Here is a 72,089-nt window from a genome sequence, read left to right as displayed (position 1 = left end):
AATTTCAATTACAACAACCCAACTTCAATCTTCCAAACACATGTCTCACTTCCAAATTCATGAATTATATTTACAACCTACACATTAGCAATATCATTCCTACAACTATAAGAAACCATACTAATGTCACATTAACTTCTTCAACAATTCCACAATGATTCCAACTTCATTTCAATTCATCAAACCTTCATTTTTATTATGGAATCCACAATATCAACAATCAAACTACTAAATAAAATCAATTCATCATACCCACACAACATGGCCCTATTCGGCCACCACCTCCACATATATAAATCATGAATTTCATCCATTTCCACATACTTCAACACTCACAAATCATCGATAACACATGAAAGAAGGGGTTAAACCTTACCTTTATTCTTTGACTCCTCTATTCAGCTAGAGCTTCCATCTTGCACCATGAATATTTTGCTTATTGCAACAACCACTCCATGTTAATTAGGGCCTTCAAATTAGTTGGAATACTAAAAGAAAATAATTTTTCTTGATAAATTTCCATGGCACCAAATTTTGGAACCTTGGCCGAATGGCCCTATTTTTCTCTCTCCAAGTTTTCTTTTTGAGATTTCATGAATAATTTTGTCTTGCTTGGTCATCTCTTTACATATATATATATGGCTTCTTCCAATACCAAGTAGACACATGGCCCTTCTCCCTTTTTCTAGAAACTTCTTAAAACAAGGATGAATTAATTGTGTCTTGCTATGTAAGCTTTAATCCATATATATAATTATATAGCTCATAAAAGGGTGGGACCCACACACACCACCACACGGCCAACTTGTCTTGTTGTGGTTCATGAATTTTTTTTTCCAATTCAAAATTTTCCCTTAGCCTTCCTTAATATTTCCACACCAATAATATTCATAAAAAACTTGTGTATCAAACAAAATCAAAATGTAGCCTTGCCCTTAACTTGTCGCGATTATCTTGAGATATCCGAATGTACAAAATATGGGGTATAACAGCAAGTGTTGTAGTTCCCGGGCTTGGCTCTTTGTAAATAGCCTTGAGGCAAGTGGGCTTGCATCAGGTATAAAATACTCACATCATAATCTTTCAATAATTCTAACTACCGCCTCTGCCACAGATTCAACTCCTTCTGTTTGAAAATGTATTGAAGACTCTTGTGATCTGTATAGATATCAACATGCACACCATACAAGTAATGCCTCCACATCTTTAATACACGAATAACTGCAACCAATTCGAGATCATGAGTTGGGTAGTTCTTTTCATGTTTCTGCAGCTGTCTCGAAGCATAAGAGACGACTTTACCGTGCTGCATTAACACACATCCTAACCCAATACCGCAAGCATCACAATATACGACATAACCATCTGGCCCTTCTGGGAGTGTTAAGACCGAAGCTGAAGTTATCCTATCCTCCAATTCCTCTAAGATACGCTCACAAGCATCATTCCACTGAAATTTAGCTGACTTCTGGGTTAGCTTCGTCAATGGGGCTGAAATAGAGGAAAATCCCTTTACGAATCTTGTATAATAACTTGCCAATCCCAGAAAACTATGGACTTCTGTAGGCGTTGTAGGCCTTGGCCAAGTCTTCACAGCTTCAATTTTCTGAGTATCAACTCGAATGCCATTATCTGAAATAACATGACCTAAAAATGTCACAGAATTCAGCCAAAACTCGCACTTTGAGAATTTTGCATACAATTCTCGAGTTCGAAGAATTCCTAGAACAATACCTAAACGGTCTCCATGTTCTGATTCTGTGCGAGAGTATACCAGAATATCGTCAATGAATACTATTACGAATAAATCCAAGAGAGGCCTGAATACATTATTCATCAAATTCATGAACATTGCCGGAGAATTAGTTAACCCAAATGACATCACCCGGAATTCATAATTGATGCAAGCCCACTTGCCTCAAGGCCATTTACCAGGAGCCAAACCCGGGAACTACAACACTTGCAAAGCCTATTCATGAAGCGGGAGGCTCTTGAGTACACTTTTGATGAACACCTTGGATCCCAAGTCCATTTGTTGATGAAGATTGCTTGGGGAGAAGAAGAGGAAATAGGAAGTTACCACAATGGCTAAAAGATGAAGAGTTGGATATTCTTGCAAAGGAGATTTCAAGATTTTGAAGAAAGAAGAATAGCCAAACAAGGCCCTTGTCTCATTAAGGGTGTTTATGTCATTTTGCTATCTTTTATTTCTAGCATAGTATAAATAGTTCTCTTCTTCTTCTTCATGGAAGTCTTAGACTATTTTGATTATTGATATTTTGAGATTGTCAAACTCTTTTAAGTGTTGAGAGCTTGCTAAGCTTGAGATTGTGAACATTGTGAGAGGATTGGTTATTAGGGTGCCAAATCCCTATTTGTCATTCTAAGAGTTTGGTCCTCTTTAGTTCCTAAATTAGAGGTCAAGTTAATCTAAGAACTTTGGTTGCTAATTTGGGTCTTTAGTTGTGTCAAATTATCTATCCTTTACTTTCTTGTCCTTCTTTCTTCAATTTTCGTTTTGATTATTGTATCAATAATGGCCATATCTCGTTCTGAAAGCTGTTTTGGGAATATCTTCTTCTCTAACTCTCACTTGATGATAACCTGACCTCAAGTTTATTTTGGAAAACCACTTGGCACCTTGTAATTGATCAAACAAATCATCAATCCTTGGGAGAGGATATTTGTTCTTTATTGTCACCTTATTCAACTTCCTATAATCAATACACATCCGTAAGGAACAATCTTTCTTTCTCACGAATAGGACTGGTGCTCCCCACGGTGATGAACTAGGCCTAATGAATCCCTTCTCAAGCAAATCTTTCAACTGTACCTTTAACTCTTTCAATTATGCAGGAGGAATAGAAATAGGATTGATATCCTGCAACACATCAATGGAAAAATCAATCTCTCTTTTCGGTGGAAGACCTGGAAGTTCATCTGAAAATACATCTGGGAATTCATTCACTACCGGAACGGATTGGAAAGTTGGTGACTTTGCCTCAGTATCCTAAACTCGGACTAAGTGATAAATATACCCCTTAGCTATCATCTTTCTTGCCTTAAGGTAGGAAATAAACTTACCTCTTGGAGATGCTGTATTACCCTTCCATTGAAGCACGGGCTCTCCCGTAAATTGAAATCGAACTACTTTCATTCAGCAATCAACACTAGCATAACATGAGGCCAACAAATCCATACCCATAATCACATCGAAATCTAACATTTCCAGCTCTACTAAATCAGCTTTAGTCTGGTGGTCGCATATCACAATTACACAATTTTTGTACACTTGTCTAGCTATCATGGGATCACCTACCGGAGTAGATACCTCAAAAGGTTTAATTGGCTCGGGTTTCACCCCAATACGACCAGCAACATACGGAGTAATATAAGATAGGGTAGAACCCGAATCTATCAATGCATACACATCATGGGAAAATACGGATAATGTACCTGTAACCACATCTTGGGAGGACTCAAGATCCTGCAAAAGAGAAAACATACTACTAGGCAAAGTGCTAGTAGTTGTTAGCATTTAGGAGAAGATCTTTTTTGACAAGGCACACCATGAAGTGTCTCTTGTCAACCCCTTTTAAGCAATTACTTGGTTTGGCCAACAAACATTTCTTGGAACCATCTTGAGATGTCCCCTCTCCGCTTATGACCAACAAAGTCTCCTTCTCACCCTTCTCCTTTTATTCCCTTTGATACTTCTCCCGAAGCTCCCTCATCACTCTATAATCCTCACTCACTTGGTAAGGGGTTAGTTGGTTAAGAATGTACTTCTTCCCCTTGACCACAAATGAGTACTTGTTAGTTCTCCGACTATGTTGGGCATCAACATCAAATTGTCAAGGTCATCCAAGCAATAGATGTCAAGCTTGCATGGGTACCACATCACACAAAATCTCATCTTGGTACTTTCCAATGCTAAATTTTATAATGGCTTGCTTGTTGACCCTCATTTCACCACATTCATTAAACCATTGGAGTTTGTAGGGATTAGTGTGCTTGCGGGTGGGGAATTTCATACTTTCAACTAAAAATTAGCTAACGACATTCGTGCAACTCCCACCATCAATGATTATTGAGCACACCTTATCCACAATTTTGCAATGTGCATGAAACAAGTTCACCCTTTGGTCGCTCTCTTCCCTAGCTAGAGCCCCCATGGCTCTTCTAGCAACAATAGCATGATTCAAGGCTTCTTCATACCTTATCTCAACCTCTTCATCGGAATCACCCTCACACTCACTTCTTTCTCCTTCTGCTTCATGACCATCACCGTCCTCATGTTCATCATCGGTTCGATACCCATCCCTCACTATTGTGATAGTCCTCCGGTGGGGACACTCACTTGCAATGTGCCCTCTCCCTTGGCACTTAAAACATTGGATGGTAGAAGGTCGGTTATAGTTGGTGTTAGAATTTTTATCTCCTTTAGCCTTGTCATCACCTTTGGCTTTGTAATCGAATTTGGCTTGAGGTGCTTGAGTGTTGCTTTTGGGCTTATCCCAAGTGGAAGTTTTCCACTTTTCTTTGCCTTTGTTCCAAGTTGAGGACGATTTGCTTTTGTGTTTGTAGGACCTCTCTTCTTTTAGATCCGCCTCAACCTTGGATGCATAATGGAATGCCTCTTCAAGACTATTATAGGTTTTGAGCCTCATCGGTTTAGAGATGTCTCGATTCAAGTTGGCTACTAACCTTATAATAGTGTACTCTTCATGATCTTTTATCTTGGACTTCATCCTCAAATCCTCAAACTCACCAAAGTACACTTCCACACTTTTCAACCCTTGTTTCAACATGTACAACCTTTTGATTGCATGTTGGTGGTATGTGGGTGGAAGCCACCTCGTCTCCATGAGCTCAATAAAGTCGTTCCAAGTTGGGAGTTCATAGATGTGTTGTTGAGCTCTTTGTAACTTCTTGGATTCCCACCAAGTAGAAGCGTACCCCTCAAATTGAGTGAGGGCATACTTTTCCTTTAAGGCCTCGGACACATTGTTTGTGAGGAAGATGTGGTCACTTTGCAATTTCCATTCAAGGAACTCTTCCGGATTGCTACCCCCTTGGAACGTAGGAAGGTTCACCTTGATGGTGTTCAAATTCCGCTCATTATCTTGCCATCTTCCTCGGTCTTCATAACCTTGGGCCCTCCCTAGGTCTACATGACCTTGGAATCTATGGCCATGGCTCGAAAACCTCTCAAAACCTCCTCTTCCTCCCCTCCCCCTGTTATTCATTCCTCCACGCCTCCCTCCTTGCCGGTTATCATCCCACCACCGACCTTGTGGATAGTCATCATACTTCTCTTCATTCGTAGGGTATTGGTAGTGGCGTTGGTATTGGTTTTTGTTAGGAAAGGGATCTTGTGTTTGGACTTGGGGTGGAGCTTGGGGTGTTTTTTGTAAGGTTACTTGAGAGATTGCCTCATTCGGGTTGTGTTGGTAAACGTGGGGATAGGTTTGTCGATTGGTGTTTTGGAAAGTGGAGTTTTGGGATGGAAGGTTGGTTGTTTGGGGTAGTGGAGCTCTTTGGGTGGAGGTGGTTATGGTGTTGGGATTGCACAAGGCATGGGCTTGTCCCGAGGTAATGGTTGGTCTAGTGTCTTGTGTTTTATCCCCATCAACTTCATTCCGAGAACGGGGAGTGCCCATTCTACTCGAACTCTCCATTTGAACTTTCTCAATAATCACCATCCGTTCATCCATACCCTTCAACTTCCCATTCACACCATTCATCTCTCCCCTCATCTCTTCCATACCCGCTTGCATGCCCGAGATTTGATTCATGATCATAGCCAATGAACTTGCTATGGATGACATATCTACTACCTCTTGCGTCTTATCACCTTGGTTAGACATGATGACCTGCAAAACTAGCAAACAAGATTCGCAATAAAAGCCTCACGTCACTCGTATTGAACTCTCCGCCTTACCACACTCCGTGCTCTTTCGAAGTTGTTGATGAATCGCTCGCCCAATCAAATTCACACAGTTGCTTATACTTTGTGGTAGAATGGATTCTTGTTAAGATAACGGAAGGACGACTCAAAGCAAACGAACAAGAGCCAAAGAAGTTTCAACGAAATAAATGGAAAAAACTTAAGAAGAATTGGCACGAAATGAATTCGGACTCAAGAACTAATTAGCAACTAATAAGGTCGATTACTAGTTGTTAATTAGTTGTAAGAATCAAAGAAAAGAAGTTAGGAAAGAGTCAAACCATTTTGACACTTGGAAATTTTTTCAAAAACTCTTCAGTAAATCAGGCTTTCCTTCCGTTTCGCAGATGAAAAGCGGCGGTTCTCAGGATATCAGGCTATCCTTGCGCTATGCGAACCAAAAGCGGAGTGAACAGTACTCTGATTTTTTTTTGCAAAAATCAGAAAATAAGACTTAAGTATTTATGATTTTTCTTTTGGATACTTGGGCCCACAAACACTTTTTGACCCTTTAACTAAAATTTTGAAGATCAAACCCCCTTCTTAGGTCACCTTCTTCCTTTGAAGATATGAACAACCTCAAGAACACAAGAACAATTCAAAATTTCATCTACCTTCAATTCAACTTGGAATTCGCTCAAATTTCGGATCTGGGCTCCCTTTGATATGGAGAACAAAGCCCACTAGAATTTAGCCTTCAATTTCAATCGAATCACAAGACCCACTATTCAAGTTCTTGAGTTCTTCAAAGCTTCAAAGCCCAACAATGGTGATTCACTTCAAACTTCTCCAAATCACTTGCAACTTCGGATTTTGAGGTTATTGATGGTAACAAACTCGATTCTAACCTCAAATCCTACAACAAATATCTGATTTTTGAATTTTTTGTATTTTCGTTTTTTTTAACCAAGGATTGAAGAATGTGAGAACACTCTTCTAAACTAGCTCTTGATACCAAATGATAAGATTCAACCTAAGGAAACTCTAAGAATTCAAAACAACAAAATAAAATAAAAGGAACTTGGATAAATTAGAAAAGAAGAGATAGAAGGATAGATACTAGACCCAAAGGATAGTAAATCTATGGGCAAAATTGGGTATATCAAACCCAATCCCGCCCAATTTGATTCAACCCTAAGAGCCTAAGTAATTTGAATTCATAGAAAAGACTCAAATGAATCCACAAGTGAGCATCCTTATATGAATGCGATGGAACTTTGCAATTCAATGCACAACTAAGAAATTACACTTAGTCAATATTCAACCAAACAAACTATCTATTAACTAAATCTCTCAAAATATAAATGCACACAATATCCAAGCTAAGTCTTCCAAATGGATGACAAGAACTATTTATACTAATGCCTATTACACCAAAAGGCCCTAAAGTGGCTCTTTTGCAAAAATACCCACACGGGTCTTCAATTTCATCCAAAGCCTCATAACTTGCAATTATGACCTCCAATTGCCATTCTAATCCCATAACTTGCAAGTATGACCTCCAATTGCAATCTTAGCCCCATAGTTGCACTTTTAGCCATTTTGCACTTCTAGCCACTTTGCGACTCTTCCAATGCCATCTCCCAAACGTTGTAAATCCGCAAAGTCTTCTCTCGAATCTCCCCCAACGCATCCTTTTTCATGAACAAGGGTTGCAACTGTTGAAGTTTTCTTGCTTGACTTCTTGTGAAAGGCCTTGTGCTTGTTGGGTTCGTACCACTGGGCATGGGCTTGAATGCGGGAAATATCAATCCCATCTTGCAACGAAGCCGTCAAGCAGTCCTTGAACAATTGCGGCCCTAATCCACTGACAAATCTATGCACTCTTTCCCCCATGTCGGCGACCATAGTCGGGGCATATCTAGCGAATGAATTAAACTGAAGGCTATACTCCCACGCACTCATATTTTCTTGTTTTAGATTTAAGAACCTATCCGCTCTAGCTCGGCGGACCTCGGGTGGCAAATAGTGGCAGATGAAGGCATCTACAAATTCTTGCCAAATGGGAGGAGGCACATTCTCTCTTCTTGATGATATCAAATTATTGTACCATAATACCGCCACACCTCGAAGTCTATAAGATTCCAACTCCACAGATTCAGTTTCGGAGGCATGAATAATCTTCAATGTTCTCAACATTTCATCAGTAAAACTTTGCGGGTCTTCATTCGGTTTTGACCCGAGAAACTCCGGAGGATTCAAACTCATGAAATCACGGGCTCTGGTACTAGCTGCCCGATCACTTGGACCCACATTCTGCCGCTGTACCTGGGCGGCAACTAACTGCGTCAATAGATGAATAGCCTCGGTCACTTATTGACCCGAAGTAGCTGGTGGAGGAACCGGAGGCATAGGAGCTGGAGCTGAAGCCCCTTCTTGTTCTTCGATAATAGGCGGAGTGGGAGAAGTATTAGATAGAGTCTCATTATGTGATTCACCCTCTTCTACATTCATTGGCGGCCCTCTTTCTAACTGCCTTTTCATCGTAGTGTTGCCATTCTGGGCGGCTGTAGCTTTTCCCTTTAGCTGCATTTCTGAAATCATAGCACACTATTAAAGAGGAGAAAATCTTATAACACAGCACTATCGCACGATCTCTTAAGCTGAAAGATGGTCATTTTTCCTAAATGCCCTGTAGCCTCCTGTCTATTAGTGTGGTGCGCAACACACCATAAACAAGACTGTACTAGACACAGTTCGTAGACACTTCCTAGGACTGAACTGCTCTGATACCACTTTTGTCACGACCCGACTAGGGGCCATGACAGGTACCCGGAGCTAACCACCGAGTACCACTCATACCATTACCCATTGTATACATCAAGCGTTCATTAATTAATATTATACTCAAATCATAGTAAAATCATTTTTCACTTGGAACATAATTACCTTTATATAAGCCCTTCGGCTATAAAAATAATATACATGCAATATATATAGGAAATCGTGAGACTATACTACCCACACATACGTATCTACGAGCCTCTACTAGAGTACAAGACATGAGGATGGGACAGGACCCCGCCATGCCCAAATATGTACACAAAATAATAGACCAAATAGCACCTCCGGAATAATGGAGTGCTCCTGTAAATCTGCTGATAGCTCCTATGGATCTGCACCGTCTCCCTGTCTACCTGTGGGCATGAACACAGCGTCCAAGAATAAAGGACGTCAGTACGAACATTGTACTGAGTTTGTAAGGCATCAACAATAATAATACCTCAATGAAATAAGGAAGCATCAAATGAGGAGCAACCTGTAACTGACTATCAATTATAAAAGAAATAATGCATGCTGGCTTACTCCATAATCATCATCATATCATGTATGCATATATGTATAAGTTGCCCGACCATATAGGTACCGTGTGATAATCATTAGCCCGCCCATGCCATCTAGACATGGTGTATACACTGCACGCCTTAGCGGTGTCTGCCTGGCCATGTAGGCACGGTGTAGTAGCATCATCATATACTCATCATGAATCATGCATAAAACTCAAGAAAAACTGTACATCTATCGGTGTGACGTAAGGTCGTGAGCCCCCGATTCCATTATGGATTTTCATAAACATTCTGCCTCACCTTGAAGGAATTGCCATATAAAGTGAGTGTAGCACAATGAAGGATCTTTAGCTTTGTAGAAACATAATATCATAGGCCTTAGAATCTTTAGACTTAGACTCATCATCATCATTATCATGCTCGTAATATATCTCTTATCTTATCTCATATGAAGCTCTTTACCAAGATTGACTCGTAGTTTTCAGGATGTAGAAAAGTCATGAAGAGATAGGGAATATCACGTCATAAGAACAATGCCTTAGAAAGAAGGAACTAGCCTTACATACCTTTTCGTTTAGCTACTCTATCGCTTGAACGTTCCTCTCCAATATTCATGTTTCTACCTTTAAGAGAGTTCATACTCATATTAGATAATCGATAACATAAGAGTGTTTGAACTAAAGCTAGAGAAAATTGGGCAGCATCTCATTTGTTTCTACTACTTTCCCCATATCATATATCAACTCCCAAACGTCAATAATAACATTCATAATATCATCATCAATAACTTTTGTCAAATTCATCATTATGCAATCCCCACAATTTCCTCTCAAGGTCCATAATCATGATCGTAATACAACATTAAATTCATTCTCATCTAATGTTTCTCTCATGCTCTTAACATCATTCATAACGTAATTAAAATCACAACATATCAAGAATCATGATTCATATTAATCTACTACTCACAATTTCCACTAATCTCATATTTTGTAACCCATTTTTCATCTTCTTCCATAATCCAAGTCTTTCAACCCCTCAATACTTTAAACAACATGGAATGATCATAAAACTTACCTTTGATAGTGTGGGAATGAGCTTTGAGTGGAAACACTTCACTTGAGCACAACCCTAGTTCCACTTCCAATGAGATTTCTTGTCTTGGATGAACCTTAATGGGTTTCTTGCACTTGATTCTCTTGGATTTATGATATGAACCTTTGATTTGTCTTGAATTTGTGTTGATGAAATATTTAGAACCCTCTAGAAGTCTTGAGAGATGGAGAAGTGGAAAGAAAGAGAAAATAAAAGTGGGAACATGTATTTATACTTGCAACTTAATCAGCCTGTCGGGCATTATACAGACCACTTATATGGTCCGTATAACATTGTACGGTCCGTATAAGTGTCTGTGGTTCACCATCAGGGAAACAACATTTTTGTTGGGTGTTATACGGACCGTATAAGCGGTCGTAGAACCCCATTTCTCTGAAATCGTTTCCGTCGTTCGTTTGATTTTCAATCCTTATGGAACCTTCTTGACACTTGTTTAACACTTCATTACCAATCTAAGGATTGTTATAACTCTTCCTTAGGACATCATTAAGTCAACATTAGCCCGGTACTTTACGAAACCTTTCCAAAACACAACATATGCTTTGCCTTCCTTAAGGAACCTTCTCCTCTTACTTCCAACGCCTTTGGAATATTAATTAGGATCGATAAATAACCTTTCTTAGTTATAGGAACATCGTATACTTCTCACACTACGTTAGTCTATTTACTATTGCAACAATCATGAAATTTTTCTGAGGTGTAACATCGACCATGTTCCTCATACGACTCATGAGCACCATCACCATCATATTCATGGTAAGAATAGTGATGCTCATATCCCATGTCATCTCCCTCATAGCCCCCATATTCATCCTAGTCATACTCTCCATTGCTAGAGGCATAACATTCGTAATCGTCTTCACAAGATTCCAAGGCTACGGAAGACATCCTTATCTCTTCTTCTCCCTCCTTTTCGTGTACATACAAAACGAACAAACAAGATTAGTAGCAAAAGCTCCTCACGTGACTCGTATTTTCACTCAAACTTACCTCTCAACCTAAGCTTCTTCCAAAGTTGGTCAAGAACCCTTTTAATCCAAATCAACTCACAAGATTGCTAAACTTTGTGGAGGAATAGATTCTTGATAATCGAAATACGGACGACTCGATAAAGCAAAAGGACTTGAGCCAAAGAAGCTTCAACGATATTAAAACGAGAAAAGCTTGAAAAGAATTGGCACGAAATGAATTCGGACTCAAAAACTAGTTAACAACTAAGTAAGGATCAATTACTAGTTGTTAATTAGTTAGAAGAATCAATGATATCAAGTTAAAAGGTAAGGAACAACCAGCGTCGCGGGCTCGACGCGCAAAATTTCGTCTCTAAATTTTTTTGGGAAAAATCAGAAAATTAGACTAAGTATTTTTGATTTTTATTTTCCTTTTTTTTTATACTTACTTGGGCCCCATAAACACCTTTTCACAACTTTGGTTGACAACTTTTGGATCAAAGTACCTTTTGGGTCTTCTTCTTCACCTTGAAGGTTTGACGATGATAAAGAACATGAAGAACACCCCATTTGCAATTCAATTCCAAATCAACCCGTTTTTCCTCCAAAATGTAGATCTAAGCTCCTAATGATTAGGAGAACAAATGCCAATAGTTAATTTCACCAATCGAAACCTTAATCAATAAACCCACTTTTTGAATTTCAAGCTTTTGAAGGTCCTTTAATGGTGAAAATCACAAACCCTTTTCAAATCTCTACAAATTTCGTTTCCAAGGGTTTTACACAACAACAAACACATATCTAATATCAAAATCAACAAAAAACAAAAAGATTTTGGTTCAATCAATTAAACCCACTTGTTCTTCAAAAACCTTCAAGTTCAACAATGGTGAACTACTTCAAACTTCCCCAAACCACGTCAAACTTCGGATTTAGAGATTATAGATGGCAATAAACATAGATTCAACCTCAAATCCAACAAACAAACAACATAAAATCATTTTTTGATTTTTTGATTTTTTTTTTGAATTTCAGATTTGAGCCTAGGATTAGAAATCGTAGGAACAATCTCTTAGCCTATGCTCTGATACCAAATGATACGAATCGATTTGGGGATGAAGCCAAATCAATTCGAACGTGAAAAAATAAAGGATAAGAAGAAAAGGGGATTAGAAAAGAGGATAAAAGTAAGACCCAATTAGGGCGAATTTATGGACAAACCTAAGTATATTAAACTTAGAACCTTCCAATTGAATCCAATCCTAAAAGAACCACTACTATTTGACACTCAAGGCAAGCGATTCAATTTGAATCCACAAATGGCAATCTCTTCATGAATATCAATGGACATAAAAGGTTCACAAACCAACAATGAATTCCACCATCATATTGACTAAAATAGCCCTAGAATCTACCTAACAATCTATCACTCAATTTAGAGTATCATAATTCATCATCCAAAATCTAAGTAATGAAATGAAAAATACAAGCTATTTATACAAGCTAAGTAAAGAAGACTAATAGGCAATTAAAATGCTACCCTTAATGAAGTAAGGGCCTTGTTTGGCTAGTCTTCTTATTGTAGTCTTCAATTCAATGGCCAAACACGCCCCTCATTGCATAGATGGCCCTCTAATCAACCTTTCATGCACGGCCATCTTGTAAGAATAACCTTCTTTGCAAAAATAGGCAACTCTCGACCTTGTCCAAATTTGCACATGTAGCCAATTTGCAGAAATGTCCCTATTGAAAGTGGTTCGATTTCAAACTCCAAGAGGTAGGTTTATTTCCTACCTTAAGGAAAAGAAGATGATAGCTAAGGGCTATATTTATCACTTAGTCCGAGTTCATGACACCGAAGCAACGTTGCCAACTTTCCAATCTGTTCCGGTAGTGAGTGAATTTCTAGATGTATTTCTAGATGAGCTTCCATGTCTTCCTCCAGAAAGAGAGATTGACTTCGCCATTGATGTGTTACCGAACACCAAGCCTATTTCTATTCCTCCATATTGAATGGCTCCGGCAGAACTGAAAGAGTTAAAGGCGCAGTTGAAAAATTTGCTTGAGAAGGGGTTTATTAGGCCCAGTTCATCACCATGGGGAGCACCGATCTTGTTCGTGAGAAAGAAAGATGGTTCCCTACGAATGTGCATTGATTATAGGCAGCTGAACAAGGTGATGATAAAGAACAAATACCCTCTCCCAAGGATTGATGATTTGTTTGATCAACTACAGGGTGGCAAGTGGTTTTCAAAAATAGATTTGAGGTCGGGTTATCATCAAGTGAGAGTTAAAGAAGCGGATATTCCCAAAACATCCTTCAGAACGAGATATGGCCACTATGAATTCCAGGTGATGTCGTTCGGGTTGACTAATGCTCCGGCCGTGTTTATGAATCTGATGAACAATGTATTCAGGCCTCTCTTGGACTTATTTGTGATAGTATTTATTGATGATATTCTGGTGTATTCTCGCACAGAATCATAACATGCAGATCATTTGTGAATTGTTCTTGGAATTCTTCGAGCCCGAGAATTATATGCAAAATTTTCAAAGTGCGAGTTTTGGCTGAATTCTGAAACATTTCTGGGCCATGTAATTTCAGATGATGGCATTCGAGTCGACACTCAGAAAATTGAAGCTGTGAAGACTTGGCCAAGGCTTACAACGCCTACGGAAGTCCATATTTTTCTGGGATTGGCAGGCTATTATAGAAGGTTCGTAGAAGGGTTTTCGTCTATTTCAGCACCATTGACGAAATTAACCCAGAAGTCAGTTAAATTTCAATGGAATGATGCTTGTGAACGCAGCTTCCAAGAGTTAAAATATAGATTAACCTCCACTCCAGTTTTGACACTCCCAGAAGGGCCATATGGTTATGTCGTGTATTGTGATGCTTCTGGCGTTGGGTTAGGGTGTGTATTGATGCAGCATGGTAGAGTTATTGCTTATGTTTCGAGACAGCTACGAAAACATGAAAAGAACTATCCAACTCATGATCTCGAATTGGCTGCGGTTATTCATGCATTAAAAATGTGGAGACATTACTTGTATGGTGTGCATGACGATATCTACACAGATCACAAGAGTCTTCAATACATTTTCAAACAAAAGGAGTTAAATCTGCGGCAGAGGCGGTGGTTAGAGTTGCTGAAAGATTACGATGTGAATATTTTATACCACCCCGGAAAAGAAAATATAGTAGCTGATGCGCTTAGCCGCCGATCAATGGGCAGCCTATGTGGAATTCCTCCGGAAAAGAAAGAGATAGTTCATGAGCTCCACCAACTAGCTAATCTCGGAGTACGTGTAATTGATTCGGGTAGTGTAGGGATTGACATTTATGATCCCATAGTTTCATCTCTGAACATAGAAGTGGAAGAGCGTCAGTATGAAGATCCTCAATTGTGCCATTACAGAGACACATCGTATGAAAAATAGAAGTTCCCATTTGATGTTTCCACGGATGGAATTCTTAGATACCGAGGCAGGCTATGTGTGCCGAATGTTACAGAGTTGGGCCGACGAATTCTAGAAGAATCCCATTATTCTCGGTATTCTATTCACCCAGGTGCGACAAAGATGTATCATGATCTTAAGTTGATATATTGGTGGGATGGCATGAAGAGAGACATAGCAGAATTTGTGGCACAGTGTCCAAATTGCCAACAAGTAAAGATCGAACATCAAAAGCCAGGAGGATTAATGCAAGCAATGGAAATCCCTACTTGGAAATGGGAAGTGATCAATATGGATTTTATTGTGGGGTTACCTCATTCCCGAGGCAAGTATGATTCCATATGGGTGATTGTGGACAGACTCATGAAAGCAGCTCATTTTCTTCCAGTCAGAACCACATACTCAGCGGAAGACTATGCAAGGTTGTATCTCAAAGAAATTGTGCGACTCCATGGTATTCCACTATCCATTATCACAGATAGAGGAGCACAGTTTACAGCCAAGTTCTGGAAGTCTTTTCAAGAAGGTCTAGGTACCCAAGTGAAGCTTAGCACGACATTCCATCTGCAAACTGATGGGCAAGCTGAACGTACTATTCAGACCTTGGTAGATATGCTCCAAGCATGTGTGCTGGATTTCGGTGGTAGTTGGGATGATCACTTACCCCTTATTGAGTTTGTATACAACAATAGCTACCATTCCTGTATTCAAATGGCTCTGTATGAAGCTTTATATGGAAGGAAATGCAGGTCCCCAATCAGATGGTTTGAAATAGGAGAAGTGCAACTAATAGGCCCTGAATTGATTCAGCAAGCAATGGAAAAGGTTAAGGTGATCCGAGATAGATTGGTGTTAGCCCAAAGCCGCCAAAAGTCTTATGCGGACAATCGCCGATGAGACTTGGAATTTCAGGTTGATGATTGGGTGTTTTTGAAAGTGTCGCCAATGAAAGGGGTGATGAGATTTGGCAAGAAAGGGAAGCTAAGTCCTTGATACATTGGACCCTATAAAATTATCCGCAAGGTGGGTCATGTGGCCTATGAATTGGATTTGCCTCTAGAGCTTGAATCAGTCCATCTAGTTTTTCATGTCTCAATGCTCCGTAAATGTGTTGGAGATCCTACGAGGATTGTTCCAATTGATGACGTGCAAGAGACAAAAAAGCTAGCATATGAAGAAGTGCCTATTGCCATCTTAGACAGGCAAGTACGAAGACTTCGAAATAAGGAAGTAGCTTCAGTCAAAGTGTTGTGGCGAAATAACAACCGGGAAGAAATGACTTGGGAAGCGGAAGAGAAAATGAAATCCACATATCCGCACTTATTTCAACCCCCAGAAGAGGTTCATGATGAAACACCAAGATTCTTAGGTATGTACACTTTCTTGTTTATGCATATTGGTCGTATGTGGCCAAATTTTGTTGCTATTATATTGTGGCCCTGTGAGGCATTGTTATTATGGGTTGTTGTGACGGGATGGTAGTGCCATATTACAGGGGAAACTCTAGCGAAATTTTCGTAAAATGTCCGGATAGTTTGACATTCGAGGATGAATATTCCAAAAGGGGGGAAGAGTGTTACACCTTGGAAAATTTCGCGCTACCAAGGTCGTAGCTAACTTAGTATGGGCCGGAGGAAGAGCAAAGCTAAGAAAGGATTGAAGAGAAATATTATATTATAAGAGTGTAATAATGGTATGCATATGACATTTGGGGACCATATGGGTTGAATTGGTTCATGTCATTTACCGAAAAGCCCTCGTTGCTGTAAGCTAAGTGGGGTCCAAACGCCAGAGTTTTATAAAGGACATATGAAGAGATATATGAGTAGTACATGGAACGTTGATCAAGTCCTAAGAAGGACCCATAAGCCATATATGGGAATAAGCCATCCAAAAGGGCGATTTAAGGAAACATTTTCGGATGATCTTACTTGGAGGGGCCAAAACGCCATTATAAGTTTGTAATTTGGAAAAACGCTAAGGATGAGAGTTGTAGATAATTGAAAGGGATTTCCAACCATAGGTCATGGGCCCTCAAACGATAAAGGGATAAAAGGTTATGGCCATTCTACGACAGACTGTCTGAGCAGAAAATTTCTACGAACCATTTGACGGCCCATAGGAATTTTGACGCCCCGTAGAAATTTTGACGCCCTGTAGAAATTGACACAGCTCAGCATCAAATGGTCACAGTGACTCATATTTGACTGGGCAGTTCTACGGGCCATTTTGACGTCCCGTCAAAATTGGCGTAGAATTGCCTGACGGATGAGATTTTAAGTCATTAAAAAGGGGACCCAAGTTCATTAATTCATTTCATTTCCACACCACTTCTCTCTAGAAACCTCTAGAGTATTCTCCACTCTTCATTCGCAAGAAAACAAAGGAAATCAAAGATTAATATCAAGAATTCAAGTGAATCAAGTGTATGAAATTCATCAAAGTTCATCCAAGCCAAGAAATTTCAAGAGAAGTGAACTAGGGTTTTGGTGCAAAAAGAGTAATACAACTCAAGACTTATCCCTACACCATCTAAGGTAAGTTTTATGGTATTTACATGTTATTTGAGGTATGGAAAAGTTGTAACACTTGGAGTGTAGAAAGATATAGGAAATGGGTCATGAAAGTGTGAATAGTAACATTGTTGAGTAAAGGTTTGGATTGAGTCATGATCATTGATGAATTGTGATTGTAAAAACGTTAGAAATGACATTTAGAACATGGGATAGGTATTGTATATGAGAAAACGCGATAGTGAGCTATAATCATAATTGTGGAGAAATTGAGGGGAAATGGTGAGTTGTGGGAAATGTAGTTGAATGATGATTGTTGTTTGCGATATTGTGAATGTTGTTACGAACGTTTGGAAGTTGATATAGAATATGGGAAAAGTTGTATAAGCAAAGGAAATGCTGCCCAATTTTCCCTAGAAATAGTAACACATTCTTATAGCCAATTAACTAATGTTAATGCGAATTCTCTTGAAGGTAGGAACGTGGGTATTGAAGGAGAACAAGCAAGCGATAGAATAGTTAAACGAAAAAGGTATGTGAGGATAGTCCTTTCTTTCTATGGAATGAATCCTATAGCATGACTTTTCCTTCCTCTTCATGAATTTCCTACATTCGGAAAACTAATAGCCATGTTCATGAATAACCACATGAGAAAAGAGATACATTATGAGTTCAATAGTGATGATGAAGAGTTTAGTATAACGATTATAGAGTTTAAGATATGATGTTCCTATGACGTTAATGGTGTCATTTATTGTAACCACTCACCTTATATACTATTTCCTTCAAAGTGAGGCAGAATACTTAAAAATGTTCCATAATGGAATCGGGGGTTCGCGACCTTAGGTCACCCCGATAAAGTATTGCTATTCTTGAGTTATTATACATGCCTTATGATGAGTATATGTTCATGACAGTACACCGTGCCTATATGGACGGGCAGACACACACCATTATAATGGGCAACTTATACCCCGGACGCGGGAGGCCTGGATGCAGGTTAATTATTATCACACCGTACCTATAAGGACGGGCAGCTTATGTTTATAAACTTATGCATTTATGACATGATGATGATTATGAGTAAGCCAGCATATGTGATTCTTTTATAAGTGACAGTTATATACAGTTGCTCCTTATTGATGCTTCCTTTATCTCATTGACATATTTTCATTGCTTATGCCTCTTATACTCAGTACAATGTTCGTACTGACTTCCGTTTTCTTTGGACACTGTGTACATGCCCACAGGTAGACAGGGAGGCGATCTTGATCCAGACTCATAGGGGCTAGTAGCTGATTTGAGAGAATTCCATTGTTCCGACGGTATTTATGATTAGTCTTTTGTGTATATTCGTGTATTTTGGGTACGATGGGGTCTTGTCCCATCCTTATGTCTAGCACTCCCATAGAGGCTCGTAGATACGCAGTGTGGGTTAGATGGTCTCACGAGATTTCTACTATGTATATGTATTATTTTGATGGCTGAAAGGCTTATGTATAAAAAAGTATTTATGTTTTTCAAATGAATGATGATTTTCTTATGATTTGAATATAAAATTGATAAAAGAGCATTAAATATGTAAGATGAGTAATAGAACGAGCGGTGCTCCGTGGGTAGCCCCGGGTACCCGTCGCGGCCTTTAGTCGGGTCGTGACACTTATCATCCATGCCGCTTGTAGAGCTTGAAGTCCCATATCTTGGCTGTGGATGTATGTCTTGAAATGAGGTGTGCCAAGTAGGATCATATCACAAATCGACCTTGCAAGAAGGATCAATTCGGTCATCAATAGGATCAACTAGTGTAGGGACACTTCCGACAATGACATTATCAGGACATGGCAAAGATTTAATAGGCTTAATGCAAGGTAAACTAACTTTCATACTCGAATTGACATTAAGATCACTCAACGAAGTAGGAGTATTAGGATAAGTTATTTTACCTCGATTTCATGTAAGAGATCTTCCTTGCCTTGAGCCACCAAAGGTAAGCTTCTTCGACCAATGGAAGAGATGGTCTTGGCCTCCGTTCTTGCCTTTAAGCATGGTGGGTTCCTCAAAAGAGGTAACCTTCAATGACTCATTTCCGCTTACGTGGGGTTCTGGATTTAAGGTCTTCAAGTTCCTTTTCAATGCCGCCAAATCTCACTTGGAGTTTCCATAGATGAGGGAATATGTTCAATTTGTGGCATCTTACAAGATCACTTTGTGATGCAAGATTAAGAACGAAAATAGAATTAAAATGCAAGAAAAGAAAAGGATAGATAATTTGACACAACTTAAGACCTAATTTTGCAACCAAAATTATATAAAACTAAGACCTCTAAATTAAGAACAAAAGAAACACCAAATTCTAAGGATGACCAAGAGAGATTTGGAATCCCTAATAACCAATCCTCTCAACAAGAATTCAATCCAAGGCTAAACAAGCTCTCACACTCAAGAGTTTTACAATACCAAATATCAATGTTCAAAATAGTCTAAGTCTTCCAAATGAAAGAAACTACTATTTATACTAAAGCTCAAAAGAAGACAACTACATTATTACACCTTTACCCTTAATGAAGTAAGGGCCTTGTTTTGGTGTCTTCTTTTGGGAAGCTTGAATTTGCAAATCTTCAATTAATAGCCACATTGCAAGCATGACCATCTTCAACCCTCTTCTCCAAACCATCCTCCCATGCTATCATGAACACTTGAAATCCCCGGGAAGGTGCTAGAATTTATTCAAGTACGTCCTTCCTCATGAACAATGTTTGCATAGCTTGAAGTTCCCTCGCTTGGCTCCTTGTAAAAGGTCTTGACGTCACTCGAATTGTATCATTCTCCCCTTCTTGAAGAGAATTTGTCCACAAATTTTAAGGGATCATCATCTTGCACCACCATAGGAGAGAGATCACACATATTGAAGGTGTTATGAACTTGGTATTCGGGTGGAAGATCAATTTTGTATGCATTATCATTGAGTCGTTCAAGTACTTCAAATGGACCATCTCCTCTAGGCATCAACTTGGCCTTTCTTGTGTTGGGAAACCTCTTTTTCCGAAAATGTACCCAAACCCAATCACCCGGTTCAAGCACAACTCGTTTGCGGCCCTTGTTTGCTCTCTTAGCCGTTTCTTGATTATTTTTCTCAAGGTGAAGCCTCACCTTCTCATGCAACTTCTTCATGGCCTCGGCTCGTTTGTTTCCATCTAAACTCAACACAACATCTTGAGACAAAGGGGTTAGATCTAAAGGGGTTAGGGGGTTAAAACCATAAACCACTTCAAAAGATGACATATCAATAGTGCTATGAATGACTCTATTGTAAGCAAATTCAACCAAAGGCAATTGGTCTTCCGAAGATGATAGTTTCCCTTTAATCATGGCCCTAAGCATAGAACCCAAGGTCCTATTGACAACTTCGGTTTGGCCATCGGTTTGTGGGTGACAAGAGGTAGAAAACAATAATTTAGTACCAAGTCGTCCCCACAATTCTTTCCAAAAGTGGCTAAGGAATTTGGGATCCCTATCGCTCACAATGGTTTTGGGAATACCATGCAACTTTACCACATGTTCAACAAACGAAGATGCAACATGAGGAGCATCATCAACTTTATGACAAGCAATGAAATGAGCCATTTTAGAAAATTGATCAACCACAACAAAGATACTATCTTTATGTCACACCCTAATCTTGATAGGGCATGATGGGCACCCGACCCTTATTTAGGGCCGAGCGAACCCGCTGACTCTTATTACACACATAATCTCTTTGGACTCTTAAATCAAATAAAAATGAAATACATAGTAAAGGTTTTCAGAAACCTTCTTTTCGTTGTTCTCAAGTCAAGTAAAATCTGTAATCATATGGAATTTGTAACATAATGCATAATGGTACATCGGCTTGCAGAGCCGCTTATAAGACTGAAAACCCACATACGTGACTCTGTCTGCAAAGTCTCTAACATCAATCAGGAATTATAACATATATACTCTGACTCGGCAACACTCCGGAAGGAAATGGAGGTCGTCAATCCCGTTGGAACATCTTCTAGCAATGCCTTCTACTCATCTGTGTGTACCTGCGTGGAATAAAATGCAGCCCCCGAAGAAAGGGGGTCAGTACGAAATATGTACTGAGTATATAAAGCATGGAGTACAGCAAACAGACCAATAATCGGAACATGAAGTATAGAAAGTAAGTACACTATCCAAAATATCAAAATGCTTACTTTTAGAACACAAATCATGCATGTCGAGGGGATATGTCACATCCGGCCCATTATGGGACTCGGTGGACAAAACATGGTCGCCACCCCGTCACTGGCGCCATAACACATCATACTCCTGAATAGGGAATAACTCTGTAACACATCATACTCCAGAACACATCATACTCCAGAATGTATATACCACATCATACTCCAGAATGTATATACCACATCATACTCCAGAATGTATCTACATATAACGTATCCCGGCCCCCTATTGAGGGACTCGGTGAACAATGCAGAGGAGTGCGCACGATAACATATCCTGGCCCGGGCTCAGTGAAGGACATATTGAGGCATCCACGAGCAGAGTAGTGAGAAACTATATGCACACAAATCAATTTTTAAGACTCGATAGATAAGTACACAAAACGACACTTGAAGCATCGTGAACACGTTTCGGGTTAATCCGAGTTTGCATAAGAAAGTTATGACTATGATTTACTACAGAACCCTCTACGAACGTTTTAAAGCAATTCGAGACCGTCTACGAAAGTTAGGGACATTAATACTTATAGAACTCTTTTAAAAACAAGAACTCTTTATGCTTTGCTCGTTATGCAATCATACAATAAGCTCGACTATACTAAGTATACTCATATCAAGAAGTGAATAAGAATCATAAACAAGCTCGGAATTAGAGAGTAGAGTTACCCCAAGGTGCGTGTCATACTTTACTTAGCTCTAGGACATGCCAAAAGAAAGAAAGGGTAAGCCTTACATACCTGGAAAATGATTCTTGTTACACCTCGGAAATTTCGCCGTACTTGTATGATGAGTGGAATGATGAAAAATTGAGTGAATGATGTTTTATTAAGTCGGGAATGGCGAAATAAGAATTTTTGGAAATAAGAAAGTCGCGGAAAATTTTTCAGCATAGTGGTCGTATATGGCACTATACGGTCCGTAAAGTGATTTACGGACCGTATAGTGCAGTCGTCCTCCAGCTTGTCAAAAATCTCAACTTTCTGTAAATGTTGAATATGGTTAAATACGACCCAGTTTACGGCCCGTAAACTGGTTTACGGACCGTAAACCAGGTCGTAAACTGCCATGTCCACCAGCCAAACTTTCTGTTTTTGGAATGGTTAAAAACGACCACAGTGAACGGACCGTAAATCAAAATACGGTCCGTATATGGTGGTTTACAACCACTGTTCACCCCGACAAGAATTCATTAAAAATCAGATTTTGTGATTTTTAAAAGGGACTTAAGCCTCATTTCACTTCATTTTCATCCATACACTTCAAGAGACATTCTAGAACTCTACAAATAATTCCTCCATCAGAATTCAAGAGAATTAAAGGGAATATCAAGACCAACAACACTAATTTCATGGAATCAAGGGTAAGAACTCAATAAAGGGTCATCTAAGTGAAGAAATTTCCAAGAAGGTGGGACTAGGGTTTTGGCTAAGTGAAGTATTTCAACTTAAGGATTGTTCAACCATCCTCCAAGGTAAGTTTCATGATTATTCCATATTGTTTGAAGTATTGGAAAGCTTAGACACTTGAAATGTAGAAGAACATAGAAATGGGTCATTATTGAGTGAATAGTGGCATGAATGAATGATAGTGGAATCGAACTATGAATATTTAAGTGTTGTGAGTACTAATACGTTATAAAAGATGTTTTTATCATGAAACAAGCATTAAATGCATGAAAACGCAAGGATGAGCTAGAAGTAGAAATAAGAGAAAATTGGAGGAAAATGGTGGATTTTGCCAAACGCACGTAAATGACGATTGTCGATTATGATATTGGGAATAATATTATGAATATTGGGAGTTGATATAGAACGTGAGAAAAGTAGTATGAGCGAAGGAAGCGTTGTCCGACTTCTCCTAGAATTAGCGACACGTTCTTATAGTCAGTTACTAATGTTGATACGAATTCTCTTATGAAGGTAACGACGTGATATCGACGGAGAACAAGTGAGCGATATCTTAGCTAAACGACCAAGGTATGTGAGGCTAGTCCTTCTTTCTAATGGCATGAATCCTTTAACTTGAATCCCTATTCCTTTCATGAGTTGTTGCATTCTACGAAGTTAAAAGCTTATACTTATGAATATCTATATGAGATAAGTTATGCGATATGATGACACTAGAATGATGATGATGTTATTCCTTTCCTACACTCACCTTATGTACTAGTCCTTTCAAGGTGGGGCGGAATGTCCATGATGGTTTCATAATGTAATCGGGGGATCACGACCTTACGTCACCCCGATAGAGTAAAGTTGATCATGAGTCTTATATACGTATTATGATAAGATAAGTATTTTATGATAAGCCTATTACTATGAGAATTTATATTGAGCATGTCATGAGCATTTCACACCGGGCCTAGTTGGCCAGGCAGACACCGCTTCGGCGGGCGGCGATACTGATACACCACGACATACGGGCATGGGCAGGCACCACTAGTGGGCGGCATGAGATGGTACCCCGGACGCGGGAGGCCTGGACGCGGGCTAATATTATTTATTATCACACCATTCCAACATGGACGGGCCGCTTGCATATGATGCATACATGTTATCATAATGAGTATGAGTAAGATAGCATGCATTACTTCATTTATGATTATCAGTCAGATCCATATGTCTCATGTTGATGTTATTCCCATATTAGTGATGTTTCCTTTCATTATGTACGCCTCTCATACATGGTACAATATTTGTACTGACGTCCTTTATTCGGACGTTGTGTTCATGCCCACAGTTAGACAGGGAGGAGAGCTTGGCCCAGGTCCTCAGTAGCTGTCAGCTGATAGATAGCACTCCATTGTTCGGAGGTGCTTATGACTATTCTTTTGATGTACATTCATATATGCATATTTTAGGCATGACGGAGTCTTGTTCCGTCCATGTATTCATTATGTTAGTAGAGGCTCGTAAATACGCAGTGTGGGTTAGATGGTCTCACAAGATGTTTTCACATGTATGTGTATTATGTTGATGGCCACGGGGCAAATGTATATAAAGTATTTATATTTTGATTAAATATGATTTTCCTACAATTGGTATGTAAAATTGATAAAAGAGTATTAAATGAGCGAGACCAGCAGTAGAGTAAGCGGTGCTCGGTAATTGCTCCGGGTACCCGTCGCGGCCCCTAGCTGGGTCGTGACAGAAGTGGTATCAGAGCAGTTCGCCCTAGGAAGTGTCTACTAGCCGTGTCTAGTAGAGCCTTGTTTATGGTGTGCTGCGCGCCACGCTAATAAACAAGAGGCTACAGGGCATTTAGGAAAATGACCATCCTTCTTCTCATGAATCGTGCGATAGAGCCATGTCTAGGATTATATCATCCCTAAAAGTGCGTTATGGTTTTAGAAAAAATGCCGCCGAAAGGAAAAGCTACAGCTGCCCAGAAAGGCAAAAGCTACGACGAAGAAGCGGGCAGAAAGGGAGCCTCCGGCGGGGTAGAGGAGCTATAGCTCCCATTCCTCCACCGGGTGCTTCGGGTCAACAAGTGTCCGAGGCTATACATTTATTGACGCAGTTAGTTGCCGCTCAGGCACAACGACAGAATGCGGGCCCAAGTGATCGTTCAGCTAGTACAAGAGCCCGTGATTTCCTTAGTCTAAATCCTCCAGAATTTTTTGGGTCGAAGCCGGATGAGGACCCACAAGGTTTTATCGATGAAATGCTGAGGACGTTAACACTTATGCATGCTTCTGAGACTGAATCTGTAGAGTTGGCCTCATATAGACTTCGCGACGTGGCGGTACTATGGTATAAGAATTGGGTGATAACAAGAAGGGAGAATGCACCACCTCCTGTGTGGCAAGAGTTTGTAGATGCCTTTATTCGTCACTACTTGCCACCTGAAGTCCGCCGAGCTAGAGCGGATAGGTTCTTGAATTTGAAACAGGGAAGCATGAGTGCCCGAGAGTATAGTATGCAATTCAATTCATTGGCCCGGTATGCTCCGACTATGGTGGCTGACATGGGAGACCGAGTCTATAGATTTGTGAGTGGTTTAGGACCACACTTGTTCAGAGATTGCCTGACAGCCTCTTTGCAAGACGGGATGGATATTTCCCGGATACAGGCCCAAGCTTAGAACCTCGAGGAACGACAACGACAGCAGAGAAGTGATCGTGAGGGTGACAGAAGACAAGGTAAGAGGGCTAGATCTATGGGGGAGAGCAGTGAGTACCGAGGGGGACTGAGACAGACATAGTCTAGGCACACATGTCAGTCAGTGACTAGTGCACTTCCTAGATTCTCAGATAGGAGGGTTGATCGTTCTACTCAGTCAGGTCAGGGGCAGAGTTCGAGGGCCTCCGATTCGCAGTCCAGGGGAGACTTTAGCCAGAGGAGACCTCCAGTGCCGCGGTGTAGCCAGTGTGGCAAATTACATTCCGGACAGTGTCGTCAGGGTTCGGATGCTTGTTATGCTTGCTGGAAAGTCGGTCACATGATGAGAGATTGCCCCTCAGCAAGAGATAGAGCTAGGACTCAGCCTACAGGTTCAGCAGCGGGTTATTCTTCAGCACGCTCGACAACACAGACTCCTCAGACTACAGCAGGTAGAGGCAGAGGTAGAGGGGGAGCATCTACTTCAGGTGTTGTTCAGCCCCGTGTGTTTGCTTTAGCTGGGCGACAGGATCTTGAGTCTTCCCCAGATGTTGTCACAGGTACCCTGACTATATTTTCCCGTGATGTATATGCTCTGATTGATCCGGGTTCTACCTTCTCATATATTATTCCGTATATCGCTGATTGTGTTGGGGTGAGACCTGAGCCAATTAAACCTTTCGAAGTATTCACTCCGGTTGGTGATCCCGTAATAGCGAGACAAGTATATAAGAACTGTGTGGTCATTATATGTGACCGTCAGACAAGGGTCGATCTAATTGAACTTGAGATGATAGATTTTGACGTAATTATGGGTATGGACTGGTTGGCATCATGCTATGCTAATGTTTGTTGCCGGACAAAGGTAATTCGATTCCAATTTCCGGGAGAGCCCATACTCGAGTGGAAAGGTAATACAATTTCCCTAAAGGGTAGGTTTATTTCCTACCTTAAGCCGAGGAAGTTGATAGCCAAGGGTTATATTTGTCATCTAGTTCGGGTTCATGACACGGAAGCGGAAGTGCCAACTTTCCAGTCTGTCCCGGTAGTGAATGAATTCCCAGATGTGTTTCCCGACGAGTTACCAGGCCTTCCTCCAGAAAGGGAGATCGACTTTGCTATTGATGTACTACCAGACACCGAGCCTATTTCTATTCCTCCATATCGGATGGCTCCAGCAGAACTGAAAGAGCTAAAAGCACAGCTAAAGGATTTACTTGAGAAGGGGTTTATAAGTCCTAGTTCCTCGCCATGGGGAGCACCAGTCTTGTTCGTAAGGAAGAAAGATGGATCGCTACGAATGTGCATCGACTACAGGCATTTGAACAAAGTGACGGTGAAGAACAAATATCCCCTTCCTAGAATTGACGACTTGTTCGATCAGTTGCAAGGTGCTAAATGGTTTTCCAAGATAGATCTGAGATGGGGTTATCATCAGGTGAGAATTAGGGAACAGATATTCCCATGACTGCCTTCAGGACAAGATATGGTCACTACGAGTTTCGAGTAATGTTGTTCGGGTTGAAGAATGCCTCGGCAGTGTTCATGAATTTAATGAATAATGTGTTCAGGCCGTTCTTTGACCTTTTTGTGATAGTGTTCATCGACGATATTTTGGTGTACTCTCGCACAGAATCATAACATGCAGATCATCTAAGAATTGTTCTTGGCGTTCTTTCAGATCGGGAATTGTATGCAAAGTTTTCAAAGTGCGAGTTTTGGCTTAATTCTGTTGCATTCCTGGGTCATGTTATTTCAGATGATGGTGTTCGAGTTGACACTCAGAAAATAGAAGCTGTGAAGACTTGGCCAAGACCTACGACGCCTACAGAAGTTCGTAGTTTCCTTGGGTTAGCAGGATACTGTAGAAGATTTGTAGAGGGCTTCTCATCTATTTCAGCCCCATTGACAAAGTTAACCCAGAAGTCGGCTAAATTCCAGTGGAGTGATGCCTGTGAGACTTCCAAGAGTTGAAAAACAGGTTGACCTCAGCGCCGGTGCTAACAGGTTAACTTTGTCAGCCCCATTGACAAAGTTAACCCAGAAGTCGGCTAAATTCCAGTGGAGTGATGCCTGTGAGACTTCCAAGAGTTGAAAAACAGGTTGACCTCAGATGGCTATGTAGTGTATTGTAACGCCTCCGGTGTGGGATTAGGATGTGTATTGATGCAGAATGGGAAAGTTATTGCATATGCTTCGAGACAGTTGTGAAAACATGAACAGAATTAACCCACTCATGATCTTGAGCTAGCTGCGGTCATTCATGCATTGAAAATATGGAGACACTACTTATATGGTGTGCACGTGGACATCTATACGGATCACAAAAGCCTTCAATATATTTTCAAACAGAAGGAGTTGAACCTGCGGCAAAGGAGATGGTTGGAATTACTGAAGGATTATGATGTGAACATTCTATATCATCCAGGGAAGGCGAATGTAGTAGCAGATGCACTTAGCCGCCGATTGATGGGTAGTTTATGTGGAGTTCCTTCGAAAAAGCGAGAAATGGTTCGTGAAGTCCATCGGTTAGCGAGTCTCGGCGTACGGCCCATTGATTCAGGAGATGCAGGTATTAGCGTCAATGACCCCACAGTTTCATCATTGAATCTAGAAGTGAAGGAACGACAATATGAAGATCCTCAGTTAAGCCACTATTAAGATCTATCTCAGGAAAAGGAAGAGTCTCCATTCGAAGTCTCCATAGAAGGGGTTCTTAGATATCGAGGCCGGCTATGTGTACCGAATGTGGCAAACTTGCGCCAACGGATTTTAGAGGAAGCACATTATTCCCGGTATTCTATTCATCCAGGTGCAACCAAGATGTACCACGATCTCAAATTGGTATACTGGTGGGATGGCATGAAGCGAGACATTTTAGAATTTGTAGCACAGTGTCCAAATTGCCAGCAAGTGAAGGCCGAGCATCAAAAGCCAGGAGGGTTATTGCAAGCAATGGAAATTCCTACGTGGAAATGGGAAGAGATTAACATGGATTTTGTGGTAGGATTACCCCGTACGCGAGGGAAGTATGATTCTATATGGGTGATCGTGGATAGACTCACGAAAGCAGCTCATTTTCTCCCCGTTAGAACCACATATTCAGCGGAAGATTATGCTAAATTGTATCTCAAGGAGATTGTACGACTTCACGGTATTCCTTTGGCCATTATCACAGACAGAGGGGCACAATTCACAGCCAAGTTCTGGAAGTCCTTCCAAAAAGGTCTAGGTACCCAAGTTAAGCTCAGCACGGCGTTCCATCCGCAGACTGACGGACAAGCCGAGCGCACTATTCATACCTTAGAGGATATGCTACGGGCATGTGTATTGGACTTTGGCGGTAATTGGGATGAGCATTTGCCTCTTATTGAATTTTCCTATAATAACAGCTATCATTCCAGCATTCAAATGGCCCCGTATGAAGCCTTATATGGAAGAAAATGCAGATCTCCAATTGGATGGTTTGAAACCGGAGAAGTACAATTGATAGGCCCCGACTTGATCCAATAAGCAGTTGAAAAGGTTAAAGTGATTCGAGACCGACTGTTAACAACTCAAAGTCGCCAAAAGTCTTATGCAGATAATCGCCGACGAGATTTGGAATTTCAGGTGGGCGATTGGGTGTTCCTGGAGGTATCGCCGATGAAGGGAGTGATGAGATTTGGAAAGAAAGTAAAGCTCAGTCCCAGATATATCGGACTCTACCAAATCATTTGCAAGGTGGGTCGAGTAGCCTACGAATTGGACTTTCCTTCAGAGCTCGAATCCGTACATCCAGTATTCCATGTTTCGATGCTCCGCAAGTGTATTGGAGACCCAACAAGAATAGTCCCGATTGATGATGTGCAATTAACAGAGGAGCTAACATACGAGGAGATGCCCATTGGCATTTTGGATAGACAGGTACGAAGGCTTCGGAATAAAGAGGTTGCTCCAGTCAAAGTTCTATGGCGGAACAATAATCGGGAAGAAATGACTTGGGAAGCGGAGGAGAAGATGAAATCCATGTACCCCCATTTGTTCCAATCCCCAGAAGAGATTCAAGATGAGACGTCGATGGTGTAAGGTATGTATGTTTTAATTTTATGTTTTTGGTCGTGTGTGGCCATAAAAGTGTTGATATTGTGATATAGCCCTGTGAGGCGAAGATATTGTGGGTTGTTGTAATGGAAAGGTAGTATCCAAATCAGAGAGGAAACTCTGGCAAAATATTTCTAGAATCCCCGAGTGTCGAACATTCGAGGACGAATGTTCCAAAAGGGGGGAAGAATGTTACACCTCGGAAATTTCGCCGTACTTGTATGATGAGTGGAATGATGTTTTATTAAGTCGGGAATGGCTAATTAAGAATTTTTGGAAATAAGAAAGTCGCGGAAAAATTTTCAGCACAGTGGTCGTAGTGCAGTTGTCCTCCAGCTTGTCTAAAATCTCTACTTTCTGTAAATGTTGAATATGGTTAAATACGACCCAGTTTACAGCCCGTAAACCAGGTCGTAAACTGCCATGTCCACCAGCCAAACTTTCTGTTTTTGGAATGCTTAAAAACGACCACAGTGGACGGACCGTAAATCAAAATACGATCTGTATATGGTGGTTTACGACCACTGTTCACCCCCGACAAGAATTCATTAAAAATCAAATTTTGTGATTTTTAAAAGGGACTTAAGCCTCATTTCACTTCATTTTCATCCATACACTTCAAGAGACATTCTAGAACTCTACAAATAATTCCTCCATCAGAATTCAAGAGAATTAAAGGGAATATCAAGACCAACAACACTAATTTCATGGAATCAAGGGTAAGAACTCAATAAAGGGTCATCTAAGTGAAGAAATTTCCAAGAAGGTGGGACTAGGGTTTTGGCTAAGTGAAGTATTTCAACTTAAGGATTGTTCAACCATCCTCCAAGGTAAGTTTCGTGATTATTCCATATTGTTTGAGGTATTGGAAAGCTTAGACACTTGAAATGTAGAAGAACATAGAAATGGGTCATTATTGAGTGAATAGTGGCATGAATGAATGATAGTGGAATCGAACTATGAATATTGAAGTGTTGTGAGTACTAATACGTTATAAAAGATGTTTTTATCATGAAACAATCATTAAATGCATGAAAACGCAAGGATGAGCTAGAAGTAGAAATAAGAGAAAATTGGAGGAAAATGGTGGATTTTGCCAAACGCACGTAAATGACGATTGTCGATTATGATATTGGGAATAATATTATGAATATTGGGAGTTGATATAGAACGTGAGAAAAGTAGTATGAGCGAAGGAAGCGGTGCTCGGTAATTGCAAATGTATATAAAGTATTTATATTTTGATTAAATATGATTTTCCTACAGTTGGTATGTAAAATTGATAAAAGAGTATTAAATGAGCGAGACCAGCAGTAGAGTAAGCGGTGCTCGGTAATTGCTCCGGGTACCCGTCGCGGCCCCTAGCTGGGTCGTGACAATTCTCATCTTTCAACTTACTTCCCGTCTTGCAACTCGCTTAAGAATTATTCGTGGCCTCGTAATCTACATATGGAATTATTCATAATATCATTAGGATCATCGTCGTACGTTCGTCTCGAAACTTTAATTAAAACCCTTTTAAATTCTGCCGAAATTCGGGCATTATTTCCCCTGTTTATATGTCTAGCCCGAGATTCCAATTCAATAACCAACAACATCAACAAAAATGCCAATATTAGTAATACAATTTCCAACACCAACGTATGCCATAAAATAGCCCCCACACTGCTTTCTAGATTTCTCAACCCACCAAATTTGCGATATAGCTGTTTAATAATTTTATTTCCGTAAAGAAGCCAGAATTAACACTAACAACATCAATAACAACATCCTCCATATTTTACAAGTTAAATACATTTATTTTCATCTAAAATTCCCTTCAGATCTCGTTCCATGATTCACAACGCCAACAAACGAATTTATCGGGCTATTCTCTCCGTGCTAATCCGTTAAAACTCTAAATAAACTCGTTAACAATGAAAAAGAACCTTAATAATACCTTAAGCATTCTGCCACCACGTTATCACTCTTCTCCTTGGTTGATTTTTAGCTCAAATTGAAGACAACGCAGCGTACATCACTTTTCTCTTCATGGGCTTCGGGATTCGGGACTCAGATTTTGATCAAAATTGGTTTTTCTTCTCTCCAAGGCTCTTTTCTCTCTCTCTCTCCAGAATTTTCTGGTGTTTAGGTATGAAAATTGAGGAGAAAAGGGCTGATATTTCACTTAAATAGACATGGGTCATGGGCCTGACCCGGTTGGGCCCGGATTGGGCCTAGCCCACTGACCTTTCTGCATTAAAACGTCCGTATCTCCTTATCCCGACGTCACCTATGGACCTAAGACCTATGGTTCGAAAGCTAATTAAATTCTATACAACTTTTATTCTGGGAGTTTTCACAAATTCCCAAACACGGATGGGGTTATGGCCTCCCGAAGTCAGATCACGCAAAAGCGGAACTTAAAAATATTTGTTTGGAGGGCTCCCACTTTGATTTGTCTCAGGGGTCCTTCTTGAGTTGTGTTTAACTTCACATATGTGATTCATATAACTTTTCACGTGTTCCAAAAAAAATCTCGATGTGTGGGCCCCACCTCCGCTTACGAATAACCGACGTGCAAGAATACGAAATATAATACTATCAACGTGATTGTCAATGTTTGAGGGAGCACGTGTCACGCTCAGGCTCTGAAAATGCGGGGTATAACATCCTCCCCCCCTTTAGAACATTCGTCCTCGAATGTTGAGCTAGTCTCACAGGGTCTTATAACACTTCGGGGGGATCTCTTTTATAGCTATCACATACAGTTCATTCATGAATCAACATATCCACTTTAGAAATTTAGATTACCTGTAGACATAGGAAATAAATAGGGATTCTTCTTCTTCACCTCATCCTCGGCTTCCTAGGTCATCTTCTCTCTGTCATTGTTTTGTCACAATACCTTAATAGAAGTCGCGTTTTTGGTACGTAACCTTCTCACCTGACGATCCAATATGGCCACAGGCTGTTCCTCGTAGGATAGCTCCTCTGTCACCTGGATATCACTTAGGGGGAACACTCTGGAAGGGTCCCCAATGTATTTACGAAGCATAGACATGTGGAAGACTGGATGCACTGCGTCTAAATCAGATGGTGACTCTAATTCATAGGCGACTTTGACAACCGTACGGAAAATTTGATAAGGTCCAATATCCCTTGGACTGAGCTTTCCCTTGTGCTCATACTAAGCCGTCCACAGTCTTGACAACGCGAAATTTTCCAAAGCGTAACATCCTTTCTGAACTCTTTAATTGTTTCCAGTCAGTTTCTTCCACCTCTTTGTCCTCATGTACATGATCGGAAATTAACTAGCACCTCGCTCTCGTTTTGTCCACAGTATTGTAGTCTTGCTTACCATGCTATAACCATTCATCAACCTTTAAGTATTCTCTTTTTCTCGCTCCTTGTTTCCTTGCTAGTGGGCAATTACCTTGCTTATATACAGTGTACTCTTTGTATTTATCTCTTTGGTGCCATCTCGGCCATCCTTTGTATACCTGTTGATCTTAGACGTACACTGCATCGACTCCCTGTAGTTCATTAGTACGATTCCCTGTTCCTTTAAGTCTTTGTCACTATCCCTTTTAATCTTTCATTTTAAATATTTATCCTCCGCAGTCCAGTCATACTTATGGCAACTTATGATCCGAGTTCAATTAATTTCTCAGCTCGCAACATCTTTGAGCTCTTGTCGCAACTTTTTCCTTACTTCTTTCCCTTACATCTCTCGACACCAGTATACTTGTCTTCGATTTCTTTGTATTGGCGATCGTTTCGTCGATCGTTATTCCTTGTTGGCTCCCCGGTGTGGACTTCTTACAATTATAATTGGGCATAGCTTTACGTTGATGGTTCGTATAATTCCATAGCGTATACTCTCATGTTTAGTATAATTAATGGTCCATAAACCATTTTCTTAATATCCGGTGAACTCTTTTATTTCCATTTATAGGAGCTGCGTTCTTTCTTTCTTTCAAAAATTTCCAGACTACCAATCGTTGGTACTTTCATTATAATAGTCATTGTCATATTGAATATCCTTTGAATTTTTTCATCCTCTCCATTATCCTTCGTGAACTTAGCTTGTAGCCTTTTCTTGCTTTCTTTATTACCCTTTAGAACACGTCGCTGCATACTTAGGTACTGCGCAATTTTGCTCGATGCGGGGAATTCAACCCATGGTCTAGAAATATTATAGCTCATGTCGGCATGAAGCATTCTCTTAAGGTGACTTCCATACTTTCTCCTCATGTCTGCCTCGTGGTACACTCATTGTCAATTCGTTTTTACTTCTTTCAGGTATCCTCCTGATATGCTGATATGTTTTGAACTCTGGCCCCGAGCTAGCAAATCTCCTCTTTTGGAGCTTGAAAATGTTGTGATTCCTTTTAAGTATAATATAATATGTTCCCCCCCCCCCTTATTAAGGAGATCCTTATACGCCAATAGTCTTCGAGTACCCTCGTCTTTGATAATTATCTATCGCCCTTCACTATCTTCTTAAGGTCGGGGTTCCGTCATCGTATAGTCTGGCCTGCCTATCTTCTTACTACTTACACTCTCGTATTTAACTAAAATACTTATAAGGATATTCAATTCTGATGCCTTGTTTTTCGTCTATCCATACCTCTGTCTTTTATGACTTACGGTGTCCTTGACTCACAAGTTCATGGGGACGTCGAGATTCACTATGTCCTTTTATGAAGTCTTCGATTATACCTTACTCCTCGTCTTTCTTTCCGACTCTGCGCATAACATATCGAAAACTTCTTACCATAAGTTTTTCTTTCATTTGCGCCTATATCGTCATTCTTGTCAATATCCCCATATCTTTCCATCCACTATTAGTCCTTTCATCCATTTAGCTTACTTATTCGTAATTCTTCTTAACTACGCATTTGTGTTGCAGCTGTGCATCCATGTTTTTCGTAATTGATTAGAATTCTTATAGTTCACACTCTCTTTCTACCTTCGTTCATCGAGCCTTTATCTATCTTTATAATGCTTCGGCCGAGTGGTCTTCCAGGCACGTTCCTTACACTTCATTCTATTTCCTTTATCATCGAGCCTCTCGGTCTTTACGGAAGATCTTGCCCCGTATCATTAATTTTCTAATCAATTGTACCGACTCATCATCCTTGTTCTTTCCTTGATAAGTAATTAGTTTTCTGCCGCCAACTTATTAAAGTATCCTTCTTACTCTCATGATTAGAGATTTTTAGTTACTTTCCTGCTAAATACTCTCATTTTCCTTCAATCAGCCCATTGGTACACCTTTCCCACTTTCATCCTTAGCCTTCCTTGGGTTTCTTCCTCCTCGAGCACCTTTCTCCTCTTGTTATTCATAGTATCGATCCTGAAGTCCGTGAAATATTACTTTAAACGCGCAAATCCGTTTCATTTCTAAGTCATCTTTTTAGAAAAGCTTCTCCATGTCCGAAGCTACCACATCAATACGGTTACACATTTATCCCCCTCTTTTTAAAAAAAAAAAGTATATTTTTCAAGAGTTGGAAATCTTTTAGTATCATTGCGAGGCTTAATCATTCTTTCTCTTACTCCACATTCCTTGTCGTGGTCACTATTCTTTTAGCCCCATTTATTGGAATCGGTTTTCGAACCCCACACATTCCTCTTTTGTTCCATATTACCATGCTCTATCTCCTTCACATGCCTACCTTTGAATTTTTACCCAAGTAGTCTCGTGCTTTGCCCGTTGTTTCTTTTGGAGGCTTTACTCAGTCATGTTTCTTACTTCTGTCACGACCCAACCCCGTGGGCCGCGACTGGTACCCTAACTGGGTACCCGTACATACCTACCTGACCGAATTCCGTATCATGCAGTTTTTTTTTTTTCTAACAGATGTTACAGAAGTAGGCCGATACATATACGGCAAGCGCGCAAACATATATATATATATACCTGGACATGCAGACATTTACAGATAAGCCGATAAGGCTAACATACAGACGAAACCCGTAACCCACACATCTATCTACAGGCCTCTACAGACATACAGAATCATATGACGGGACAGGGCCCCGCCGTACCCAGAATTTCCATACATACAGGATATGCGGAAAACAGAAGATATATACTGTTATATCCCGTGTTTTCAAACGTTGGAAAAATTTAGAAACAATCTTGACTTGTAAGAAATAAGGTCATAACTAATTTTTACTTGACATAGGAGTTGTGTATGAAAGAATATTGTCGTGGAAGTGTGGGATAAGGCTAAGGGCAAAACTTGGAATTTCGGAAATTAGTTTCGGGAATTGCAAAAATAAAATTTGTAGCCAATTGGGCTTGCAAAAATAAGAAGCACAATGAGGCCCATTTCTTGACAAGGGTGGCCGGCCAACATGGCCCAAACCCATGCCTTTAAGATATTTCCCATGTGCTAATTAGTGAATATTAGTCTTTATCTCTTAAGAAGTTTCAAGAGAAAAATAAGACAAGGAAAGAAAAACAAGAACAAGAGCAACACTAAGAGACCATTTCGGGTTTGGCATAGAAAAATTACCCCTCCAAATCTTGCCTCCAAAATTATTTTCTTGTTGGAATCCTACTAATTCAAGGTCCCTTCTCAACTTGGTGTAGTTGTTTTGGAAGAAAGAGGCCTTGGTTCATCAATTTGATCTCTTATTCAAGTAAAGAAGACTTGAGGAAAAGGTAAGAATTTCTACCTTTTTATTGTGTTATGAAGCTTTGTTTGTGTTGTAGTATGTAGAAATGTGTTGATTGTATGAAGAAATGGAAGTTTGTGATGTGGGTTTGGAATATGGTGTTTAGTCGTGTGCATATGTGCCTTATATATCAATAATGTGTTAAATTTATGTTATATCCTAGTTGTGATTGTGGTGAAATGTATATCGGAAGTGAAAGTGAAATGAATTGAGTTGAAGTGGGTGAGTTGATACTTGGCCGTGTGGTATAGGTTTGTATGGAATGGAATGGATTATGTTTGTTTAGTATGTTAGTTGTGTTATTGAGATTCTTGTAATGTAAATGAAGTTAGAATGATATAAGTTTGAATCGAATTGGAATGCAAACACTTATGTCGTTTTAGTATGATTTTCCGACATTAAAGAAATGAAGTTGTTTGGTTGCTAATAGTGATGATCATTGATGAAGTTGGAAGCTAGAAACATATTATGAATGTGTTTGTTAAAGATTAGAAGTTTCGGACGAGTTATGACTTTAGCGGAAAGTTTGTATATTATGTATATTGTATGAATATATTGTGGAAACGCTATGAAATGCTTTTAAACTATTATGTGGTAATCTAGATTGATAATGAATGTGAAATCGTTGAGCTTAGTTTGAAAGTTAAGGTTAAAGTGAAGGTTATGGCATTATGTCGGCAAGTAGAACTAGTTATGTCATATTGTGTTTTGTATTGATTGTGGTTGTTGTGGGTGTTGTTGTTGGGTTGTTGTTGATTGATTTGTCCGAGTTGAATTCTCGGGGGTGCTATATGTATAGGGGAAGTGCTGCCGAAATTTCGGTAGACAAATAAGAGTTGAATTGAATTTGTAGCATCTATAACTTACAATTGGTAAATGTGACCATTTGCAGATTTTCGACGAAACGGAGAGTGAGCTTGGATAGGCTTAAAAAGCTCAAAAGGTATGTAAAGCTACCCCGATCCTTCTTTTGTCATGCCTAAATATATTAGGATCGAATTCGGGCCTCGAAAGACTTTCTGCCCCTCGGAATCCGCAAGTGAAAATATCACTTTTTCCTTCAGTAAGATTGAACTCTTTTGGTATGTTTTCTTGGAAATTATGCAAACCTTCTCTAAACTCCTTGGAAAGCTACAGAATGTCCGTAGAACCTTTATAGGTGATCCCATAAGTTTAAAGGGCGTAATTTGGACCCATCGCCTTGCTTGTCCCGAGGTGGGCCCACTATTCCCGGTTTTGCCCTTATTGTACTTAAGTCTTCTTTTCGAATAGTTCTTAAAAGAAACGTTTTGACTACCATTCTAATTACCTAACAAACATTGTTTTAAATATTCCATTAAGTCTGATAAGTTGTTTTGATACTCGAAACTCATTTACTATGATTCCTTCCGACTTCATTGGATCGGTTTGTCTTTGATATGCCTCATCGAGTCTATGGAAACATTCATGATATCTTAATTGCATTAGTCTCTCACTACTCCATTCGTGGATGCCCTATGTTTCCCACACTGAGCCCGGGCTAGGATATGTTGTCAAGCGTAATCCCCTGCATTGTTCACCGTGCCTCGATGTGAGGGGGCAGGTATACGCGTACATGGGTTTGTGGAGTATGCTGTGCCATGTACGTTTGTTCTGATATGATTTACTATGGCCATCTGATATGACATATTATGTTACGGGGTTATGCCCCTATTCTGATTCTTCTGTGTTGTGGCACCAGCGTCGGGAGGGTGGCCACGTTCTGTCTGCCGAGTCCCTTGGCAGGGGCCGGATTTGATATGACATATGTTTCTGTACACACTCCGCATGTTTTGAAAATATATATGTTATATCCTGCATTTTCGAACGTCGAATTATTTGTAAGCTGAGGTGGGGCCCACACATCAATATTTTTTTTGGGACATGTGAAAAGTTATATGAATCGTATATGTAAAGTTAAACACAACCCGTGAAGGGCCCTGGGGCCAAATCAAAGTGGAAGCCCTCCAAACGAATATTTTTAAGAAAACGTTTTCGGATGACCTGCCTTGGAGGGGAAAAACCGGCATTATAAGTTTAGAATTTGGGAAAACGCCCAGAGATAAAAGTTGTAGATAATTGAAATATCTTTCCAACGGTAGGTCGTGGGCTCCCAAGCGACGTCGGTACAAGGAGATATGGACATTTTAAGGCGGCAAGGTCAAGCTGGGCAGTGAAATGGGCCCAACCCGATTCCAATCCGGGTCAGGCCCATTTCCTTATTATTTAAGGGAGTTTTCAGCCTCCTCCTCCACATTTCAGATCAGAAAAGATCCAGAAAATTCCATTAGAGAGAGAGAGAGAAAACTTCAAGGCTAAGAAGATCATTTTGATCAAAATCCGAGCTCCGAATCCCGAAGCTCATGAAGAGAAAAACGTTGTACGTTGCATTGCCTTCAATTTGAGATAAACATTAGTCTTGGGGGATGAAATTTTCGTGGTGGATCTTCTGATAAGGTATTTATAAAATTCCTTTTATGTTATTAAAGTGTTTATTTAGAGTTTTAACGAATTAGAACGGAGAAAACAGCATTATAAACTCGTTTGTTGTTTTGTTGAAATTTATGGGTGAGGGGCTGTTTTAATTGAAATTGATGGACTGATTTGAATTAATATTTTGGTTGTTTTAATCATGGATTATGTGAGGAGAGTGAAGGAACTTAATGGTTATTAAGTTGTTGTAGGAAAACATACAACTTTGTTATGGTTTATGTAAAAATCGAAATGAAAGTATCAAGAGGAAAATTATGATTATTTTGGATGAATTTGGAAGATGGAAATGTATAATGAACTTGTATGTTGAAGGTTAGGAAAAAATGGAAAAGTAGTGGCTTAATGGAAAGTTTGAATGTTCGCATACCTTATGAATATTGGGTGAAAATGGTATGGATGCTTCCGATGTATGTTGTAATGAATTTGGTGGGTGATGAATATCAAAATAACAAGTTTGGTTTGGAAATGTAAGTTTGAAACGAAAGATGTGTCGTTATGCCGAAACGATGGCTAGTGATGCTATAGTGTGTGTTTTAATGTCTGTTGTTGTTTTTGCTGTTGTTCTGGGTTGTTGTGTAGTGAATTGAGCCGAGCTAAGTCTCGGGGATGTCTTATATACAGAGGAAATGCTGCCGAAATTTCGGTAGGCAAACATGTGTTAAGTTGGATTATTGAAAAGTTTGAAACTAACAAATGGTAAACTTGACCATTTCTAGATTTTGGACGAGATTGGGATCGACGCCAAGCGAGCGTAAGGCGCTATCGAGGTATGTGAAGCATTTTCCTTTGTTCCTAGGCATGTTCTGGATGTGATAGGCTCGGCCGCGAGCCTTAAGTACGACTCCGTTCCCCGGAATTCGAGATGGAAAACCGCTCCAATTCCTTCAATTCAATTGAAGCTATTTTCTTACAAATTGCCTTTAAAGTGAATTTTTGTACAAAACTCCCCTAAACGGAGTCGGAACACTTCCAAACGATTATGGATGACCTCATAAGGTCTATTAGCGATAATTTACATATGTTGCCTCGAGTTGGTCCGAGGCGGGCCCGCAAGGCCCGATATCTTCTGTAATACTTTATATACTTCCGTTTTGTCCGATTTTCTCAGAAACCATCTGAACTATTATTTTGATTATGATACAACTATTTTTATGAAATTCTTATACAATAACTTCTGAACATCTGAGAATCCGATTCTGATAATAATCTGTCGTGCCTTCCCAAGTAGGATATAGGCGCGTACTATGCATACTATCCGTATACTCTGATTTTGGCTCGCCGTTTGGCACCCTTTAGTCTGATTGAGTCTGTGTGTGAGTCTGTATGTATGTGGTTTCCCATGGATCTGTTCGTGGCTGTCTCAATGCATTCCTTCACTGCGTCCCGGGCCAGGTTCTGTTATCGTGCATATTTCTCTGCATTGTTCACCGCGTCCCTCGGCGTACGGGCCGGGATCTGTATGTCTGTATGATACTATGATCTGTGTATGGGGATGGCGGCCAGGATGGCATATGATCTGATCTGATTCTGTCTGTCCACCGCGTCCCGTACTAAGAGGGCCGGGTTCTGTTTACCGCGCCCCCAGACAGGGCCGGGATTTGTATGTCTGTATGCATGTGCCATCAGTATGTATATAAGCACATGCCTCTGTATGATTCAGTATGACTCTGCACTACTCTGCATGCATAATTCTGTCAGGTATACTTCTGTCTGTCCGTCTGAACTACGACTATGTCTGTATGTCCGTATGGATTCTGATTCTGTATGTCCGTATGGATTCCGATTCTGTATGTCCGTATGGATTCTGATTCTGTCTGTCTGGAGGGACTATGACTCTGTCTGTCCGGCTTATGAGCCAGTCTAGTATATTAATGCGCTTCCGGTCCAGATCATGATTATGTTTGATATATTTCTGCTTTACATACTCGGTACATTTTTGTACTGACCCCCGGTTCTTCGGGGGCTGCGTTACATGCCCGCAGGTACAGGCGCACTCGGTGACACGCCGCCAGTCTAGGGCACAGGTTCTGCTATCTCGAAGAGCTCCTTTTGATTCGGAGCATGTACTTTGGTATATATATCTTCTGTTTTCCGTATGTTCTGTATGTATGGAAGTTCTGGGTACGGCGGGGCCCTGTCCCGTCATATGATTCTGTATGTCTGTAGAGGCCTGTAGATAGATGTGTGGGTTACGGGTTTCGTCTGTATGTTAGCCTTATCGGCTTATCTGTAAATGTCTGCATGTTCAGGTATATATATATGTTTGCGCGCGTGCCGTATCTGTATCGGCCTACTTCTGTAATATCCGTTTGAAAAAAAAAATCTGTACGATACGAAATTCGGTCAGGTAGGTACGTACAGGTACCCAGCTAGGGTCCCAGTCGCGGCCCACGGGGTTGGGTCGTGACAGAAGTGGTATCAGAGCGGTTAGTCCTCGGAATGTCTACAGGCCGTGTCTAGTAGAGTCTTGTTTATCGATGTGTTGTGCACCACATCTATAAACAGGAAGCTACAGGGTATCTAGGATGTTACCCTTCTTTGAATCTTAGATCATGCGATAGAGCCAGCTGTAGGATATGAATTCCTTTCGACTAACTTTTAATTTCAGCCAAAGGACGGCATCGACAGAAGGCAATGGCTGATGATATTGGAGGCCGCACAGTACTCAGGTAAGCAATAATATGAAAGTTGTGTGTCGGAGAAGTTGTTTGATGTGTGGTAGAAATATAAAGTTGAAGATTGAACAGAAAAGTGAACAGGAAGAAGCCTCCGATGTTGTTCGAGTTGGGCATGTGAGGTAAGCCTCGACATCTGTATAATTTTATCTGTAATTGTTAGCCCCGTGTGGCTACGAGACGACATGATATGATGTATACATATATGTGTATATGTGTTGGCCCTGTGAGGCATGGTTGGTATTTCTTGTGTACAGGTTTCGGATAGTAAGAAATACAGAGGAACCTCTGCCCAAATTTTTTTCCAAAGATATGGAAGTAAATATATATAAAGTAAGTACAAACAGGTTCCGCGATACTTGTCAGAATTTAGTTTTCTTCTGTCGGGGGTTGGAGAGCACCTTATGGTGATATTTTATCAGATTTCACCGACTATTTGGAGACGGAATTCGTGGGACGAAGACTTAAATCTGTGGCCTGTCTGTAATTGTATGTATATGTGTATGAAAGTGAATATCGGAGATTCAGAAAGGCAATATGGTAATTGTAAAACTTAGCCGGGGGTGGGACCCGCTACAAAAATTTTCCCAAAATTTATTAAGACCCCGATTTGCCCTAAAATTATGTGACAAAGGTCCTGCAGGGCAATTGACGAAATTATATCAGCCCTAACGCATCAAAATGCATGAAAGTTTCGGGGTTAAGCGTGCTCAAGCCAGAGCAATTCTGGGATGGGCGACCCCCCTGGGAAGTAATGCAAAATTTTGCACAAGTGTAAGTATGATAGATATAAATGAAAATTTGGGGTAATCTAAAGGAAAAGAGAATGTGTGGAGTAATTAGTGCCCTTACAGGAGTCGCGCAGAACGAGGCGGACTAAATGGGCAAAAAGAAAAGGTGCAACACCGCTCGGGAAATTGAGCAGATTTGAATAACAGTCAGAGACGTTCGCCAGTAAGATACTAGTAAATATATCTGTATGTGTGTATGTGTGTGTGTATAATTTTCGTTTGGTGCCCATATGGATCAAGAGCCGAGTCCCGGCAACTAATGTTGTGATAGACGAAAGGTTTTACTAAACCGAATACATGAAACGACGCGGAGACGGGGATTCGAATGTCATCAAAGGATAGAAAAACCCCTATTCCATTATAACTCGGTCTGGTATGACGATGTCTGAAAAAGAAAATGAGTATGGATAGTAGGAAAGATGAAAGATAAGAAGTGTGAATAAGCGGAATCTTTGAAAAGGTCGATAAGCGACACGTAAGACGATTTGTATGATAACTTGGCGAACAAGTTTACAAATAAGGGAAATTTTCATAAAACACTGGAGCCTTAATAGGAGTGATCTGATTCTAATTCAGATCCTATCTGTTATACTTCTGCACCCCCGATTCTGATAAGGCTCTGCATATTACGCCTCTGTACTTCTGAACTCGATTATGTTCTCGTCTGATAAATCTTTGTACATCTGATTCTGAATACGTTTCTGTTTGACACACCCCTATACGATTGACTCTGATTACGAATCTGTCTGACACGCCTCTGTGTGTCTGATTCTGGATATGAATCTGTCTGATACATCTCTGTACGTCTGATTTTGATCACGCGTCTGTCTGATACATCTCCGTATGTCTGATTCTGATTACGACTCTGTCTGATACATTTTTGTACGTCTGATTCTGATTTCGAATCTGGCTGATACCTCTTTGTACGTCTGACTCCGATCTCATGTTTGTCCGACATACTTCCGTACATCTGGCTTCGACTACGAATCTGTCCGATATGCTTTTGTGCGTCTGGCTCTAGTTATGAACCTGTTTGATGTAACGTGAAATTATGATAACGTTGTAAGGAACCGAGAAGTGTGACAAGAGGTGAAAGATGTTGATAGCAATCGTAACGTTGAAAGGAATTTTGAAAGAAAGGAAGGAACCTCCCCGAAGTGTCACGAGGCCCGCTAAGGTCAATCGAACATTCGAGGACGAATGTTCTAAAGGGGGTGAGAATGTTATATCCCGCATTTTCGAACGTCGAATTATTTGTAAGCTGAGGTGGGGCCCACACATCAATATTTTTTTTGGGACATGTGAAAAGTTATATGAATCGTATATGTAAAGTTAACCACAACCCGTGAAGGGCCCTGGGGCCAAATCAAAGTGGAAGCCCTCCAAACGAATATTTTTAAGAAAACGTTTTCGGATGACCTGACTTGGAGGGGAAAACACGGCATTATAAGTTTAGAATTTGGGAAAATGCCCAGAGATAAAAGTTGTAGATAATTGAAATATCTTTCCAACGGTAGGTCGTGGGCTCCCAAGCGACGTCGGTACAAGGAGATATGGACATTTTAAGGCGGAAAGGTCAAGCTGGGCAGTGAAATGGGCCCAACCCGATTCCAATCCGGGTCAGGCCCATTTCCTTATTATTTAAGGGAGTTTTCAGCCTCCTCCTCCACATTTCAGATCAGAAAAGATCCAGAAAATTCCATTAGAGAGAGAGAGAGAAAACTTCAAGGCTAAGAAGATCATTTTGATCAAAATCCGAGCTCCGAATCCCGAAGCTCATGAAGAGAAAAACGTTGTACGTTGCGTTGCCTTCAATTTGAGATAAATATTAGTCTTGGGGGATGAAATTTTCGTGGTGGATCTTCTGATAAGGTAATTATAAAATTCCTTTTATGTTATTAAAGTGTTTATTTAGAGTTTTAACGAATTAGAACGGAGAAAACAGCATTATAAACTCGTTTGTTGTTTTGTTGAAATTTATGGGTGAGGGGCTGTTTTAATTGAAATTGATGGACTGATTTGAATTAATATTTTGGTTGTTTTAATCATGGATTATGTGAGGAGAGTGAAGGAACTTAATGGTTATTAAGTTGTTGTAGGAAAACATACAACTTTGTTATGGTTTATGTAAAAATCGAAATGAAAGTATCAAGAGGAAAATTATGATTATTTTGGATGAATTTGGAAGATGGAAATGTATAATGAACTTGTATGTTGAAGGTTAGGAAAAATTGGAAAAGTAGTGGCTTAATGGAAAGTTTGAATGTTCGCATACCTTATGAATATTGGGTGAAAATGGTATGGATGCTTCCGATGTATGTTGTAATGAATTTGGTGGGTGATGAATATCAAAATAACAAGTTTGGTTTGGAAATGTAAGTTTGAAACGAAAGATGTGTCGTTATGCCAAAACGATGGCTAGTGATGCCATAGTGTGTGTTTTAATGTCTGTTGTTGTTTTTGCTGTTGTTCTGGGTTGTTGTGTAGTGAATTGAGCCGAGCTAAGTCTCGGGGATGTCTTATATACAGAGGAAATGCTTCCGAAATTTCGGTAGGCAAACATGTGTTAAGTTGGATTATTGAAAAGTTTGAAACTAACAAATGGTAAACTTGACCATTTCTAGATTTTGGACGAGATTGGGATCGACGCCAAGCGAGCGTAAGGCGCTATCGAGGTATGTGAAGCATTTTCCTTTGTTCCTAGGCATGTTCTGGATGTGATAGGCTCGGCCGCGAGCCTTAAGTACGACTCCGTTCCCCGGAATTCGAGATGGAAAACCGCTCCAATTCCTTCAATTCAATTGAAGCTATTTTCTTACAAATTGCCTTTAAAGTGAATTTTTGTACAAAACTCCCCTAAACGAAGTCGGAACACTTCCAAACGATTATGGATGACCTCATAAGGTCTATTAGCGATAATTTACATATGTTGCCTCGAGTTGGTCCGAGGTGGGCCCGCAAGGCCCGATATCTTCTGTAATACTTTAAATACTTCCGTTTTGTCCGATTTTCTCAGAAACCATCTGAACTATTATTTTGATTATGATACAACTATTTTTATGAAATTCTTATAAAATAACTTCTGAACATCTGAGAATCCGATTCTGATAATAATCTGTCGTGCCTTCCCAAGTAGGATATAGGCGCGTACTATGCATACTATCCGTATACTCTGATTTTGCCTCGCCGTTTGGCACCCTTTAGTCTGATTGAGTCTGTATGTGAGTCTGTATGTATGTGGTTTCCCATGGATCTGTTCGTGGCTGTCTCAATGCATTCCTTCACTGCGTCCCGGGCCAGGTTCTGTTATCGTGCATATTTCTCTGCATTGTTCACCGCGTCCCTCGGCGTACGGGCCGGGATCTGTATGTCTGTATGATACTATGATCTGTGTATGGGGATGGCGGCCAGGATGGCATATGATCTGATCTGATTCTGTCTGTCCACCGCGTCCCGTACTAAGAGGGCCGGGTTCTGTTTACCGCGCCCCCAGACAGGGCCGGGATTTGTATGTCTGTATGCATGTGCCATCAGTATGTATATAAGCACATGCCTCTGTATGATTCTGTATGATTCAGTATGACTCTGCACTACTCTGCATGCATAATTCTGTCAGGTATACTTCTGTCTGTCCGTCTGAACTACGACTATGTCTGTATGTCCGTATGGATTCTGATTCTGTATGTCCGTATGGATTCCGATTCTGTATGTCCGTATGGATTCTGGTTCTGTCTGTCTGGACCATGATTATGTCCGTCTGTCGGGACTATGACTCTGTCTGTCCGGCTTATGAGCCAGTCTAGTATATTTATGCGCTTCCGGTCCAGATCATGATTATGTTTGATATATTTCTGCTTTACATACTCGGTACATTTTTGTACTGACCCCCGGTTCTTCGGGGGCTGCGTTACATGCCCGCAGGTACAGGCGCACTCGGTGACACGCCGCCAGTCTAGGGCACAGGTTCTGCTATCTCGAAGAGCTCCTTTTGATTCGGAGCATGTACTTTGGTATATATATCTTCTGTTTTCCGTATGTTCTGTATGTATGGAAGTTCTGGGTATGGCGGGGCCCTGTCCCGTCATATGATTCTGTATGTCTGTAGAGGCCTGTAGATAGATGTGTGGGTTACGGGTTTCGTCTGTATGTTAGCCTTATTGGCTTATCTGTAAATGTCTGCATGTTCAGTTATATATATATGTTTGCGCGCGTGCCGTATCTGTATCGGCCTACTTCTGTAATATCCGTTTGAAAAAAAAAATCTGTACGATACGAAATTCGGTCAGGTAGGTATGTACGGGTACCCAGCTAGGGTGCCAGTCGCGGCCCACGGGGTTGGGTCGTGACAATATAAATCTGATACCTTGTATTTTCTGTTTACTTTCTGTACGTTCTATACCAGTTATGATTTTGTTTCTGCAACTCAGGCTTTACATATTCAGTACATATTTCGTACTGACCCCCTTTCCTCGGGGGCTGCGTTTTCATGCCGCGCAGGTACCGACGACAGGTTTGCTGATCCGTCTTCTTAGGATCTCATTCTGCTATTTTTGGAGCGCTCTTTTATTCAGAGCCATCTTTTGGTATAGTCTGTCACTTCTATATATGTATATTCTCGTTCATGGGTACGGCGGGGCCCTGTCCCGTCATATGATTCTGTCGGTCTGTTAGAGGTCTGTGGACATGTTTGTGGGTTGAGATCTTTCTGTGCAGTTGGGTGCTTATGTTGTGTTTGGGCGATCCCATTCGCCGCGGCGGCCAGTCCGCATATATTTAAATGTTGCTTTGTTGGCCCTGTGTGGCCTTTGTTGGTATTTTCTACGTGCAGGATATATGGGATAGTCCGTAAAACAAAGGAAACTCTGCCGAATTTTTTTTCTGGAAATTATCTAAATTGGAAATAAAGCCTTGTCGGCTTCTGCTTTGTACTAGAATGCCTTTGATACAATTGGAGAGAGCATTTGGTAGATGCGTTTGAGTGCCCAAATCGGGCACTAGTCATGGCCTACGGGGTTGGGTCGTGACAAAAGTGGTATCAGAGCGGTTCGTCCTCGGAATGTCTACAGACCGTGTCTAGTAGAGTCTTGTTTATCGGTGTGTTGTGCACCACACCTATAAACAGGAGGCTACAGGGCATTTAGGATACTACCCTTCTTTCTGTCTTAGATCGTGCGATAGAGCTGTGTTATCAGGATGATTCCTCCCTAACGAATTGTTACATTTGCAGTTATGCCTCCAAAAAAGGCGACAGCGGCCCAAAAGGCCAAGGCAGCAGCTGTGGGAGAGACTAGTCGGGCCCAGAGGGTTACCAGGGCCCATGCTCATATTGCTCCTGATATTTTGCCCCCGGCAGAGGGCTCTTCCACACCGCTACATGTAGAGGAGATTGGAGCAGCAGCAGCTGCAGGACGAGGGGCGGCTCAACCGCCAGCTCCGGAGATTCTAGTACCTGAGCCCCCAGCTCCACGGCCAGGGACTGAGGATCAGACTTTGAGAGAGGCAGTCCAGTTATTGACCAGACTTGTGGCGGGACAGGTTCAGGGGCACGGATTGGGAGGTGACCGAGCATATAGGCGTGACAGTTCGAGAGCTCGTGAGTTCTTGAATTGTGGCCCTCCAGAGTTCTTCGGGACAAAGCCCGAGGAGGATCCTGAGGAGTTTATCAGGTAGATGCGGCGCACCTTACAGTTTATTAATGCTTCCGCGACAGAGTCAGTCACATTGGCTTCTTACCGGTTGTATGATATAGCGGCAAATTGGTACGAGTCATGGGAGTTATCCAGAGGCGACGGCGCTCCCCCAGCAGTTTGGGATGATTTTTCTCAGGCTTTTCTTAGTCATTTTCTGCCTCCGGAGTTACGGCGGGCCAAGGCTGATAGATTCTTATTGGTGAGACAGAGGGGTCGCAGTGTTCGAGAGTACAGTATGGAGTTCGACTCATTGGCCCGATACGCACCTGCTGTGGTAGCTACTATGGCTGACAGGATGCACAGGTATATTATGGGGCTGGACCGTTATTTTGTCGACAGCTGTTTGGTATTGGCTGCTCAGCCCGGCATGGATATTGCCCGGATTCAGGCCCACGCCCAGGGCATGGAGGACCGGCATAGGGAGCGTCAGCCTGATAGGAGCCAGGATCGGAGACAGCCCAAGAGGGCCAGATCATCTGGGTATTCTGGAGATTTTCGGGGCAGGCAGCCTCAGCAGCCTCAGCAGCCGCAGCAGCCTAGCAGACATCTATCCCAGCCGGCACAGAGTGCACCTCCACAGCCTACAGGTCGCAGATTTGATAGCCCAGGTTATTCAGGAGCAGGTCAGAGCTCCAGGGCTTCAGGTTCGCGGACAGACAGGGGTTCTGGTCAGACGAGGCCACCTAGGCCTCAGTGTTCTTACTGTGGCAGATACCATCCTGGGGAGTGCTACAGAGCCACCGGTGCATGTTTTTCTTGTGGCCGTCAGGGCCATTCTTTGAGAGATTACCCGTATAAGGGTAGTTCGGGTGGTGCAGCGCAGCCTACCGGATCAGTCGTCGGGTCTTCATCTTCATCAGTGGCTATGCGCCCTACGGGGCCGGGTACTTCAGCACCAGCGGGTCGCGGCAGAGGCCGTGGTGGGGCTTCTGGTACTAGTGGTCCTTCGAACCGCATTTATGCTCTGTCCAGCCGCCAGGATCAGGAGGCATCGCCTAATGTCGTTACAGGTACATTATTGGTTTTCTCTCGGTCTGTGTATGCATTGATTGATCCAGGTTCGACTTTGTCATATATTTCGCCTCTGGTTGCTAGTAAAATTGGTATAACGTCTGAACCTATAGAGTCGTTTGAGGTAGCCACACCGATTGGGGACTTTATTGTAGCAAAACAGGTATATAAATACTGTTCTGTAATTGTATGTGGCCGTGACACTAAGGCAGATCTGGTGGAGTTAGATATGGTCGAGTTCGATGTTATTATGGGGATGGACTGGCTAGCCTCCTGTTATGCCAATGTTGACTGCCAAAATAAGGTAGTTTTTTTCCAGTTTCCTGGGGAGCCAGTTATAGAATGGGCCGGTAATACAGCATCGCCGAAAGGTAAGTTTATTTCATACCTTAAGGCAAAGAAAATGATCAGAAAGGGTTATTTTTATCATCTGGTTCGGGTACAAGACTTGACAGCAGAAACGCCGACTCTTCAGTCAGTTCCCGTGGTTAATGAATTTCCAGATGTGTTCCCAGAAGAGCTTCCAGGCCTTCCTCCAGAGCGGGAGATAGATTTTACTATTGATTTGCTTCTAGATACTCAGCCGATATCTATTCCCCCGTACAGAATGGCACCGGCAGAATTGAAAGAACTGAAAGAGCAGTTGAATGATCTGTTAGAAAAAGGGTTCATTAGACCCAGCACTTCGCCTTGGGGAGCCCCGGTATTATTTGTGCGTAAGAAAGACGGGTCGCTGCGTATGTGTATTGATTATCGACAGCTGAATAAGGTAACCATAAAGAATAAATACCCCCTCCCCAGAATTGACGATTTGTTTGATCAGTTGCAGGGCGCCAGGTATTTTTCGAAGATAGATCTTCGGTCTGGCTATCATTAGGTACGGGTACGGGAGGCCGATATTCCTAAGACAACATTTCAGACCAGATATGGGCATTATGAATTCAGAGTTATGTCTTTTGGGCTGACTAATGCTCCTGCAATATTTATGGATTTAATGAACCGGGTATTCAGGCCATTCTTGGATATGTTCGTAATTGTATTTATCGATGATATTCTGGTTTATTCTCGTTCCGAGGCAGAGCACGCAGATCACCTGAGAGCGGTATTGGGGGTACTTCGGCATCAGGAATTATTTGTAAAATTTTCTAAATGTGAATTCTGGCTGGCTTCAGTGGCATTCCTGGGGCATATTATTGCAGCTGATGGTGTCCGGGTGGATACACAGAAGATTGATGCCGTGAAAAATTGGCCCAGACCCACGACGCCCACAGAGGTACGTAGTTTCCTGGGGTTAGCAGGCTATTACAGAAGATTTGTGGAAAAGTTTGCTTCGATTTCAGCGCCTTTGACAAGGCTAACTCAGAAGGGAGCCAAGTTCCAGTGGACTGATGCTTGTGAACGAAGCTTCCAGTTACTGAAAGAGAAGCTGACTACAGCCCCAGTTCTGACTCTCCCAGAGGGACCCGATGGATATGTTATTTATTGTGACACTTCTGGCGTGGGATTGGGCTGTGTATGATGCAGCACGGCAGAGTTATAGCTTATGCTTCTCGGTAATTGAAAAAGCATGAAAAAATTATCCTACCCACGATCTGGAGCTTGCAGCAGTGATCCATGCCCTGAAGATATGGAGACATTATTTATATGGCGTTCATGTTGATATCTATACAGATCATAAGAGTCTCCAGTATATTTTCAGGCAAAAAGAGCTTAATTTGCGGCAGCGGAGGTGGCTGGAGCTCCTGAAAGACTATGATGTGGATATTCTGTATCATCCGGGCAAGGCTAATGTTGTTGCAGATGCGCTTAGCCGGAAATCTATGGGCAGCTTGGTAGATTTACAGCCAGACAGGAGAGAGATAGTATGTGACATTTATCAGTTGGCTAATCTTGGGGTTCATCTGGCCGATTCTGGAGGTACACGGATTTCTGTCCGAGGGGTTTCTGAATCATCTATTAAGGAAGATATCAAACGGCATAAATATGAAGATCCTGTTTTGGCACAGTACAGAGACACAGCCTATGATAAGGAGAAGACTCCGTTCGAGTTCACTCCGGACGGGACTTTATTATTTAAGGGCAGGTTGTGTGTACCTGATATTGCAGGCCTTCGGCAGCAGGTTATGAGCGAAGCACATTATGCTCGCTATTCGGTCCATCCTGGGTCTACGAAGATGTACCATGATCTTAGATGCCTATACTGGTGGGATGGCATGAAACGGGATATCGCAGAGTTCGTTGCCCAGTGTCCCAATTGTCAACAGGTCAAAATTGAACATTAGAAACCGGGTGGACTGTTGCAGGAAATGAAAATTCCGACGTGGAAGTGGGAGATCATTAATATGGACTTCATTACAGGGTTGCCTCGCACTCCACGGAAGTATGATTCCATCTGGGTTATTGTTGATAGGCTGACAAAATCAGCCCATTTTCTCCCCGTCAGAACTACTTATTCCGCTGAGGATTATGCCAGGCTTTATATTAAAGAAATTGTACGACTTCATGGAGTTCCTATATCTATTATCACTGACAGAGGTGCTCAGTTCACAGCGAACTTCTGGAGATCTTTTCAGGAAGGATTAGGGACTCAGCTGAGCCTGAGCACAGCTTTTCATCCTCAGAGTGACGGACAGGCCGAGCGCACTATCCAGAAGCTTGAAGATATGTTGCGGGCCTGTGTTATTGATTTCAGAGGTAGCTGGGAGGATCACTTTCCATTGATTGAATTTTCTTATAATAACAGCTACCATTCCAGCATCCAGATGGCTCCGTACGAGGCTTTATATGGTAGGAAATGCAGGTCACCTATCGGCTGGTTTGATATTGGCGAGACAGAGTTAATTGTCCCAGATATGATCCAGCAGGCAGTTGATAAGGTGAAACTTATCCGGGAGCGACTATTGGCAGCCCAGAGTCGACAGAAATCATACGCTGACAAACGGCGTCGTCCTTTGGAATTCCAGGTTGGTGATTGGGTATTCCTGAAGGTATCGCCTATGAAAGGCGTGATGCGGTTTGGCAGAAAGGGGAAACTTAGTCCGCGTTATATTGGGCCTTATTTGATTGTGCGGAAAATTGGGAATGTCGCCTATGAGTTAGATTTGCCATCTGATTTGGAAGCGGTACATCCGGTATTACATGTCTCTATGCTCCGCAAATGCATTGGTGATCCCTCTAGAATATGTCCGGTAGATGATATTCAGGTGACGGAGCAATTATCTTACGAGGAGCAGCCCGTAGCCATCTTGGACCGCCAGGTAAGAAAGCTCCGGAACAAAGATGTAGCCTCTGTTAAGGTGCTGTGGCGGAACAATAATAGGGAGGAAATGACCTGGGAGGCCGAAGAGGAAATGAAGAAGAAATATCCCCATCTGTTCCCTATGCCCGCAGGTAACCTCAAATCTTTGCTTAATTGTGTTCAATAATGAATGTGTGTCAGATGTGCTGTCTCTGAACAGAAACTCCCCCAAAGTATTTTCAGACCCTATAAGTTTAATTTAACATTCGAGGACGAATGTTCTAAAGGGGGGGAGGATGTTATATCCCGTGTTTTCAAACGTTGGAAAAATTTAGAAACAATCTTGACTTGTAAGAAATAAGGTCATAACTAATTTTTACTTGACATAGGAGTTGTGTATGAAAGAATATTGTCGTGGAAGTGTGGGATAAGGCTAAGGGCAAAACGTGGAATTTCGGAAATTAGTTTCGGGAATTGCAAAAATAAAATTTGTAGCCAATTGGGCTTGCAAAAATAAGAAGCACAATGAGGCCCATTTCTTGACAAGGGTGGCCGGCCAACATGGCCCAAACCCATGCCTTTAAGATATTTCCCATGTGCTAATTAGTGAGTATTAGTCTTTATCTCTTAAGAAGGTTCAAGAGAAAAATAAGACAAGGAAAGAAAAACAAGAACAAGAGCAACACTAAGAGACCATTTCGGGTTTTGCATAGAAAAATTACCCCCTCCAAATCTTGCCTCCAAAATTATTTTCTTGTTGGAATCCTACTAATTCAAGGTCCCTTCTCAACTTGGTGTAGTAGTTTTGGAAGAAAGAGGCCTTGGTTCATCAATTTGATCTCTTATTCAAGTAAAGAAGACTTGAGGAAAAGGTAAGAATTTCTACCTTTTCATTGTGTTATGAAGCTTTGTTTGTGTTGTAGTATGTAGAAATGTGTTGATTGTATGAAGAAATGGAAGTTTGTGATGTGGGTTTGGAATATGGTGTTTAGCCGTGTGCATATATGCCTTATAAATCAATAATGTGTTGAATTTATGTTATATCCTAGTTGTGATTGTGGTGAAATGTATATCGGAAGTGAAAGTGAAATGAATTGAGTTGAAGTGGGTGAGTTGATACTTGGCCGTGTGGTATAGGTTTGTATGGAATGGAATGGATTAAGTTTGTTTAGTATGTTAGTTGTGTTATTGAGATTCTTGTAATGTAAATGAAGTTAGAATGATATAAGTTTGAATCGAATTGGAATGCAAACACTTATGTCGTTTTAGTATGATTTTCCGACATTAAAGAAATGAAGTTGTTTGGTTGCTAATAGTGATGATCATTGATGAAGTTGGAAGCTAGAAACATATTATGAATATGTTTGTTAAAGATTAGAAGTTTCGGACGAGTTATGACTTTAGCGGAAAGTTTGTATATTATGTATATCGTATGAATATTTTGTGGAAACGCTATGAAATGCTTTTAAACTATGTTGTGGTAATCTAGATTGATAATGAATGTGAAATCGTTGAGCTTAGTTTGAAAGTTAAGGTTAAAGTGAAGGTTATGGCATTATGTCGGCAAGTAGAACTAGTTATGTCATATTGTGTTTTGTATTGATTGTGGTTGTTGTGGGTTGTTGTTGATTGATTTGGCCGAGTTGAATTCTCGGGGGTGCAATATGTATAGGGGAAGTGCTGCCGAAATTTCGGTAGACAAATAAGAGTTGAATTGAATTTGTAGCATCTATAACTTACAATTGGTAAATGTGACCAATTGCAGATTTTCGACGAAACGGAGAGTGAGCTTGGATAAGCTTAAAAAGCTCAAAAGGTATGTAAAGCTACCCCGATCCTTATTTTGGCATGCCTAAATATATTAGGATCGAATTCGGGCCTCGAAAGACTTTCTGCCCCTCGGAATCCGCAAGTGAAAATATCACTTTTTCCTTCAGTAAGATTGAACTCTTTTGGTATGTTTTCTTGGAAATTATGCAAACCTTCTCTAAACTCCTTGGAAAGCTACAGAATGTCCGTAGAACCTTTATAGGTGATCCCATAAGTTTAAAGGGCGTAATTTGGACCCATCGCCTTGCTTGTCCCGAGGTGGGCCCACTATTCCCGGTTTTGCCCTTAATGTACTTAAGTCTTCTTTTCGAATAGTTCTTAAAAGAAACGTTTTGACTACCATTCTAATTACCTAACAAATGTTGTTTTAAATATTCCATTAAGTCTGATAAGTTGTTTTGATACTCGAAACTCATTTACTATGATTCCTTTCGACTTCATTGGATCGGTTTGTCTTTGATATGCCTCATCGAGTCTATGGAAACATTCATGATATCTTAATTGCATTAGTCTCTCACTACTCCATTCGTGGATGCCCCAATGTTTCCCACACTGAGCCCGGGCCAGGATATGTTGTCAAGCGTAATCCCCTGCATTGTTCGCCGTGCCTCGATGTGAGGGGGCAGGTATACGCGTACATGGGTTTGTGGAGTATGCTGTGCCATGTACGTTTGTTCTGATATGATTTACTATGGCCATCTGATATGACATATTATGTTACGGGGTTATGCCCCTATTCTGATTCTTCTGTGTTGTGGCACCAGCGTCGGGAGGGTGGCCACGTTCTGTCTGCCGAGTCCCTTGGCAGGGGCCGGATTTGATATGACATATGTTTCTGTACACACTCCGCATGTTTTGAAAATATATATATCTGATACCTTGTATTTTCTGTTTACTTTCTGTACGTTCTATACCAGTTATGATTTTGTTTCCGCAACTCAGGCTTTACATATTCAGTACATATTTCGTACTGACCCCCTTTCCTCGGGGGCTGCGTTTTCATGTCGCGCAGGTACCGACGTCAGGTTTGCTGATCCGTCTGCTTAGGATCTCATTCTGCTATTTTTGGAGCGCTCTTTTATTCAGAGCCATCGTTTGGTATAGTCTGTCACTTCTATATATGTATATTCTCGTTCATGGGTACGGCGGGGCCCTGTCCCGTCATATGATTCTGTCGGTCTGTTAGAGGTCTGTGGACATGTTTGTGGGTTGGGATCTTTCTGTACAGTTGGGTGCTTATGTTGTGTTTGGGCGATTCCATTCGCCGCGGCGGCCGGTCCGCATATATTTAAATGTTGCTTTGTTGGCCTTGTGTGGCCTTTTTTGGTATTTTCTGCGTGCAGGATATATGGGATAGTCCGTAAAACAAAGGAAACTCTGCCGAATGTTTTTTCTGGAAATTATCTAAATTGGAAATAAAGCCTTGTCGGCTTCTGCTTTATACTAGAATACGTTTGACACAATTTGAGATAGCATTTGGTAGATGCGTTTGAGTGCCCAGATCGGGCACTAGTCATGGCCTACGGGGTTGGGTCGTGACATATACCAAAAGTGTACGCTCCGGATCAAAGGAGCTCTTCAAACAGCAGAGTCAGAAACCTACGCTGGCGGCGTATCACCTGGTGTGTCTGTACCTGCGGGCATGTAGCGCAGCCCCCGAAGAACGGGGGTCAGTACTGACATATAGAATCAGAAGCCATACGGACATATAGAATCAGAAGCCATACGGACATACAGACATAGTCGTAATTCAGACGGACAAACAGAATTATGCATGCAGAGTAGTGCAGAGTCATACTGAACCATACAGAATCATACAGAGGCAAGTGCTTATATAAATACTGATGGCACATACATACAGACATACAGATTCCGACCCTGTCTGGGGGTGCGGTAACAGAACCCGGCCCTCTTAGTACGGGACGCGGTGGACAGACAGAATCAGATCAGATCAGATCATATCAGATGCCATCCTGGACGCCATCCCCATACACAGATCAATATATCATAATCATATAGATATAACAGATCCCGGCCCGCACACCGAGGGACGCGGTGAACAATGCAGAGGAATATGCACGATAACAGAACCTGGCCCGGGACGTAGTGAAGGAATGCATTGAGACAGCCACGAACAGATCCATGAGAAACCACATACATACAGACTCACATACCGACTCAATCAGACTGAAGGGTGCCAAATGGCGAGCCAAAATCAGAGTATCCAGATAGTATGCATAGTACGCGCCTACATCCTACTTGGGAAGGCACGACAGATCATTATCAGAATCGAATTCTCAGATGTTCAGAAGTCATTTTGTAAGAATTTCATAAAAATAGTTGTATCATAATCAAAATAATAGTTCAATTGTTTTCTGAGGAAATCGGACAAAATGGAAGTATTTAAAGTATTACAGAAGATATCGGGCCTTGTGGGCCCGCCTCGGACCAACTCGAGGCAACATATGTAATTTACCGACAATAGACCTTATGAGGTCATCCGTAATCGTTTGGAAGTGTTCCGACTCCGTTTAGAGAAGTTTCATACAAAAATTCATTTTAAAGGCAATTGTAAGAAAATAGCTTCAATTGGATTGAAGGAATTGGAGCGGTTTTCCGTCTCGAATTCCAGGGAACGGAGTCGTACTTAAGGCTCGCGGCCGAGCCTATCACATCCAGAACATGCCTAGGAACAAAGGGAAATGCTTCACATACCTCGATAGCGCCTTACGCTCGCTTGGCGTCGACTTCAATTTCGTCCAAAATCTAGAAATGGTCAAGTTTACCATTTGTTAGTTTCAAACTTTTCAATAATTCAACTTAACACATACTTGCCTACCGAAATTTCGGCAGCATTTCCTCTATATAAATGACATCCCCAAAAGTTAAACACAGCTAAACAATCAACACAACCCAACAACAATATTCATAATAACGACAAGTAGCTCAAAATACATAATAGGGCACAATTTGCCAACTTTCCGTCATAACTTAACATTTTCCGTTCCGACCTTACACTTCCAAACCAAACTTATTATTTTGATGTTCATTACCCATCAAATTCATTACAACACGATTTGGAGGCATATCATACCATTCTCACAAGATATACATAAGATATACGCAATATACAAGTTTCCTACCAAGGGCATATTTAGCCCACAACTTCCAATCTTTTAACAAACATATTTACGACATACTTCTATCTTCCAACTTCATCAACGATAACCATAATTTGTCCCTTACTACTTTCATTTCCATATTTACATAAGTTACAATAAATTTACGTAATTTCCTACAACAACTTAGCAACCATTTTCCCATGATAACAAAAACCATTACTCTTACATTCACTTCACAACTAACACAATTAACATACTAACAAAATTTAGTTCTCCTTCCAACATCAACACACACCACACGGCCACATACTATATTCTCCAACTTCCATTAATTCATTCAACTTTCATTTCTAATATAAATTCCACCATAACCACAACTAGGATACAATACAAAATTCAACACATCTCAACTACACCATCATTCACACACACACGGCCATACACACACATTCACAACACACAAAATTTTCATGCTTTTCATTCATTCCCACACACTACAACATATATACATATATTCCATGGCTTAAAAATGGTAAAATTCTTACCTTTGCTCAACTCTTCCACTTGCCACAAATGGTAGTTTCTTGCCAAAATAATTATATCACCTTGAAGAGAATCTTGAGCTTAGTAGAATATTCCAAAAGGGATGGATTTTTGAACCAAGAATCAAGCTCCAAGAATTTTTCTTCTTTCTCGTTTCTCTTTTTCTCCTAGGCCGTGAGCTCCTTTTTCTTTTTCTCTTATTTTCTTTTGTTCTTTCTCCTTATTTCTTGAAGCTTCTTACAAGCTTATCCAATATATATAATTAACAATATAAGAAGAATTCTTATGGGTTTGGACCCCCTATGGCCGGTTGGGCCTCACCCTTTTGGGCCTCATTTTCTAACTTATTTTTTTGAGTCCAATTGTAGGCTAAATAAATTGTAATTCATGGAACAAGTTTCCAAAATTCCAATTTTGTCCTTGGCCTCCTTTCGTAATTCCACGCCAATGTATTCATAGCCAACACACTCATACCAAGTAAGGTTGAATTATGGCCTTATTCATTACAAGTCAAATTATTTCGAATTTTTCGAATAAGCAAAAATGTCGGATGTAACACTTTTCACTTTTTCCGACATTTTGCTCTCCTTGCCTTCCATCTACTCACTCTCTTTCTTTTCCAAATATCGTTGTATTAGGACTTCCCAATCTTAACCAGTAGTGGGAAACAACATCAGCTTACCTTGTAACACTTGTATCATATCTTTTGTTTTGTCCCTTGAACTCCGTTACTCTGTTCGATTAATGCCTTCAATATACCACTACGCCGGTTTCTGGGTACCCATACCCGTTGATACAGTCGCATATGGGATATCTTACGCATCCATATACATGTATATGTAATTACTACTATCTCGCCTACAAAATATTTCCAAATGCTATTCAATCTCATCTTAGTTCTAGAGCCGTGATGCACCTTCCTTCTCTTCACCGGTCTAGTCTGCCTCGTCCTACGCGACGTCTTAAGGTTTTTAACCATTCCGTATACTCCAATTTCCCCTAGGCTACTCTAGCTTCTCATTTGTCTCTTATATCTAAACCTATAGAACTTTTAGTACACTTCCCAGGGGGGTCACCCATCCTAAGATTTCTTTCACCTTAGCACGCTTAGCCTTGAAACTCCGATGAATCCCCCAACGGACCTTGCTCCTACTAGACCTCGAATGTGACCCATTTTAATCCTTCGGACTGCTAATCGTCTTTCTCGCAATTATTCTTCATGCCATGCCAAGTCCCTAACCCCTCTAAAACAATGCGTCCCACTTATTGTCTATTTACGATATTTCCTTTCCACGCTTCTTTCTATTAGGTGTACCTAACTAAACAACCTAATTTTGAAAAATTCCGACAGAGTCTCCTTTACAATTCTTACTACCCAGAACCTACATGCAGCAATCACCAGCAATGCCTCACAGGGCATATATATATATATATATATATATATATATATACGATATATCCCAGCCACCCAAGGCTCCCAATTTCAGGTAAAAGAACAAAAATGTCAAAACTTACCTCTGTGACTTCCCATATCATTACTCACCTTCTCCCGTCGATACTGTGCTTCCGCTGAGATCAAAGGTTAGTGCAAGGAATCTCATTTCCTATGACTTGGCTCTATCGCCCGATCTAGGACAGAAAGAAGGTCAACGATTCCTAGATGCCCTACAGCCTCCTGTTTATAAGTGTGGCCGGCTTCACACCCATAAACAGGACTCTACTGGACACGACTTTGCAGACAACCCCTAGGACGAACTGCTCTGATACCACTTTGTCACACCCTAATCTGGATAGGGCATGATGGGCACCCGACCCTTATTTAAGGCCGAGCGAACCCGCTGACTCTTATTACACACATAATCTCTTTGGACTCTTAAATAAAATAAAAATGAAATACATAGTAAAGGCTTTCAGAAACATTCTTTTCGTCGTTCTCAAGTCAAGTAAAATCTGTAATCATATGGAGTTTGTAACATAATGCATAATGGTACATCGGCTTGCAGAGCCGCTTACAAGACTGACAACCCACATACGTGACTCTGTCTGCAAAGTCTCTAACATCAATCAGGAATTATAATATATATACTCTGACTCGGCAACACTCCGGAAGGAAATGGAGCTCGCCAATCCCGCTGGAACATCTTCTAGCAATGCCTTCTACTCATCTGTGTGTACCTGCGTGGAATGAAACGCAGCCCCCGAAGAAAGGGGGTCAGTACGAAATATGTACTGAGTATATAAAGCATGGAGTACAGCAAACAGAACCATAATCGGAACAAGAAGTATAGAAAGTAAGTACACTATCCAAAATATCAAAATGCTTACTTTTAGAACATAAATCATGCATGTCGAGGGAATATGTCACATCCGGCCCATTATGGGACTCGGTGGACAAAACATGGTCGCCACCCTGTCACTGGCGCCATAACACATCATACTCCAAAATAGGGAATAACTCCGTAACACATCATACTCCAAAACACATCATACTCCAGAACACATCATACTCCAGAATGTATATACCACATCATACTCCAGAATGTATATACATATAACGTATCCCGGCCCCCTATTGAGGGACTCAGTGAACAATGCAGAGGAGTGCGCACGATAACATATCCTGGCCCGGGCTCAGTGAAGGACATATTGAGGCATCCACGAGCAGAGTAGTGAGAAACTATATGCACACAAATCAATTTTTAAGACTCGATAGATAAGTACACAAAACGACACTTGAAGCATCGTAAACATGTTTCGGGTCAATCCGAGTTTGCATAAGAAAGTTATGACCATCATTTACTACAGAACCCTTTACGAACGTTTTAAAGCAATCCGAGACCGTCTACGAAAGTTACGGACTTTAATACTTATAGAACTCTTTATGCTTTGCTCGTTATGCAATCATACAATAAGCTCGACTATACTAAATATACTCATATCAAGAAGTGAATAAGAATCATAAAAAGCTCGGAATTAGAGAGTAGAGTTACCTAAAGGTGCGTGTCGTACCTTACTTAGCTCTAGGACATGCCAAAAGAAAGAAAGGGTAAGTCTTACATACCTGGAAGATGATTCTCGACTTTCAACTTACTTCCCGTATTGCATCTTGCTTAAGAATTATTCGTGGCCTCGTAATCTACATATGGAATTATTCATAATATCATTAGGATCATCATCGTACGTTCGTCTCGAAACTTTAATTAAAACCCTTTTAAATTCTGCCGAAATTCGGGCAGCATTTCCCTTGTTTATATGCCTAGCCCGAGATTCCAATTCAATAGCCAACAACATCAACAACAATGCCAATAGTAGTAATACCATTTCCAAGAATACGAAATATAATACTATCAACGTGAGTGTAAATGTTTGAGGGAGCACGTGTCACGCTCAGGCTCTGAAAATGCGGGGTATAACACTTTACCCCTTTTGGTTCTAGGCAAACACATCACAAAATCAATCGAAATATCAACCCAAGGTTGTTGAGGGGTGAGAAGAGGGGTATTCGAACCATGGGGAAGGAGTCTAGACTTGGTGTCACGACCCAACCCCACGGGCCATGACTGGTGCCCGAACTGGACACTCGTATACGAACCTGCTAGATGTAGTCAGACTGAAACTAAGGACAGTATGGAAACTTGTAAAAACAAATGAAAGACTCATAACGCCACATATCATAAACCTGTCTCCTGAGGAGTCACGGCTAACCACAACATAACACAATACGCAAGCCGACAAGGTTGCCACTATATATGGGAATATCCAGAACAAACCATATCGACACAATCAGATACAACCCACATATGTCTACAGACCTCTAAGAGTGTAAAAGTGAAATATGACGGGACAGGGTCCCGCCGTACCCCTGGATATGCATAAGTTTACATCAAAAGATATGTACCAAAATATTCTAGGCTCCAGAACAATGGAGCTCTCCAAAACAGCAGAGCAGAAGTCCTAAGCTGGAGGATCACCAAACCGAGTGTATGTACCTGCGGGCATGAAACGCAGCCCCCTGAAGAAAGGGGGTCAGTATGAGATATGTACTGAGTATATAAAGCATGACATACAATAAAGAAAATCATAACTGAATAAAAGATTACAGGAGGCAAGTATGATAATCAAAGATACCAATGCACCTATGCCTTACGAGATGAGAATCATGCATGTCTATATCATAAACCATACTCGACCCATTATGGGACTCGGTGAATAAAGTCATCATATACCATACCCGGCCCATCATGGGACTCGGTGCCATAATCATATCATCATTTGTACACATACGTACCCGACCCTCAAGTGAGGGACTCGGTGAACAATGCAGTAAAACTGTGCACGAAAACATACCCGGCCTGGGACTCGATGAAAGATATATTAACGGCAAGCACAAGCAGAATAATGAGCAACCATATGCAAACTAAATCATCATCTGAGACTCAATAGAATAATTAGAATGAACTAACACTTGAGAATCAAAGACAACAATCATGTCAAGTACCCCTCGAATATCACTATGGATTATATCAAATATAACTTCAGGAATCATAGACACGTATCAGGACATTATGAAATAGCTTCTGGAAATCAAGAACATTAGCCATCCTAGTCTCTCTAAGAATAGGAGCTTCTTTGGAGATTATACATTCGTCGTCTGTTTGTCTCACATAGATCATGCCAAAAAGAAAGATGGGTTAGCTTTACATACCTTACGTCGTCCTAGGAACTCAACTTAATCACAAAATTTCCACAATTACTATGCCAAACCTATAACCATAGGAATACGTACACAACCTTTGAGGGCTTTTCGTATATTGTGTACATCAATGATGATTCGGTTCGAAAATGAAACGGACTACATTTCCCCCAATATTTAACAACCACCACTCAATCAACAAAACCAACAACAACAACGACAACCCAATAACCTCTCTTAATCCCTTTTCAAGTCAAATCATTAACACCTAAGATTATACACCAAACAGACCAACATACGCTTCATATACGATACCTTATACACTTCTTTCTTCCAAATTATGAGCCATATCAACAACAAAATGACAACAACATCAACTACCATCCATATACAAGAAAACTACTTCAATATCATTTTACTAACAAGCTCAAAACAGTCCACCGAACTACAACATCAAAAATACAATTTTCGACCTTTACTTCGCAAGATCACAAATACATGGAAAAGAGTATACTACCACCATGAACAACAAGAACAACGACACATACACATAATTATTACTATATTTCCATCCCTTCAACACAACCAGATCATCCTCAAATACACTACATGGACCTTTATTTCTACACTAAGAAGAACTTGAGGTGAAATCTCCCCCAAGTTAAAGATGAACTGATTTAAATGGATTGTTTAATTCTTACCTTAGTTCTTTGAATAAGGAGAATAGGATGAACTATAGAGAAGCCTTCCCGAAAATCTAATAAATAAAACCTCCAAACCAAAATGAAAATTAGCAATTTAATTATCTTGAAGAGGGCTGGCCGTGAGCTTCAAGAGAAGCCATGGCTGTGTGAAATTCTTGCTTCAAATGACTTTGTGAAGATGAAGTTGATTAAATGAGTCATCACCAAGATTATATATGCCACCAGCCACAATGACATGTGTCCCACTATGGCATGGACCAATCAGATTCGGCCATGTTGTGGTAGGGTCCATTTAGTACACTAATTAAATTAATTAATCATTAATCCCCACTTAATAATCTAATCATGGTTAATTAATCCCTAATCTCCACTAATGTTTCCACTAATTGTAATTTACAAGCAAATCGTGCACTTATTAAAATTGGGGATTAAAAGTCCTTGTCTCAAAATAAACTTGTCCTTGGACTTATGTGGATTTGCTTACGAATAATCCAACGTGCAAAAATACGGGATATAACATCTTTCCCCCTTTAGAACATTCGTCCTCGAATGTTAAACTAATTTTATAGGGTTTTATCAAAATTTCAGGAAAGTCCCCTTTGTCGCTATACCTACTAACCTGTATCCAACAGCCCATAGATGCCTCACAGGGCCACACTATCATTAGTCTCATCTATCAATCAATATAGTCAAGTAAGGGATTAATATTACCTGTAGGCGCAGGGAACAAGTAAGGATACTTATTCTTCATCTCATCTTCGGCTTCCCAGGTCATCTCTTCCTTATTATTATTTCGCCATAATACTTTGATGGAAGCCACATCCTTAGTACGTAACCTTCTAACTTGGCGATCAAGTATAGCTATAGGGCTCTCTTCATAAGACAACTCCTCCGTTACCTGGACATCATCTACAGGGAATACTCTAGAGGGGTCACCAATACATTTACGAAGTACTGACACATGAAAGACTGGATGTACTGCTTCCAAATCAGATGGTAGGTCCAACTCATAGGAAACCTTGCCTACCTTACGAATAATCTGATAAGGCCCAATATACCTTGGGCTAAGCTTCTCTTTCTTGCCGAATATCATCACACCCTTCATGGGCGACACCTTCAAGAACACCCAATCACCAATCTGAAACTCTAAGTGTCGACGTCGGTTATCTGGATATGACTTCTGTCGACTCTGGGCTGGCAATAATCTTTCCTAAATAAGCTTCACCGTATCAACAGCTTGCTGAATCATGTCTGGGCCTATCAATTTTGTCTCACCAACATCAAACCAACCGATAGGTGACCTGCACTTCCTCACATATAAGGCCTCATACGGTGCCATTTGAATACTAGAATGGTAGCTATTATTATAGGCAAACTCAATAAGTGGCAAATGATCATCCCAACTACCTCTGAAGTCAATAATATAGGCTCGCAACATATGTTCTAGCGTCTGAATGGTACGTTCGGCCTGTCCGTCAGTCTGAGGGTGAAATGCTGTGCTAACCGAAGTTAGCTATAAACTGAGCTCCTCTGTCTGAGATAATAGATGTGGGAACCCCATGAAGTCTCACTATCTCCTTAATGTATAACCTAGCATAGTTCTCAACTGAATAAGTAGTTCTGACTGGAAGAAAATGGGCTGAATTTGTCAGCCTATCCACAATAACCCATATAGAGTCATACTTCTGTTGTTACACCTCGGAAAATCTTCCGTTGGTACGCAAGTGAATGAACTAGTGAAATACGAGTATCGGGTTAATGATGACTTAAGGGCATTTTGGGAAAGAGTTATAACGTCCCTTAGGTTGGTATTGAAGTGTTGAACAAGTGTTAAGAAGGTTCCGCCAGGATCGGAGATCAAACGAAGTGATGAGAATAAGTTCAGTGAACTGATGAGTTTTACGGCTCTTTATACGGACCGTAGAATGTTTTACGGACCGTATAATGGACCGTAAAACCATCACAGTGGAGGTTGGTTGCTGGTGGAATTTTTACGGTCAGTTATACGGACCGTATAAATTTATACAGACCGTATAACGAACTGTCAAATGGTCACAGTGAAGGGGGTGCAGGCAGAACCATTTCACGGTCTATTATACGGACCGTATAACCATTATACGGACCGTATAATGGAACCCGACAGATCAGTGGAATGTTATTAAATAAAGGACCAAGTTCATGAAATCATTTCAACATTTCATCCCTCTTTCTAAAATATCTCTCTACATTTATTATACAAGTTTTCAAGGATTATAAGCCATCAACAACATTAAATAAGTGAATCAAGAGTAAGAACTCATCAAGGATCATCTAAAGTCAAGAAATCCAAATGGAGAAAAACTAGGGTATTACTCAAAGTGGAATATTATCAACTAAAGCTTGTTCCTACAGCATCTAAGGTAAGATTCATGATATTATATGTTGTTTAAGGTATTTGAGAGTTAAAATGCTTGGTCATTAGAAGAGAATAGCAAAATGGGTTATGAATGATGAATAGTGACGTTTTTGAGACATAGTTTGAATTGAATCATGATTGTTGTTGTGTTGTGATATAAATGTGTTATAAATGACGTTAAGATCATGAAATAGACATTGTATATGAATGGACGAAGTTGGGTGTTGTGACCATAAATAGGGATAAATGGAAGTGAATTAAGAATGTGGATGATGTAGATGACTAAAGGCTATTATTATGATGTTGTGAATGTATTGTTGACGTTTGGAAGTTGAATTACGATATGGAGGAATGTCGTATAAATAAAGGAAATGCTGTCAGATTTTCTCTAGTTTTATCCATGTGTGCTAATTGTTGATTCTAATGATGGTACGACTTTAATAAAGGTAGAAACGTGAGCATCCAAGGAGTACGTGCAAGTGTAGAATAGTTCGACGAAAAGGTATGTAAGGCTAACCCTTCTTTCATAAGGCATGATTCTTGGCCAAACTTCTAATTCCTCTATATAAGTATGTTGTATTCAAGTGATTGACACTCCGAGCTCATAAGCTCATGATCCTTAACATGTACTACGATTGTACTACGCCCCTCATATGACGAGTAAGCCTAGGATATAGATGTGGTAATAATGACGAAGATAGTGATGACGATAATAATAATAATGATGCCAAAGGTGCCTACGGGCTATTATACCTATATGTGCCTATGAAGGGCTATAATGATACCCCGAGCTTATAACGCCGGGTAGGATATATGTATATGATTAAGTATAAAGTATGTATACGATTACGTAATGTGCGCACACCTCTGCAGATGGTACGGATAACCCTGAAGCCTTGGTAGGGCCAGGTAGAAACAACATTGAGCCTTGGTTGGCTAAGTACGTATGAAACACCGAACCTTATGGTCGGGCACGCTATGTATGTATATAAGTGTATGTATATGTATATAATACGAATATGAATGTGAAAAGACTATGTATACGAATACGAATAAGGACATGTATGCAAATATGAGCCCAAGTCGGGTACGAGCACTATTATGAAATACGCATGAGAAATGGAAAGTTCCTATGAAAGGCAGGTAAGTGCCATGATGATGATATTATTATCTTCCCTCCTGTGCCACTTCATATATTGTCTATGATGCTTCTATATTGATGTTAATCACGCTTTACATACTCAGTACATTCTTCGTACTGACGTCCTTTTGTTTGTGGACGTTGCGTCATGCCCGCAGGTGCACAGGGAGACAGACTTGATCCATAGCTTCCTATTTGGAGATTACATAGAGAGCTCCATTTCCTTCGGAGCCATATCTTTTGGGTACTCATTCTTTTGTGTATATAATTATGGGCATAGCGGGGTCCTGTCCCGCTAATGTGATATGTTATACTCTTAGAGGCTCGTAGATATGTGTGTGTGTGGGTAGATGTGTTTGACCTTGTTGGCCTATGTTTTGTATATCATTTTGTCGGCCACGTGGACCCATGTACATTGATGTGGCATAAATGCCTACGATGATATAAATGGGTTGTTTTCCAAAGGGGACTAGTTGACGGATGAATGGAAATGCATGTATAATTATGTGGCTCACCTAGATGTAAGTATATGAGTAAGCTAAGAGGGTGCTCGGGTGGGTTAGCACCGGGTGCTCGTCGCGGCCCCGAGTGGGGTCGTGACATTCGTGGAGTGCGAGGTAAACCCGTAATGAAGTCCATATTAATTACTTCCCATTTCTAAGTTGGGATCTCTATCTCCTGTAATAACCCACCAGGCTTCTGATGCTCGACCTTAACCTATTGACAATTTGGGAACTGAGCAACAAACTCCGCTATGTCCCTTTTCATGCCATCCCACCAATATAAACATTTGAGGTCATGATATATATTTGTTGACCCTGGATGAACAAAATATCGGGCATAGTGTGCCTCTTCCATAACCTGTTACCGTAGCCCTGCAACTTCAGGTACACATAATCTGCCTCCATGTCGTAGCACTCCATCAGGTGTAACCTAGAATAGGGGTATTTTCCTTTTGAAGAGTCGTATCTCTATACTGTGCCAGAATAGGGTCCTCGTACTGGCGTGTCTTTACCTTTTCTATGATAGAGGACTCAACAACTTCTCGAACAAAAACTCCACCATCTCCAGAATCAGCCAAACGGACTCCAAGGTTCGCTAGCCTGTAAATCTCACGAACTATCTCCTTCCTTTCCGGTTGCACGTCTGTCAGGCTACGCATAGATTTACGGCTAAGAGCATCTGCTACAACATTTGCTTTCCCTGGATGGTATAGAATATCAACATCATAATCCTTTAGTAACCCTAGCCACCGTCTCTGTCGTAAATTCAGCTCCTTCTGCTTAAAAATATATTGGAGACTCTTATGATCCGTATAAATATCAACATGAACACCATATAAATAATGCCTCCATATCTTCAAGGCATGAATTACCGCTGCTACCTCCAGATCATGAGTAGGATAATTCCTTTCGTGCTTTCTAAGCTGTCGGGAGGCATAGGCTATAACCCTGCCATGCTGGATCAATACACAACCTAGTCCAATACCGGAAGCATCACAATAAATAACATAGCCATATGGTCCCTCAGGAAGAGTTAGAACTGGAGCCGTAGTCAACTAATCCTTCAGCAACTGGAAGCTTTGTTCACAAGCATCGGTCCACTGGAACTTAGCTGCCTTCTAAATTAGCCTTGTTAAAGGCGCTGAAATTGAGGCAAACTTCTCCACGAATCTCCTGTAATATCCTGCTAGCCCCAGAAAACTACGTACCTCAGTAGGTGTCGTAGGTCTAGGCCAAGTCTTTACAGCCTCAATCTTCTGTGTATCTACCCGAATACCATCAGCTCCAATAATATGCCCCAAGAATGCTATTGAAGTCAACCAAAATTCACATTTAGAAAACGTAGCATACAACTTTTGGTGCTGGAGAACCCTAAGTACCGTTTTCAAATGGTCTGCATGCTCCTCTTCTGAACGTGAATAGACTAGAATATCATCAATAAATACAATAACGAACATATCTAAGAATGGTTTGAATACTCGGTTCATCAAATCCATAAAAACTGTTGGAGCATTGGTCAGCCCAAAAGACATCACTCTAAAATCATAATGCCCGTATCGGGTCCTGAATGCAGACTTCGGAATATCTACCTCCTTTACCCGCACCTGATGATAGTGTGACTGTAAGTCTATCTTCGAAAAATACTTAGCACCCTGCAACTGGTCAAATAGATCGTCAATCCTTGGGAGGGGATACCTATTCTTTATTGTTACTTTATTCAGCTGCCTATAATCAATACACATCCGCAGCGATCCATCTTTCTTTGTCACAACTAATACCGGTGCTCCCCAAGGTGATGTGCTAGGCCTGATGAAGCCCTTTTCTAACAAGTCCCTTAGTTGCTCCTTTAACTCCTTCAGCTCTGCAGGTGCCATTCTATAAGGAGGAATAGATATGGGTTGTGTATCTGGCAATACATCTATAGTAAACTCTATTTCCCGTTCAGGAGAAAGACCTGGAAGTTCATCTGGGAATACATCTAGAAATTCATTAACTATCGGGACTAACTGAAGAGTCGATACCTCTGCTTTCATATCATGCACACGAACCAGATGATAAATATAACCCTTTCTAACCATCTTCCTTGCCTCCAGGTATGAAATAAACTTACCCCTCGGCGATGTCGTATTCCCTATCCATTCCATAATCGGCTCTCCTGGAAACTAAAATCGAACTATCTTTTCTCTACAATCAAAGTTAGCATAATAGGAAGCTAACCAATCCATACCCATAATAACATCAAATTCAGTCATATCTAACTCTATCAGATCTGCCATGGTACAACGACTATATATAACCACCGAACAATCTCTATATACTTGCTTTGCTATAACAAAATCGCCTACCGGTGTGGCTACCTCAAATGGTTCTATCAACTCAGGTTCTATTCCGATTCTACTAGCAACAAAGAGAGATATATATGATAAGGTGGAGCCTGGAGCTATCAATGCATATACGTCCCTAGAGAAAATCGATAATATACCTGTAACCACATTCGGTGACGCCTCCTGATCCTGCCTACTAGCCAAGGCATATATGCGGTTCGAAGGACCGCTAGAACTGGAAGCTCCGCCATGACCTCTACCACGGCCAGCTGGTGTCTGAACACCCTGCCCCATAGGGCGCATAGCTATAGAAGAAGATGAACCAGCAATTGATCCAGTAGGCTGAGCCATACCACCTACACCATCTCCATAGGGACACTCCCTCATCATATGGCCTTGATGGCCACAAGAAAAACAAGCACCTGTAACCCAACGACATTCCCCAAAATGGGGCGTACCACATCGATAACACCGAGGCAAAGGTGGCCTCGACTGACTCGAATCCCTGTTCATCTGTGAACCTGAAGCCTTGGAGCTCTGACCGGCCCCTGAATACCCTGTGCTATCAAATCTCCTACCTGTGAACTGTGGGGCTGCACTCCGTGCTGGCTGGGAAGAATATCTAATATGCTGCTGAGGCTGCCTGCCTCGAAACTCACCAGGTTAGCCAGCCGATCTAGCCCTCTTATGCTGGCCTCTGTCGCAATTTCTATCTGGCTGACGTCCTCTGTGTCGATCCTCTACCCCCTGTGCATATGCCTATACCCGAGCAATATCCATACCTGGCTGAAGAGCCACTGCCATGCAGCCATCAATCAAGTAACGATCCAGTCCCATCACATAACGATGCACTCTATCAGCCATATCAGCTACAATAGTAGGCGCATATCTAGCCAATGAATCAAACTCAAGACTGTACTCTCGAACATTCCTGTCACTCTACCTCAAATGTAAGAATCTATCAACTCTAGCTCGCCTCATCTCTGGAGGCAGGAAGTGGGCAAGGAAGGCCTCTACAAACTCATCCCATACTGCTGGAGGAGCACCCTCACCCCTAGATAACTCCCAAGACTTATACCAATTAACGGCTACATCTTGCAACCGATATGAAGCCAACTCAACAGACTCAGTCTCAGAAGCCCTAGTTATCCTCAATGTACGCTGCATCTGCCGAATAAACTCCTGCGGATCATCCTCGGGCTTTGACTCAAAAAACTCTAGAGGATTACAACTTATGAAGTCACGAGCCCTCAAACTATTAGATCTATCCGCATGGTCAACTCCTAGTCCATGCCTGCGAGCCTGCCCTGCTACTAATCTGGTCAACATCTGAACTGCATCTCTCATGGCCCTATCCTCTGCCCCTGGCTGGGGAGCTAGAGGCTCAGGTATTGGGGCCTCGGGAGCTAGCGGTGGGGCTGCCCCCTGAACTGGAGCTGCTGCTGCTCTAAGCTCCTCTGGAGGTGGCGGTGTAGCAGAGCTCGCTGACTGGAGTAAAATCTCAGGTATAGACTAGGAACGGGCCCTAGTACCTCTCCGGGTCTGACTAGTATCACCTGCTACCGATTTACCCTTCCGGGCAGCTGTCGCTTTCTTTGGAGGCATAGCTGTAAACACAATAATTTGTTAGAGAGGGATTATCCTGATAAGATAGATCTATCGCACGATCTAGAATAAGAAGGAAAAGTGTTATCCTAAATGTCCTGTAGCTTCCTGTTTATAGATGTTGTGCACAACACACCGATAAACAAGACTCTACTAGACACTGTCTGTAGACGCTCCAAGGTTGAACTGCTCTGATACCACTTTTGTCACGACCCAACCCCATGGGCCATGACTAGTGCCCGAACTGGACACTCGTATACGAACCTGCTAGATATAGTCAGGCTGAAACTAAGGACAATTTAGAAACTTGTAAAAACAAATGAAAGACTCATAACGCCACATATCAAAAACCTGTCTCCTGAGGAGTCACGGCTAACCACAGCATAACATAATACGCAAGCCGACAAAGATGCCACTATATACGGGATTATCCAGAACAAACCATATCGACACAATCAGATACAACCCACATATGTCTACAGACCTCTAAGAGTGTACAAGTTAAATATGACGGGACAGGGCCCTGCCGTACCCCTGGATATGCATAAGTTTACATCAAAAGATCTGTACCAAAATAATCTACGCTCCGGAACAATGGAACTCTCCAAAACAGCTGAGCAGAAGTCCTAAGCTGAAGGATCACCAAACCGAGTGTATGTACCTGCGGGCATGAAATACAGCCCCCCGAAGAAAGGGGGTCAGTACGAGATATGTACTGAGTATATAAAGTATGAAATACAATAAAAAGAATCATAACTGAATAAAAGATTACATGAGGCAAGTATGATAATAAAAAATACCAATGCACCTATGTCTTACGAGATGAGAATCATGCATGTTTGTATCATATACCATACCCGGCCCATCATGGGACTCGGTGCCATAATCATATCATCATATGTACACATACGTACCCGGCCCTCTAGTGAGGGACTCGAT

Source organism: Lycium barbarum, chromosome 9 (assembly GCF_019175385.1).
Source record: "Lycium barbarum isolate Lr01 chromosome 9, ASM1917538v2, whole genome shotgun sequence".
NCBI classification, from domain to species: domain Eukaryota; kingdom Viridiplantae; phylum Streptophyta; class Magnoliopsida; order Solanales; family Solanaceae; genus Lycium; species Lycium barbarum.
The sequence above is the reverse complement of the archived record's forward strand: the minus strand, read 5'-3'. Positions refer to the sequence as shown.